This window comes from Populus nigra, chromosome 8, assembly GCF_951802175.1.
Source record: "Populus nigra chromosome 8, ddPopNigr1.1, whole genome shotgun sequence".
NCBI classification, from domain to species: Eukaryota; Viridiplantae; Streptophyta; class Magnoliopsida; order Malpighiales; family Salicaceae; genus Populus; species Populus nigra.
Genome location: NC_084859.1, coordinates 1235347 through 1300850, shown reverse-complemented (window position 1 = coordinate 1300850; position 65504 = coordinate 1235347). Strand labels below are relative to the sequence as shown.

The following is a 65504-nucleotide window of genomic DNA, read 5'->3' as shown; positions in this document are numbered from 1 at the left end:
AAGACTTCTCTTCTCACCCAAAAACTGAGCTTTCATATTCTTTTTATTCATCATGCCACTTTTTATTTTAAATTGCTCAAGTAATGTCTATGTTAGATTAATATCCCTTTACATTTTACAATTTGATTCTTATATGAAATTTGAGATAGTTTAAGTAAGTTTTTTGCATGTTACTTATTTGTTGCTTGAAAACAAAATTATATATCTTTTAATACTACTAGCTATTGATTGCATGTTTAGAAAACATCCTTTTTTTCCCTTTCAATTATCTCATAATTAAAAACAGTGCGTGTTTCCATAACCTATCTAATATATGTCTACACAAGGTCATATACGACTAAAATACAACATGATATGCAATCACAGAAGTGTTGGATATGTGGATTGAAGTTGGATCTTAACATGCAAACTAACCATGTTATAATTAAAGAATATAACAATACAAAATGAAGAGTAGATTGACTCTATCAATATAAAAAATAATATAAGATCAAATACGGGCAAAACACTTTACAAATATAAAAAATAATCTATGAAAATGTTGAAATTTTGCTTTAATTGATAATAATAATAATAATAATTAATATAGGGTAAAAGGTGCTCAACTCCTAAAAACCAATAATTCATGAGCAAATTATTTGATGAAGTAAGCTCTTAAGCAATCAGGATTTAATGAGATTCTTATGTTTTCTGGATTTATTATTATTATTATGTTTTAATTGAAAAACAGATCAATTGGTCTCAAAATGTTATTACTAAATGAATTCCTTTTTTCGTCCATTAAAGATAACATAATCTTCAATAGGTGGGACAACTTTCTTCTTATTTCTCGTGTTTTTTTATTGAAATAGATTATACATATACTACATTCATCACCATTGTTAATGTGTTAGCATTTTTGAAACTCAAAAAACAAACATGTTTTAATAAAAAAATTCAACGCAACCTCAAATAAAAAAAATTATCATCACCCAACTTTTATACAACATAAAAAAAAATTTCATCAATTTATTTCATCTTTACCGTATAAAAAAATTAAAGTCTTGGGTCCTGCTGGGGGCAAGATCCAATGTTGATAGGTTCTACTTAGGGCAAGACTCAAAGCCACCATTTGATGGGTCTTATCATTAGGTCCTGGTGGAAGCAAGACCCAATGCTATTGGATAGCGTTGGATCCTATTGCAACGACCCAACAACCCTTTTTAACTTACAAATAAAAAAGATAATGTACGCCCCTTACAAATGCTATAATGTCATTCACTGTACAAACACTTTATATCTACTTTGATTTCTATAGTGCAATGAATTTGCATCCACAGTAAATTTACATTGTTTTTATAATAAGTAACAACAGTGGCAGAAAAAACAGAGTAGCTCTCAAAGCTTGAAAAAAAGCAGAGCAATAACTAAAAGCTGTGAAAATCAACTATGCAAGTCTATAATTAACTATATTTTAATACAATACATGTACAGTAGAAATCCCACATGTTTTAGAGTTTTTTTTTTATGTCTGCTCCAATTTTAACTTGAAATCATGGTCATTGTTTTCACCCAATGATTGTAGGCGTCTCATTCTCTTTTTTTTGTTTCAATTTTATTTTTTTAATTGAAAAGCTTATTTAACAAGATATTAAAGATTAAATGATTATATGTTAAAATCTTAATATAAATTATATATTCATACATCATTTAAGAGTTATATAAGAAAAATTATGTTCATGGATTAAAAATTTTGTATCTATCAATGAACAAGAGGTTTTATAAGTTAATATTTAATTATTTGAGATCTTTATAATTCTTAAAAAGAAATGAGATTTGTTTTTAGTAAAATTGTGGTAGGGGTTGTTTTTTAAAGTGTTTTTACTTGAAAATACATTATATATATATATATATATATATTATTTTTTAAAATTAATTTTTGATAATAGCATCTCAAAACAATTCAAAAAATATATATAAAAAATTATAATAATAATAAATTTTTTTAAAAATATAGTTGGCAGAGGACATATCTCGGTCCCTCATGAGTAGGTCTTAACTCGGTCCCTCACTACTATTTGCTTCAACATTATAGTCTATCTATCAAAATTATTTCCATTTACTTTTTCAATAAATTAAAATTTTCTTATACTAGCCTTATAGAATTAATCCACAGCATTAACTTTCTAACACGAAAACTAGGTTTTTCTTGTATTTTGTAAATTAAAAACATGGATAAAGGGAGATCATATAATGAGTTAATAATAATTCTTATAAATAGACAGAAAATAACTAGCTCTGAAGTTAAATATAATTGCAACAATGCCCCCAATTTCTATTCGTAATACTTCAAGTCAGCAAATTGTTCATGCTTATCATCCGGGGAAATCTTATAATATAATATTAACATGGGGCAAATGTCTCCATCTGTTTCTTCTTTAATTTAATGTCCTTGACAATCGCTTTAGATCCTCTAGGAAAAAAGTATATATAGGTTCCTTGACCAAGTACTCACCAAAACTCTAGATTTGATGAAAAAGACATCAATATTTATACTTTAGGTTTTGACTTCCGATTTAAGTCAATCACATGAAAACTAAAATGGCTGCCTCCAAGAAACAGACAAAGAGAGGAGAGAGAGATGTTAATACGCCAAATTCATCGACTGTAAGCAATTTTTGCTCAAATCTTTGTAATTTTTTTTATTTTTTTTTCATGCCCGCGTATATATATAGCATAAGCATCTCTCTCTCTCTCTCTCTCATCCTCTGAGTTTTTTTCTTAGTGTATATATAGTTCATCTCTGCTCCCACCCTAGCCTTCTCTCTTCACAGAAACTCTTGTATCTCCTGAAAAGGAATGGAACAAGTACATCTCTTCACGAAGAAACTAAAACCAACCCATATAAGCCATGCTCTTTCAATTCCAATCCATGTCCTTGAGGCTTTTCCAATTCCTGAAGGAGCCAATATGATGAATTTTGAAGCAGTCGATGCTACTGGTAATACATGGAGGTTTTGCTTGTCAACCCGTCTGACTGGAGCATACCCAAAACCCGTTCTTCTACGCTCTTCTTGGCGTCGTTTTGTAGAGCAGAAAGGCCTTGCTCCCGAAGACAGGGTTGTCTTCTTCATGGGGAGAGATGAAGCTAATGACATGATCAGGAGGTACACGGTTAGAGCTCAACGAAAAGTGATGGTCTTGATGGGGCAAGATGTTTGGGTCGATGTCGAGCATCTTCCCCTATATGGTCTTTGAAGAGTTTGACCTATATGCACGAGGGGCACGAAAAGAGTCCTTTCCACTCCATCAATATCATGTATATTACTGTGTAATTAGTATCTTGTTTGGTTTTCAAGTTTTATCTTTCCTTTCTTCTTAATGTATGTGTGCCCCTCTTGCCCTACGAGCTTTGAATGGAAAGAATGTAATATTCATAAAAATAACTAAAAGTCTTTTCCGACAAGCCATGCAAGCGAGCATCAATGGGGAAACTATATTTTTCTATATCATTAAATATTATCTTTTTAATTTTATTTAAATTATTCATTGATTATAATGCTATTATTATTTTTATCGTATCTTATTTTCTTGGTTGGAATTACTAATATATAATTAGTTAAAAAATATATATAATTAATTTACATTATATTTTTCATGTTGTGTTGAAACAACATTTTTAACAATCTTAAAGTCAATCATACTATTATTTTTGTCATTCTTATAAATTAGTCTATCTTCATGTTTATATGTATATGGGATGCATCAACTTGTTAACATAATTTAATAGAAATAATTAATTTTGAGGATTTTTAAAAATTATATAATTTTATTTTTGTTTTTACCCGGGTATCCTCATCTTTTTAAAGGATGAGACTAGTCCTGTTCGGGGTTCGTGATTATCCCTTCCAATAAGTACACTTTCTAAGAATCGAACTTGTATTCTTATCTTTGCAATAATATATGAGTGTTTTAACCGCTATACCAACATTTTATTAATTAAAAAAAAATCATATAATTAAATAACAAGAAACAATTAAGTTTCTATTGTACCACCACACTCGTTGGATTGGCCGGCCTTTAAATCAATGGTTGAAAAGATAAAAGAAAGTTCCTTTAATACGATTGAGAGCCGATAGTGAGATCATGGCCATTGTGGCTGTGAACCCTTTCATTAGAATCATAATTGTTTAATCCAGCCTTCCTTGAAAAACATGGGATTTGAAACCTAAGTTTCTAATTAAGTTTCTATTGTACCACCACACTCGTTGGATTGGCCGGCCTTTAAATCAATGGTTGAAAAGAGGGTTGGAATGTGCCTTTTTATATACACAAAGGAATTGAATTAATTTCTGATGTGACGGTCAATTGGCTTCTAATATTTTGGATTCTGGATGAATATATTAAGCTAAACAAAACTGCAACAGAGACCTCATCTTTAATTCTTTAAGCAATCCCATGCTAGAAATGCCTCTGTGGAGTCGCCATTTTTTTGACCATTTATCCCTCATCACGGTGGTCCCTCCGGATGCCACAGGAGATCTTGATACAACCTTGACAGTTCCGTGGCTTTTGTAGCGGCTTATATATATGGACCGTTTGTTTCCGAGCCGTGTTCTTAAAAAAAGTTAAGAGTTTTTTTATATAAAATTAAATTTTTAAATTTTTTTAGATAATTTTGATATAAAAAAATAATTTTTTAAAAAATAAAAAAATATTATTTTATTATATTTTTAAATAAAAACACTTTAAAAAATAACTACTATCATAATAATATATCATAATAATAAACACTCCGTTGATAAAAATAATAATTTAAAGTGATGTTTCACGATTTTATGTATACAAGTATACAATTTATTTTATATTTATTTTTTAAAATTCTACAATAATTATAATACATATTTCTTTCACCGCCTTCTTGTCCAAACAAATATCATCTTACATATATGTTCATGCCATAGAGGCAAATTATATATAGTTACCATTACTAAGTCCACATATGAATAAAAGCTGGCAAAAATACAAAGATTTTATCATTCAATCTCCATGAATGAACAAACTTGTCTTTACCAATCAATCGAACCTAAAATGTCAATGTATTACGGACACATTTCATGTGCCGTAGTACTTCAATACTATATATATGCTTCATTGAATGTTCAATGTGAGTTAGCTTATGTTAAGGCAGTGTATAACAAAAATGGAAAAGAAAATCATGGCCTCACAAACTTTTAAATTACAATTATATTGTAGAGAGAATTCTGATTTAATGGTAATGAAATGTTAATAATTGTTTTTCAATAGATGAGTACTTAAATTAACCTAACTAAGAACTTATAATAAGAAAAAGGATCTGGAAAAATAAATATTCTCTCGGTATTTCTATTTGTATTTATTAATTTTTTGATAGTGTAAGTACTTAAATTAACCTAATTAATAGAACCTGAATTAAATAGATATTTAAAAACTAATAAGAAAAAGGACATGGAAAGAATAACTTCTAGACCTAATTTGAATATGAAAAAAAACCTTAATTCATTACAGCAAGCTGACCTTTTGTTAAATTAAATTTGTAGAACGTCATGCTTATGAAATCTTATCTCGATTCGCAATTGAATTAAAAAATTATGCTAATTTCAACCAACAAATTTGTTTTACTCATCCAAGCTTCTTATAAAATAATTTAGACATGTCGGTGTGATTCTATCTGCTTCTACGGGTCCATTTATTATGGCCACAAATTTCTTCCATGGGTTCCACATATAGGCATAGTCATGGAAATGAAAAGGGGGAAGCACCGAGGAAACTTCCTAGTCGGAAGGTTCTTGGGAATTGCCTGGAGAAAAAACCAAAGCATCCAAGTTTTTCCACAGCTATTACGTATATTGACATGGATAGCTTTTAACTAGTCTTCGTTTTCTACCAATCAACAAAGCCAATTAAAACTTTGTTTCTTTTTTTCTTTATTTAAGCAATGAGGCATGATTGTGCCGGCTTTAATTTTCAAAGAGGATGAAAGTGAAAGGAGCTATCAATCAACGTGTAACTCAGGGATGCATCTTGATACATGAGGAAGATAGAAAAGCAATAAAAAAATATAAAGAAACATGTTTTTTTTTCCTTAATATATAAAAATAGTTGTGATGTAAACTTTAAATTTGTAATTTTATTTTATTAATAAACCTAATAATATTTGTTTCTTAAAATATTTTCAAGACCTTTAAATAGACTAAAAAATCCTATCTCAACTGGAAAACAAATAAAAATCCAAAAACATTGTCATAACCTAAGTTTTGACCCTTTTAATAATGATGAAAAAAAATAATAATGATGGAAAAAACAAGTAAAATGAAATAAATGAAGAATGAATTAAAATTTGGGTTAAGGGCAAAATGATTGAAAGTTTTGGGGTTTAATTAAACTTTAAAATTATTCTAATTAAGCTTGAAATTAATTTAATTAATCCAATTAAGGGTTTAATTGGAGGATTGATAAATTTTTAGACTTAATTAAGCTTGAATTTAATTTAATTCATCCAATCAAGGGTTTAATTGGAGAATTGATAAGTTTTGAGACTTAATTAAGCTTGGAATTAATTTAATTAATCCAATCAGGGGCTTAATTGAAGAATTGATAAGTTTTAGACTTAATTAGACTTTGGATTTAATTAAATTAATTAAATGAGGGACTTAATTGAAGAAATATTAAACTTTGGGGTCAAAATTACAAAATTAAAATCCAAGGATCACATTGAAAATGACGCGCAAATGCAGGGGGCCAATTACAGTTTGAACTAGGGCTTAATTACAAAACGTTTAAAACTTCAAGGGCCAAAACGCAAATAATCGTTAAACTTCAAAACGGTGCCGTCTGTGGATACTCTGTTCATCTTCTGCAACGGACGCCCGCCGCTGCCATCGCTGCCATTACACCTGCAATCAATGGTTGGAAGAAACGGATTGTTCTCTGGCTATAAAAGCCAGAGAACGAAAGGTCACAAGGGAAGGGGGGTGAAAAAGGAAGAACCCGAAGACGAAAAAAAAGACAGTAGAGAGAGGGACAGAACCAAGGAGGGGGAGAGACAGGAAGAGCAGATGAGGAACAAAAAGAAGAAAAAGAAGAGAGACAAAAAAAAAAGAACAGGAGGAGGGGAGTACAAAAAAAAACAGGGGAAACACAGGGCATAAAAACAGAACAAAAGGGATTATTCAAAAAGAAAAGAAAGGGACAGAACCTGAGGGAAACTATACAGAAGGGAGCAAATTTTTTGCCCCTGTTTCATCTCAAAGAACACAGAGGCGTTCGTGCCTCACGGTCGTGAGGCACGAACGCGTGAAGAAAGGCCATTCTCTGGCTTTACAAGCCAGAGAGGGCCACGGAGAAAGGGAAAAAGGAAGAACAAGGGGACTGGTCTGAGAAAACAAAAGGAAGGAATAAACGGGGGGAAGACAGAGACGAACAACAACAAGAAAAACGCAGGAGAAGAACCCCCCATCTCCTGGGTTCAAGCCTCCGTCACCATCGACATCGTCTTCACCTTCACCCCGCAGCTGCACCAGCCCCAGCAGCCCTTCCATACGGTGAACATATAGCAGTCCACCATAACAGAAGGGACACGAAGGAGAAAACCGGAGCAACGAGAACCAGTGAAAATAAGAAGAAACAGGGGAGACTGTCCGGCCAACAAGTAACCCTCTTTCCCCCCATCGTGCCCCTGAGGCCAGCGTTCACCAGCGCCTCCTCAGACGTGAGAGGTTTCTTCTCCGCCCGAGCTGAATCGCCAATCGTGGGCATCGTCTCCCTCAGCCTTGCCAGGTAAGTTCTTCAGCTTTCTTTCCTTTGTAAATTAATTACCATGTTACTGTTCCATGCATACGTGAGTGATTCACGCATGCATGCAACAGTGGCCAGCCGGGTCACTGGTCCAAACTAGTGACCCAACCTTTTTTTTTGAGACCATGCTACATAAATAACAAATAAAAAATATGTGTGTGCATAAATAAAAATAATATAAATTTATTGGTTTATTCATTGACGCCAGAGTCAGGAATAAAAATACTGGTTTAAATTTATGTTATTTTTATTCATTGTATTTTATTTTATTTAGCTAGAAAAATAAAAAAAATATGTTCATGCGTAAAAATAAATTTATTTTTATTTATTTATTCACTGACGCCAGAGCCAGGAATAAAAACACTAATTTAATTTTTTTTATTTTATTTATTTAACTACATAAGAAAATAAAAAAAAATATGTGAATGCATAATAAAATGAATTTAGTTTATTTGTTTATTCACTAGCGTTAGAGTCATGAATAAAAAATATTGATCTAAATTTATTTTATAGCTACGTAATAGTTACCAACGCTAGAGTTGGAATTATCCGTAGTTGAATATTCACTGGCGCCAGAGTCAGGAATATTGCGAATAAACCATCAGAGTATACACCGATAAAAAATTAGCAATTTAAGACAAAAACAACAATGCAGTTTGCCTTAGGCAGAACGTTTAAGGGGTGATAATACCTTCCCTTTTATGTAACCAGTCCCGAACCATAGAATCTCTGTTGACCAGTTAGGGTTCCTAGTGACCATAATACTAGGTGGCGACTCCTCAAACAAGACACTTTCCCCTAAAAGAACAAGATACCAGAAATCTGTTCTTTTTCCACAATCAAGATTTATTTGTGGGCCGCCGCGATGTCGGGTGCGACAGGATGGCGACTCCACTAGGGATCTTAGGATTAAGCTTTGTCTTTTGTCTTATTATTGCTATTTTTTTTGTGTTTATTTGTTTATTTTTCCTGCATTTACTGCTTTAGCATGCATTTTTGTTTATGTTGTCATGCATCACTTTGGGAGCACACACTTTACAAACTAGGATAAGTGGGGGAGTAACGGTACCCCAATGGCTTTAGCCTGGGTAAGACTCGTGAAACCATCCAGCTCTCGCTTGATTGTTTACTTGGAAGTGGTTGATATGCCAAACTGATATTACTCAGGGCCTCTATTTTCACACTACTTGTAAGCCTCATATCGACCTTTCATGGACGATCACTGAGCATGCGAGAGACCCTTTGAAACTAGATAATGACCAACCCTTTGATGCACTCAACAATTAGGATCTTCCTATTAGGTTGTCATCCCGTGAAGGGCGAGTCCGCATTTCATACGCATTTTTTTAATTAATTATTTCAGCATTTTTGCATGAATTGCATGATTTACATTTAGCAGGTTGAAATATAGGTTTCCCATTGAAACCCGGCTATAACACTCGTTCGAGAAAAAGACATGGAAAACGAAGAAAGAGCCCAGTTGGAAGCCCAACATCAAAAAGAGGTGGATAATCTTAAAGAAGAAGTCGCAAGGCTTACTAGTCTACTCGAGCAGGCCTTGAGAGATAAATCCGGAAAAGCAACACTTATAGCTCAGCCTGAAGATATGCATGTAACTCATTTCGATCCACAGAATCTGGGGGCAAATAGGGTGTCATCTGAATTTCAACAAGCTATACATTTCCAGCCAGCATACCCCATGTCGCACGTCGGAAAACACCCCGCGCGCGGCGTCGGCCCGTCCTGGCGATGGCGGTTTTTTGCTCTCTCTGTTATTGGAATTGACTTTGTTGGGAGTCGCCACCTAGTATTTAATTGAGGGTTACTAGGAAACCCGGGTTGACTGGTCTTGTCAGAGATTCGTGGATAAGGGACTGATTGTGGTTAGGGAAGGTATTAGCACCCCTAACGCACCCTACCTGAGGTAAGGTGCTTCGTGGCTTTGATGTGTTAAAGAAGTTTTAAAAATTTTGTTTTTTCATCGGATTTTAGAAATACAACTTCCGTACAAGTTTGTACCTCTACACCGTGATCCAATCAAAATATTAAATCCTTCTTTATTCTTTTGCCGTCTTGTTATAAAAAGATCCCTGAAATAAATACAAACATGCATTTTTTATTTTTTTTCTTTTTCTTGTTTTTTTTATTTTTATTTTTTATTTTTCTTCTTTTTTTGTTTTACATCCATAATACAAATTATAAAATTCAAAAATTAATAAAAATTACATCAAATAATTCCAAATTTACAAAATAGTACTAAAAGCTCCAGAAATTGCAAGGGAATCCACGCAGGAACAGCTGGCGGCGCGTGTTCCAACGCGCCCCCGCCACTGGGGGCGAGTGGGTTCACGTGCCGCCGGGAAAACAGAAACGGGCAGATCTGGTTCAGCTTCTTCTCTGCCCTTCTCTACTGGCTGTCATAACCACCGCTACCTGCAAACAAGTAAAAAAAACAAGAACGCAACAAACAATGATCTGCTCTCGGTCCACTTCCTTCTTTCAGATCTGTTTCACTGCAGATTTTTTATTTCTGCCTTCTTCTCCTCTGCTTCAGGTCGCTAGCTGCAAGGAGGGGATGCTGGCCTTTGGGTTTCTGTCCGGTCTGCAGGCGGTGTTGCAGTGTCTCCGCTGCAGTGGAAGGCTGGCCGGCGGCTGAGGAAGGAAAGACCCGCTGGTTGAAGTGGAAGCCGTGGGTCTGAGGAGATGGGGCTGTTCTGCTGTGTGGTTTGGTGGAGGCCGGCGTTGATGGAGAGGCCGGTCTGTGTGCAGCTGAGAGAGGGAAGTGGCTGGCTGAAAGAGAAGAGAAGCTGTCGTTCGGTGTGGGTTTCTCCAGGTGTGGCCGGCGGCTGTTGATGGAGACGAACTGCCGCTGAGAGGAGGAGAAGGAAGTGTTTCCTGGGCGCAGGAGAGGCAGAGAGGGAAGAAGAAACCGAAGGGAAAACTTGGGGAAATGGGAGAAACGGCTGGAGGCCGGTTTGGACAGCAGGAGGAGAAGCTGGGAAATGATGGCTGTGGGTGCTGGTTCGGTGGGGAAGAGAAGGAAGATGGAGTAGGAGCAGCCGAGAGAGGAAGGAAAATGGTGAAATGGCGTGGAGGAAAGGAAATGGAGAGGTGGCCGGTTGGTGGAAAAATGGAGGCTGAGCTGCTTGGTGAGGGAGCAGCTGTGTGGAGAGGGGAAAATGACAGACTGGGGGGCGCCGGTCAGTTTTTTTCACCGAAGGAGAGAAGGAAATTTCCACCGGGTGGGGGGCGGCGGCTGCTGCCAAAAATAGAGAAGAGAGTGATGGTTTTAGGGTTTTTTTTTGTTTAGGGTTTTTTTGTATTTTTTCTGATGTTGTCAAAATTGCCCCCCCATGTTCTGAGTTGTAGGCTGCTATTTATAGGCAGAGTATTTTTTCGGGCTTCAAAATTGGTCCCTCAAGTTTTGTGTTTGGCCCCTAATTTCAATCAATTCACTTGGTAAAAATTAAATTGGATCTCTTAAAATTCTGATTTTTCAATTAAGTCCAAATTAAGCTCCCAAACTTAATTTTCACCAATTAAGTCCAATTAATTTGACCCGCTTAAAGTATAATTAAGTCCTTGCACTTAATTAACTCCTTCAATTGGACCTAAATTAATTCTAAAACATAATTAAAATTCAATTTGGCCCATGATTAAATCAAATTGGCCCATTAAAAATTTAATTATGTCATTGGACTTAATTTTTATGCAAATTCGTCCAATACTCATTTAATTTGACCTTTGAATTTGCACTTTTCTATTTTTGGGCATAACAGTGTACAATTAGGCCTTGAAATTCTTCCGAAAATTGCAACTTGATTTTCGTCTATTTTTGCAACCTTTATTTTATTTTTTTTATTTTGATTTATTTATTTATTTTTATTTTTTTGGAAAAAAAAACGAATTTTGGGGAATCACCCAAAATTGGGTGATGACACCCCAGGAGAATGTCGTTTACCATCGATTCTACCGAGAAAGAATCTCAAAAGGGCAAGATGGTGAAAGAAGAGGACTTGGAAAAATGGACTGCCTTAGAAGAAAGGATAAGGGCAGTTGAGGGAGACCATTTGTGTGACCTGGTGAAAGCTGTCAATATGTGTTTGGTACCTAACATAGTCATTCCTAAGAAGTTTAGGGTGCCAGAATTCATTAAATATACGGGAACTCAATGCCCTATAACTCATCTCAAAGCATACTGCAACAAAATGGCTGAGGTGGTTGATGATGAGAAATTGCTGATTCATTTCTTCCAAGACAGCTTGAGTGATGCTGCCCTCACTTGGTATATGCGGTTGGACAATACCAAGGTTAAAAAATGGAAGGACTTAGTTGATGCCTTTATGAGGCAATATGAGTTCAATATAGACGTGGGCCCTGATCGTTTAAGCTTGCAAGCTATGGAGAAGAACAACAAGGAGTCCATAAGAGAATACGCTCGGAGATGGAGTGAAGTAGTTGCACAAGTTAATCCTTCCATGTTGGAAAAGGAGATGATCAATTTATTTTCCAACACCTTTAATGCTCCATACTTTGAATTCTTTGTTAGAAGCTCTGCACAACATTTTACTGACCTGGTTATTATAGCTGAGAGGATTGAACAAGCCATTGGGTTAGGTAAAAAAAAAATCCTTTATGTATCTACTTTTCTTTATAAATTTACTACACAAAGCTAAAAGAAAATGAAATTTTCCAATATCTTTGCATAGTAAATATTATAAAGAGGGGGCAACTCTCATAACCCAATTTTTGACCATTTTATTTTAATTATTATTATTATTATTATTATTTTATTTACTAAAAAGAAAAAAAATGATGAAAAAAATAATAATAACGTTGGAAAAAACAAGTAAATGAAGAATGAATTAAAATTTGGGTTAAGGCCAAAATGATTGGAAGTTTTGGGGTTTAATTAAACTTTGGAATTAATCCAATTAAGCTTGAAATTAATTTAATTAATCCAATTAAGGGTTTAATTGGAGGATTGATAAATTTTTAGACTTAATTAAGCTTGAATTTAATTTAATTCATCCAATCAAGGGTTTAATTGGAGAATTGATAAGTTTTGAGACTTAATTAAGCTTGGAATTAATTTAATTAATCCAATCAGGGGCTTAATTGAAGAATTGATAAGTTTTAGACTTAATTAGACTTTGGATTTAATTAAATTAATTAAATGAGGGACTTAATTGAAGAAATATTAAACTTTGGGGTCAAAATTACAAAATTAAAATCCAAGGATCACATTGAAAATGGCGCGCAAATGCAGGGGGCCAATTACAGTTTGAACTAGGGCTTAATTACAAAACGTTTAAAACTTCAAGGGCCAAAACACAAATAATCATTAAACTTCAAAACGGCGCCGTCTGTGGATACTCTGTTCATCTTCTGCAACGGACGCCCGCCGCTGCCATCGCTGCCATTACACCTGCAATCAATGGTTGGAAGAAACGGATTGTTCTCTGGCTATAAAAGCCAGAGAACGAAAGGTCACAAGGGAGGGGGGTGAAAAAGGAAGAACCCGAAGACGAAAAAAAAGACAGTAGAGAGAAGGACAGAACCAAGGAGGGGGAGAGACAGGAAGAGCAGATGAGGAACAAAAAGAAGAAAAAGAAGAGAGACAAAAAAAAAAGAACAGGAGGAGGGGAGTACAAAAAAAAAACAGGGGAAACACAGGGCATAAAAACAGAACAAAAGGGATTATTCAGAAAGAAAAGAAAGGGACAGAACCTGAGGGAAACTATACAGAAGGGAGCAAATTGTTTGCCCCTGTTTCATCTCAAAGAACACAGAGGAGTTCGTGCCTCACGGTCGTGAGGCAAGAACGCGTGGAGAAAGGCCATTCTCTGGCTTTACAAGCCAGAGAGGGCCACGGAGAAAGGGAAAAGGAAGAACAAGGGGACTGGTCTGAGAAAACAAAAGGAAGGAATAAACGGGGGGAAGACAGAGACGAACAACAACAAGAAAAACGCAGGAGAAGAACCCCCCATCTCCTGGGTTCAAGCCTCCGTCACCATCGACATCGTCTTCACCTTCACCCCGCAGCTGCACCAGCCCCAACAGCCCTTCTATACGGTGAACATATAGCAGTCCACCATAACAGAAGGGACACGAAGGAGAAAACCGGAGCAACGAGAACCAGTGAAAATAAGAAGAAACAGGGGAGACTGTCCGGCCAACAAGTAACCCTCTTTCCCCCCATCGTGCCCCTGAGGCCAGCGTTCACCAGCGCCTCCTCAGACGTGAGAGGTTTCTTCTCCGCCCGAGCTGAATCGCCAATCGTTGGCATCGTCTCCCTCAGCCTTGCCAGGTAAGTGTTGGTGGGAGGAACCACTGGTGGTGGCTTTGAAACACTCAGAGGGGATAAAACACAAAGTTTTATTTCAAGAACACAAGCTTACAGGAGCAAAAATAAATACAACAAGCTTAACAATACACACCCTCTCTTTCTCTCTAGTGTTTCTCTCTATTCTCTCTACTCTCCCACATATAATAGCATAAGCTCAGCTTGCTATTTATACACGAATTCAAAATAATTCAACCTTCAAGTGTGAAGGCGGCTGGCGGCATGCAGCTGGTGGCTGGCGGCTGGCGGCTGGCGGCATGCAGCTGGTGGCTGGCGGCTGGCGGCTGGTCGGTGGCGGCTGGTCGGTGGCAGCTAGTGGTTGCCTTCCTTGACCTTCTAGATGGATTGAGTTTAATACAACAAATCTCCCCTTTAAACTCAATCGAGGGATGTCATGCCAAGCATGAACTTCATTCTGATAAATGTTTCCCTCTTTAATGGCTTTGTATTTTTGCACCTTTTCTTTTTGCATTCTTCTTTATCTTATAGACCCCTTTGACACCTATTGCTTTCTTGCTTTCTGGTGGATAAGTCATCTTCCAGGTATCATTCTTTTCAATGACATGCATTTCTTCATCCCTTGCTTCTATCTTCTCTTCTGTGATAGCTTTGTTGAAGCTAAGTGGGTCATTATCTGCAAAGAAACAAAATAGAGTTGTATCTTCAATGACTTGCGTGGCATCGTACAACTCGTCAAGATTTCTCATCCTTCTTGGTCCTTCTGACGATGAGGATGTTGTTGTTGGTGTTGATGATGATGCTCCTGGTGTGTTCCTCCTGTTGAATACAGGGAATCTGTGTACCGGACTTTGTGGTTCAGCTGCTGGCATAATCACTAGACTTTGTGGTTCAGCTGCTGGCACAATTGGTTCTTCGACAAGTACTGTTGGTACTTCTTCACCTTCAAGGATCAAATCAATGTTGATCCATTTGACTGCTTCTTTATTATCATTCCATTCCCAAGATTTATCTTCTTCAAAGATAACATCTCTACTCATAATCACCTTCTTCGTGATGGGATTATACAACTTGTATCCCATCCTTCTTTCACTATATCCCACAAAGATGCATCTCTCGCTTTTATCATCGAGCTTTCTCCTTCTTGCATCTGGGATCTTTGCATATGCCACACAACCAAAGACTCGTAGATGAGTAACACTTGGTTTGTGACCACTCCATGCTTCTTCTAGAATGACTCCTTGCAAACTTCTGGTTGGGCAGTGATTCAGTAGATACACTGCACATGATACAGCTTCAGCCCAGTATTGCTTGGGCAACTTCTTTGCTTTGAGCAGACTTCTTGCCATGTCAAGAATCGTGCGATTCTTCCTTTCAGCTACACCATTCAGCTGTGGTGTATACGCAGGTGTTGTCTGATGTCTGATGCCTTGTTGTGTACAATAGGCTTCAAAGTCATTTGCTGTATATTCTCCACCTTGATCAGATCTCACGGTTCTGATCATGTAGCCACTTTGCTTCTCCACAATTGCTTTAAAATCTTTAAAACAATTGAATACTTCTGACTTCCTCTTCAGAAAGTATATCCATGTCTTTCTACTAAAATCATCAATAAAAGTGAGGAAGTACCTATTCTGTCCAGTCGACATAGGCGTAATTGGGCCACACACATCTGTGTGTACTAACTCCAGTGGCCTCTTTGCTCTCCAGTTGACTTCTTTGGCAAAACTGGATCTGTGATGTTTGCTGAGGACACAACTTTCACAGATTTCATCTGGATGATCAATGTGAGGCAAACCTTTGACCATCTTCTTGCTTGCTAGCATCTTCAGACTTGTGAAATTCAGATGTCCAATCCTCAGGTGCCAAAGCCATTCTTCACTGTTGGTGATGGCACTCAGACACCTTGCTGCATCATACTGGATGTTCAAAGGAAACATCCTATTCTTGGACATTTTCACATAGGCCATTAATCTCCAATTGTTGTCTCTAATTGTCAGATGACAATTCTTCGAGTAAAAAGTATATCCTCTCTCCAAAAGTTGACCTAAGCTGATCAGGTTCTGCTTTATGGCTGGGACATAATAGACATTGGCGATGTGGCTGGAATCGCCGTTCTTCAACTTGATTGGGATGCTGCCTTTACCTTTGAATGGAACCTTTGTGGTATCTCCAAAAGTAACCAGACCTTGCTTGGTCTCATCTAGATCACTAAATAACTCTCGGTAGCCGCACATATGATTGCTGGCTCCAGTATCTAGATACCATATATTTTCCTGTTTCTCGCCAAGTTCTTGTTGGACAAGAAATGCAGCTTCTTCTTTGTCATCCTTCTCTGCATAATTGGCTTGCTCACGTATCTCCAACGGAGCTTTCCTTTGACATTCAGTGCTATAGTGCCCAAATTGATTACACCTATAACACTGGATATTTCTCTTATCACGGTTATTGTAACCATCTCCTCTTCCTCTAGGAGTGAATGCTTGTTGTCTTTGGCCTCCTCTGGTGGTATTTCTGCCACCTCTTCCTCTGAAGCTTGTATTACAAGAACCTCTTCCTTGGAATCTCTGGAATCCTCCTCTAGATTGTTGACTTCCTGCTTGAGTGGTATATCCACTTGTTGAAGTCTCCCCTTGCTCATATTTGTCCCTGAGAGACAGCTTTGCTTGTAAGGCATGCTCGATGGCCTTATCTCCATTTCGCTTTACAATCTTCTGCTCATGAGCTTGCAAAGAACTCATAAGTTCATCCACTGTCAACTTGTCCACTTCCTTGGACTCTTCAATAGCGACAACAACAAAATCAAATTTTGGATCTAGGGATCTCAAAATTTTCTCAGTAATTCGAGAATCGACGATGGCTTCTCCATTTCTCCTCATCTGATTGACTATCACCATAATTCTTGTGTGATAATCAGAAATAGACTCCGAGGACTTCATTTGCAACAACTCAAATTCACCTCGCAAAGATTGAAGACGAATCTTCTTGATTCTGTCAGCACCTTTGTATTTTTGTTGGAGAGCCTCCCATATATCATGTGATGTTTCAGCGGAAGCTATGATCTCAAATGTATCTTCATCAAGACCTTGGTAGATGATGGTCTTTGCTTTGTTGTCCTTCTTTCTGTTGACTTTCAGGGCTTGCTTCTGTGCCTCTTGTAAAGCTTCTTCTTCTTCTTTGGACTCTGGTTCATCATAACCATAGTGTACAATCTCCAAACACTCTTGTGAACCAAGGAATGCCTTTAATCTGATGCACCAACTATCATAGTTGTCTTTGGTCAGCTTCGGGATGAGTGTTTGTGTACTTTCTGTAATCATTTTGCTCTTTAAATGACTATATCACCTTCTGGGAGTTGAATTTGGCAAAACGGACACTGTAGATCGATCCGGAATGGTCGAAATAGTCGGGAATCGGTCTGACTTTGTAGAAATCGGGTCAGAAAATGCGTGAACCGGTCCAAAAACCAATTCTGGGCGTCGGGCGGTTTGCTGGGTTGAACCGGGAATATTCTGTGGAATATTCTATCGGCTTGGCTCCGGCTAATAGCGGCTCGGCTTGAAAAGGGAATATTCTCGGGAATATTCTTCGGCTCGGCTGGAGGCTCGGCTCGGCTCGGCTTAAACGGCTCAAATATGGCGCGCGTGTGGCTCAGTTGTCGTATACCTCGGGGCGCGTGGGCTGCGCGTGGGCAAACAGTGCAAAATCTTCAGGAGGCGCGTGTGGCTCACCCCGGTGTCCGATTGAGCTGATTTTTGCGGCAGTGAGTTCATATGGATAAGCTCTACACGGTGGAATGATCAAAACTTGTTTTTGACAACTTTGAAAATTCGGCTATCCCAGAAAATACTTCTGTTTTCTGACGAACGGGGCTCTGATACCAATTGTTGGTGGGAGGAACCACTGGTGGTGGCTTTGAAACACTCAGAGGGGATAAAACACAAAGTTTTATTTCAAGAACACAAGCTTACAGGAGCAAAAATAAATACAACAAGCTTAACAATACACACACTCTCTTTCTCTCTAGTGTTTCTCTCTATTCTCTCTACTCTCCCACACATAATAGCATAAGCTCAGCTTGCTATTTATACACGAATTCAAAACAAGATAATTCAACCTTCAAGTGTGAAGGCGGTTGTGGACGGTGGTGTGTAGGCGGCTGGCGGCATGCAGCTGGTGGCTGGCGGCTGGTCAGTGGCAACTGGTGGTTGCCTTCCTTGACCTTCTAGATGGATTGAGTTTAATACAACAGTAAGTTCTTCAGCTTTCTTTCCTTTGTAAATTAATTACCATGTTACTGTTGCATGCATGCGTGAGTGATTCACGCATGCATGCAACAGTGGCCAGCGGGGTCACTGGTCCAAACCAGTGACCCAACCTTTTTTTTTTTAGACCATGCTACATAAATAACAAATAAAAAATATGTGTGTGCATAAATAAAAATAATATAAATTTATTGGTTTATTCATTGACGCCAGAGTCAGGAATAAAAATATTGGTTTAAATTTATGTTATTTTTATTCATTGTATTTTATTTTATTTAGCTAGAAAAATAAAAAAATATGTTCATGCGTAAAAATAAATTTATTTTTATTTATTTATTCACTGACGCCAGAGCCAGGAATAAAAACACTAATTTAATTTTTTTTATTTTATTTATTTAACTACATAAGAAAATAAAAAAAAAATATGTGAATGCATAATAAAATGAATTTAGTTTATTTGTTTATTCACTAGCGTTAGAGTCATGAATAAAAAATATTGATCTAAATTTATTTTATAGCTACGTAATAGTTACCAACGCTAGAGTTGGAATTATCCGTAGTTGAATATTCACTGGCGCCAGAGTCAGGAATATTGCGAATAAACCATCAGAGTATACACCGATAAAAATTTAGCAATTTAAGACAAAAACAACAATGCAGTTTGCCTTAGGCAGAACGTTTAAGGGGTGACAATACCTTCCCTTTTATGTAACCAGTCCCGAACCATAGAATCTCTGTTGACCAGTTAGGGTTCCTAGTGACCATAATACTAGGTGGCGACTCCTCAAACAAGACACTTTCCCCTAAAAGAACAAGATACCAGAAATCTGTTCTTTTTCCACAATCGAGATTTATTTGTGGGCCGCCGCGATGTCGGGTGCGACAAACATAAAGAAAGTTAACATAAAATCTATAAAAAAAACTAGAAAAAATAATAAAATTGACCAAAATAGTATTTTTTTTAAACTTAATTTTTTAAGATTCAATGATGCAATATGTTATTACCCATTTTTGGGTTCCCAAAAAAAAAAAGAGAATACAAATATATATATATATATATCAAAAAAATATTCAGAAGAAATCCAAAAAATAATAGGGGTGAGAAAAGGATACTGGAATGCCAAAAAAAAGGCCAAAATTGGTTGAGGAGGTTCAAAAATGCAAAAGGGTGAAATTTGATAGTATATTTTTTACTGATGAGAGCCCTGTGGACAAGGAAAATTCAATTTGAGGAAAACAATTCAAAAATTAGATGTTTATTAACTCAATTAAATTTTAGTTAAGGTTTAATTGAATTTATAGAGGGTTTGATTGCAAGAAAAATAGATTTTTAAGTTAATTTAAGCTTTTATTGGATGAACACTACCAGAAATTTGCTTAATACGAACGGAATTACCGACGAAATCGGTAATTTGAGGTCGCCATTACTGACCAAATTTAATCCATCGGTAATTTCATCGGTAGCTATCGGCCAAATTCTGGCGGTAGCTACCGATAGAGTTACGGACGGAATGTTGAGAATATATAAAAAAAAGGGTGGTTCGCTGACGTGGAGGTTATTGCGGGTATTTTTTACCGACGGAATCACCGAGGGATTCAAAATGTTAGCTCCGTACGGTGACGTGACCGATTTACCAATGAAAATGCCGATGGAATCACCAAGGGATTCAAAACGGCAACTCCGTACGGTGACGTGACCTATTCATCGTCAGATGAGCCGACGGAATCATAGATGGAATGGGTCCGTCGATGAAGCCGCCGACAAAAGTTATATATCCCCTCTTTATTGACCCTCTCCTCCCCTATTTCTCCTTCTTCCCCATCTCAACTCTCCTCAACTGCAAACAACCAGCCCCCCCAAAAAAAAATCTCCCTCTTCTCAGCACAACAAGTCATATTTCCCAGCCCCCCCCAAAAAAAATCTCCCTCTTCTCAGCACAACAAGTCATATTTCTTGAAGTCTTTTTGTCACAGCATCCGTGTTCTGATTTACCGATGGATTTTTATCAGTTTTTGTATGTAATTCTATTTTTTAAAATTTTAACATTTAAATGTGAATTTTATTGTTTTTTTATTATATGTATTTTGTTAGTAGATGTACATGTTTTATTGTTATTTCTCAAACAAACTTGTAGTATATGAATGTATAATTTTATACTTGTTATGGTTTGTTTTAGATTTTGTAAGATTATATTTGTTTGTAAATTATTGAAACTTTATTGAATTATTGAATTACATATGTTGTTTTGAAATAATTAATAGCTTATTTAATGGGTCCTTTTTAATTTTTATCATCAATGGTATTGCGGAGTTGTAATTTCTGTAAATTGATTTATATGTATTAATTTGTATGGATGTTGATAATTGATAATGAATATTTAATATTTATGAGAAGTTGTAATTGGTTTGTTGGATAATCACGAGGTAAACCAATATTTTTGCAAATTTATTTACCTAACATAGTTAATTAATACATGTTGTCATCTTAATTTTATAGAGGTTCTATAGAAGTTATGGATGATCGTTCATAGATGTATCGAGATTCACCCCAAGGATTGCGGAGGATGGATTATTGTAACGGAGTTTAGGGTTTTATTAATTTCGCAACATCTATTTCCAGAAATTTTATTGGAGGCGGTATTAAGTGTCCATGCAGGAAGTGTCAAAATAAAAAGTATCAGTATCCAGATGTTGTAACAATACATCTTCTACATAAAGGGTTTATGGAGAATTACCAATATTGGTATGCACACGGAGAAGTATTTGTTAGTAAGAGGAGAATGGGAGAAAGGGTGGTTGGGTCAACTTCTAGTGCTAGCAACGTGAATGAAGTGGCAAATGACAACACTAATCCTTACAAGAATATGGTTATGGATGCAATGAGAATGAATCAAGGTAATGTCAATCAATGTCCAATTGTAGAAGAAGAACCTAATGCAGATGCAGCTAGGTTTTTTGATTTGTTGAAAGATTCTAACGAACCATTATGGGATGGCTGCACGAACCACAATAAATTATCAGCCGTAGCACAAGTGTTCACTATCAAGTCAGATCGCAGGTTAAGTGAGGCCGGGTATGACAAGATTATTGAATGGGCGAGAAGCATTTTACCTGAAGGGAATAGGCTGAAAGAGAACTTCTATGTTGCGAAGTCAATGATGAAACCTCTCGGTTTAGGATACCAGAAAATTAACATGTGCCCTAACTTCTGCATGTTATACTACCTTGAAAATATTGAGATGACCAAGTGCATGACATGCGGGCATTCCCATTACGAACCCAAAATTGGTAGGGGAAAGACTCTAGTGGCATATAAAAATCTTAGATACTTCCCAATCACATTTAGACTGTAGAGGTTATTCATGTCACCAAGGACTGTTGAGCACATGATATGGCACCAATCACATGATGCGGTTGATGAAGTGATGGTGCATCCTTCTGACGGTGAAGCGTGGAAACACTTTAAAAGTGTGCATTCTCACTTTTCAGCTGAATCAAGGAACATGCGTCTTGGGTTGTGTACAGACAGATTCAACCCATTCGGGTTATTTGCTGCTTCTTATTCTTGTTGGCCGGTCATACTGACGATTTATAACTTGCCACCGGGGATGTGTATGAGGCTGGAGTTCATGTTTTTATCTATGGTCATACCAGGTCCGAGCAGCTCGGTCCGGAATATAGATGTTTGTCTAAAACTGTTGATTGATTAGGTGGCGCAATTGTGGTCCTCCGGAGCTTTGACTTATGATATATTGAGGAAACAAAATTTCCTTATGAGGGCGGCTTTGATGTGGACTATCAATGATTTCCCAGCTTATGGAATGCTTTCTGGTTGGAGCACGCATGGGAAACTAGCATGTCCATACTGCATAGAAAACAACAAGGCATTTACGCTAAGAAATGGAGGTAACGCTTCTTTTTTTTACTGTCACCGTCGTTTCTTGCCACATAATCACAGGTACAGAAAGAACATAAAAGATTTCTTTGTTGGCAGAGTTGAAAAGGATGTTGCACCCCTGCGTCTTTCTAGTGAAGAATTGCATGATGTTGTATCAGAGTACGGTGACATTGTGTTTGGTCTCCAATCAGGTAAGCAGAAGTTCCCTGGTTTTGGTTTGACCCATAATTGGGTAAAGCGAAGTATCTTTTGGGAGCTTCCTTATTGGAAGACCAATCTTCTCTGCCATAACCTTGACGTCATGCATATTGAAAAGAACGTGTTTGAGAACATTTTCAACACCGTCATGGATGTGAAGGGGAAGACAAAGGACAACATCAAGGCTAGTAAGTTTATGTATTGTTTAAGCATTATTGTTATTGTTTTGTGCGATGGACAGTTTAGCAATCAAAATAAATACTTGAAATGCCACTATCACCAACGTCCATACCGATGGACAAACTTCCATCGGCATTTCACAGAGAGTTGAAAAATAATTACTTGAAATGTCACCATCACCTACGTCCATACCAACAGATTCCAGGTCGTCGGTATGTTTGATAAGAGAATTTTTAGCATGTATATTTTCCACTATTCATGCTTGATTTTTAAATATTTTGGATATGTTGCACAAGAAAATTAGAATGTTGAATCTCTTTTTGAACTATTGACCTTGTGGGAAATTAATGTGTTTTCAAATATTAGGTTACTGAACAGGCAGAGCCCGACAATGAAACTGAATAGTGATTCATTATGTGCTGCAAAAGAAGCTATACAATTTAGTTCCAGATGTTTGTCATCATTTTCAAATAGCTGAGATGAAGGTCTACAAAACATATGAAGGGCATATAACTCAGTTTTGTTGTTTCGAAGCCCAAAAAGCGAGTTGAAAAACAAGGATTGAACCAGCCCGAAATTCCTGCACTGCAAAGACTGTTTCGGTTTATGGCCCTTATCTCAATGCTCAGAAGTCCAAAAATTGCAAGATCAGTGTCGTTGGAAAGAAAATTTCATTCTCTACAATTTCTCCAGAAATAGAGATCTTTGAATTCGCACTTTTCCTACCTCAAAGCTGGCCTGCAATGTCTGGGTAGGAAGGAATTCAATGCAGAAAAGGAAACTTTCCTCATTACTGCAGGGGTAGAACAACCACAATATAAAAGAAGAAAAAAAGAGGGGAGACACGGAGAAACCCTATAACATAGCAACGAAACACAGAGGAGGCGGCACCAAACAGGAACAAAAAAGAACAGAGGCAAAAATATTGAAGATCGGGAGGACACCTATCTCTTCCACTGAAATTCTCTGCTTTTAAGTGATGTTCATTGTATCAAATTTGTTTCTCTTTAATTTAACTATGGAGTAGACTTTTATTCTGGGATTTTTGATGTAGCCTTACTATGAATATGTGAATAATTTCTTCGATTGAATTATTACATTAAGATGTTGAGTATTTCATTCTATGTGTAATGCTTGCGTGTGTTTGGCCAACATCTGCATGATTTAGAATTCAATTTGAAACTGAGAAGTGATAATTATTTTAGCTATTGTTTGAAATACCTTAAGAAATCTATAGGATAGAGATATCCTAGGAACTTGTGTAATCGTTACAGGTTTTACAGTATTTAATTAATTTCGACAAGTTCAGAACTTTCATAAAGTATATGAAATTTGTTTGTTGAAATAATTTATTGATGCTCGAGAGAGATTAATATTTACATTAGGAAAACCTGATTTTCAACATTATGAGTAATTAATTTAAACGAGAAAGTTCACATAGGCATAGTTACGGTAAGTCATAAATCCTAGAACCAGTACAATTGAATTCATTAATATTTAATCATTTGGTTGTTTGTTTTTTTTTTTAATCATTAATTTTTGTTTCATAAACTATCTCATTCGATTCCTCAAATAGATCATAATTTAAAAGACTTTGGTAATTAGTAGTAATTTTTACAAATCCTCGTGGGACGATACTCTACTCATCACTTTATTACTTGTTACGATTCGTGCACTTGTGAAATTAACCAACAAGTGTCGGGGATTTTAGATAAAATTACTAATAATATCAATATAAATTAAATTTGATCTAATTTGATTGCCTTTTGTCTTCAGCTCTTTAGGTGTGTTGTCTAGTGCATGAGAAGCAAAAAAAACCAGCCGTTGCTACCTTATAATCCTGAGATTGAGAGAACTGCAAGGGGATTAAGAAAGAAAACGCGAGAGACTCAAAACAGTTCAGGCATCATGGCAGACAATGAAAATCCTGAGCAAGACACACGGGCATTGAGAGATTTTGCTCTCCCACAGGTAACAGGAATCTGTTATGTTATCAGGAAACCAAAGATTGAGGCCAATAATTTTGAGATCAAACCAGCAATACTGCAGATGATTCAGACCTCAATTCAGTTTTATGGGTTGCCAAGTGATGATCCTAACGCCCATATTGCAAGTTTCTTGGAAATTTGCGACACATTTAAGCATAATGGAGTTACTGATGATGCCATTCGTCTCAGACTGTTTCCATTTTCTCTGTGAGATAGAGCAAAGAACTGGTTAAACTCCATGCCTGCAGATTCAGTTATCAGCTGGGAAGATTTAGCTCAGAAATTCCTTGCTAAATTTTTTCCACCAGCCAAGACAACAAAAATGCACATTGAGATAGCTAACTTCGCCCAACTTGAGAGTGAACCATTGTATGAGGCATGAGAGAGATACAAGGATTTGCTTAGGCGATGCCCCCACCATGGACTACCGAAGTGGATGCAGGTGCAGAATTTTTACAATGGATTGAATGCCTCCACAAGAACACTAATTGATGCAGCTTCAGGAGGAGCTTTTATGAGTAAGGCACAGGATGATGCTTACAACTTATTGGAAGAAATGGCTATGAACAATTACCAATGGCCAAATGAAAGAAGCATACAGAAGAAGACTATTGGGGTGCACGAAATTGATGCAATCACGACATTAACAGCTCAAGTCCATTCACTAACTCAACAACTGAAAATCACTCAACTGTCAGTAAATGCCATCCATACAACGTGTGATTTTTGCCATGGAAATCACATAAGTGAAGAGTGTCAGGTTGGGAACCCATTCTCTCAAGCAGAGCATGCTCATTTTGTGTCAAACTACAGCCGGCAGAACAACCCCTATAGTGCAACATATAATCCCGGTTGGAGAAATCAACCTAATTTCTCGTGGAACAATCAAACTGTCATGAAGAATCCAACCATGCCATCTTCAAGTGAGCACATGAAAGAGAAATCAAAACTTGAAGAAGTTATGACACAATTAGCAAACAACACCAGCAGATTCATGACTGAAACAAATACCAATATGCAGAACCAAGCAGCTTCAATTCGAAATTTGGAGGTTCAAGTTGGTCAGTTAGCCAACATGCTCACGGGTAGACAACAAGGAAATCTACCAAGCACAACTGAAATTAATCCTAAGGAGCAATGCAAGGCCATAACTTTAAGAAGTGGAAAAGAAGTGGAGCAGATCGCTGGAAACAAGAGTGCAGGAAGAGAAGAGGAGGAGCAAGTGGCCAAACCACTTCAGAATATGAAAAAATTTGATCCTCTGCCAGAACCAATGCAAGAAATAATGCAGAGAATTCCATTTCCACAACGTCTCAAGAAGAGTAAACTTGATAAGCAATTTTCTAAATTTCTTGATGTGTTTAAAAAATTGCAGATTAACATTCCTTTTGCAGATGCTCTTGAATAAATGTCAAGCTATGTGAAATTTTTGAAGGACATCCTCTCAAACAAAAGAAAGCTAGAGGAGTATAAGACTGTTGCTCTTACTGAGGAATGCAATGCCATTTTGCAGAAGAAACTGCCTCCTAAACTTAAGGATCCAGGGAGTTTTACTATACCATGTTCCATTGAAAATTCTATATTTGAAAAAGCTTTATGTGATTTAGGTGCAAGTATTAATCTCATGCCTTTATCTATCTTTAAGAAGCTTGGTTTAGGTGAAGCAAAGCCAACTACAGTAATACTGCAGCTGGCTGACAGGTCATTGAAGCATCCAAGGGGAATAATTGAAGACGTACTGGTGAAAGTGGGCAAGTTCATCTTTCCAGCAGACTTCATCATTCTAGATATGGAGGAGGATAATGAGTGTTGTTACCCATTTTTGGGTTCCCCACAAAAAATGCAAAAAACAAATACAAAAAAGTACATATAAAAGAAATATATTCTGAAGGAATAAAAAAAATAGAAGTGAAAAGGATGCTGGAACTCCCATAAAATGACTAGGAATTGATTGAAGAGGTTCAGAAATACAAGAATTGAAATTTGGCATTATAAGAGCCTTGTTGAGAAAGAAAAGTCTAAAATCAGATGTTTATGGACTCAATTAAATTTTATCTAAGATTTAATTGAATTTAAGGAGGGTTTGATTACAAGAAAAAATTGATTTTTAAGTCAATTTAGGCTTTTATTGGAAGAAATTAAAGTTCTGGGGTCTAATTATAATTTTAAAGAGTTGATTTGGTCAAATCAGGGGCTTAATTGCATAATTATTGAAGTTTGGTGGTCAATTAGGGACTTGATTGAAACAATCTGAAATGAAGGACCAAACCAGAAAAGGCACTAAAATCAAGGGATCCAATTACATTTTATCCGGAGGGCTTGATTACAAAATTGTAAGAACATCCAAGGACCAAATCAGAAATATCCATTTTGATAGGAAGACGGCGCCGTTTCAGAGCACTATTTCATCACCTTTCTTCACAGCCGTTTCAGCAGACAGTGGAGCCATTTCAGCAACAAAAACAGCAGATTGCTTCAATTATGGGGAATGTTTCACGGCTACTATTCCTCTACATGCCGTTACCAAGCCGAACGTTACACCACAGGGCATTCATTGGCTTATAAAAGCCAGAGAAAGACGATGAATGAGAGGGGGGCAGAAACACTGGAGAGGGAACGAGACAGGAGAAAGAAAACAGAGAAGGTGAAACGTAAAGAGGAGAAAACAGGGGGGAGAGAGCAGACAGAGAGGAGAAGTGGCATTGAGGAGAAAAAAAGAAGGAGACAGTGAGGAGAACGAGAGAGCAGAAAGAAGAAGAGTAAGGGAGAGCAGAAAGGCAGAAAGAAAACGGGGAGAACAGAGGAGGAGAGAAGAAGTCAGTAGACGAGGACGGCATCACCATCAACTTCCCCTTCTCCAGAATCAGGAACCAGACCGAGCAAGACAGGGAGCGGCATCATAGCTTCTTCCCAGAATCCCAGCTACAAGATTAGGAGGGATTTCTCCCAGCAGCGGCTGTGAACCAGGTAAGCTTTTCATTCCTTTTCCTTCCGTTTATAATTGCACAAATACTGTGCAGGTGCAATTTAATTACTTTGTGGCTGTAGCTGGCGTGCGTGAATTGTTCACGCACGCTTGCGTTTAAAAGCCAGTCGGGTCACTGGCTTGGGCCAGTGACCCGACCAGGCTTGCTGGGTCCAGCCCAGCCACATGGGCCGGGCTGGGCCCAGCCCAAAAAAAAATTCTTCAAAAAGTATTTTTTAAAAAAATATATGTGATTTTTTTTGTAAAGTTTTTACTGCATTTTGATCAATATCGGTTTGTATTTTTATACTGTAAAGATAAAAATCCGGTATTAAAAATACCCGGTTTTCATCAAGACATTAAAAAAATAATAATAAAAAATATTTTGTTTTCATGCATACGGTTAAGTCTCTTTAAAAAAAAAATTCATATTGCATCTTGAAAAAAAAAAGAGTTTTAGCATGCATTTTGGCTTTAATAACCGGTTTATTAAAATCACGAGAACTGACCAATATTTCAAAAATTCCAAAAAAATCATTTTGTTTTATTTTAATATCTGGGGTTACGACCTTATACGTAAGACATATTCCGGATATTAAATTCTTTTGTTAGTGTTAGAACGGTCAGGTTTTACCCGATAAGACAAGGACTTCCTTACCGAGGAGGACTTTTGTTAAACCATAGACAGACCAACAACTAGAAAACACGACAGGACCTTAGATTTTATCAGATAATAAAACAATGCAGCTTACCTTAGGTAGGGCGTATTTGGGGTGCTAAAACCTTCCCTTTAAGCAATCAGTCCCCGTACCCGATCTCTGACCAGTTAGGGTTCCTAGTGACCAAAATACTAGGTGGCGACTCTCATTCTATTTTTTCACTAATAAAAGACAAGAATTCCTTGTCTCCCCACATTTGCCACGTAAGATAAGATTTTGAGGGTGGATGTTTTCGCCGCGACGCTGCACACCTGCGACAGAATGGCGACTCCACTGGGGACCTTGTGGACTAAGCTTTGTTTTTGTCTGATAGTTGTGTTTTGTTTGGTTTGCGTGTTTTTTGTTACTAAGCTTATTTTATTTATTTATTTATTTTACATGCTTTAATTTTTGTACATATATGTTTATGCATTGTATAGAACTGCCTCATGCATCATATACTTTAATTTTTGGAAAGCACACACAAGCTTCTAAGTTAGGTGGGGAATTAGCGATCTGCCCTATGACTATTGGTTAGGGTTCAGATGCGTGAAACACCCAACTCACATCTGAGTGTCTGCTTGGTAATTGTGGGCATACGTGCCTTAACTGTTCCTTGCAATGCCCCCACATTGTCTTTACGAAGATCGTCAATGGGCAGATATGAGACCCTTTTGAGACTAGATAGTCAACCAACCTTTTGTCTCACTTAATGAATATAACCTATTCTTAGGTTGTGTGTTTTAGTTTTTGTTTTGCATCAAAGTAAATCCTTCCCAAAGCATCTTGAACTCAAGACTTATGGTTGACACAATAGCTGTTACTTAGAAAATTTTCGTTGTGGCGAAAAAATCAAAATTCTTAGGGTTACAACCATGTGTCAACTCTGGAAGGGCGAACTCATCATATAGGAACATACTCATACATTTATCATACATGAAACCAGGTTGAAACGTAGGTCCCCCATCCAAGATTTGCTACACCTGAAAGATGGATAATGAAGAAAGAGCTCAATTGGAGGCCCATTATCAAAATGAAATTGAGAGCATCAAAGGTGAAGTAGCTAGACTTACAGATTTGCTTGAACAAGTGCCGAGCTCCAAAAATGAAAAGGGGATTTTTGCACAACCTCCTGTGAAAACACCATCAATCCACGTCCCAGGGACATCTCAAAACTTGGGGGCAGATTCAATAGCAGAAAAACATTTTATGTCTATCGCCCTTATCCCGTCAAGTCAAGCTCCCATCACCATGGATTTAACAGCAGATGGACCCCCTGGCAATAGATCCACTGATTTTGTGAACTATGACAAGTTGTCTGCTTTGGAAGAAAGATTAAGAGCAGTTGAGGGTAATGATTGGTTTCATCACATGCGAGCAGCTGAAGTGTGTTTGGTACCAAACATCATAGTACCAAAGAATTTTAGGATACCAGAGTTCATCAAATACACTGGATTGGAATGTCCAAACACTCACCTTCGATCTTACTGAGGTGATTTATGATGATAAGCTATTGATCTATTTTTTCCAAGATAGTCTGACGGGATCTGCCCTAAGCTGGTATATGAGGTTGGACAATGCTAAAGTTAAGAAATGGAAGGATTTGGTGGAGGCTTTTCTTAAGCAGTACAAGTTCAATCTTGAAATTGCTCCTGACAGAACCATCCTAATGTCTATGGAGAAGGAAAAGCAAGAGTCTGTGAGGGCATATGCGCAAAGATGGCAAGATAAGGCAACATATGTTCAACCTTCACTGATAGATACAGAAATGGTGATGTTGTTTGCCAACACCTTTCAATCCCCTTATTATGCGCATTTAATAGGAAGCTCAGCTCAACATTTCCATGAAGTTGTAAGGATTGCTGAAAGAATTGAACAAGCTATAAAGAGGGGAAAGAATGAAGGTTCTGTCATGGATTCCAGAACAATGATGAGAGATGACTCTGGAGGTGGATGAGCAAGAGGCAAGTTGAGTTTGTGAAAGGTGATGTCATTGGCCATATTATCCCACGAACATCTTCAGAATGACAAGTGATTGAAAATGCTTGCTAAGAAAGCTGGTCCAAGAATGGCGATGAATTGTCAATTATATTGTTATGGAATTTTGTCATTTTGGATTTTGTTTTGGGATCACATCTCATTCTTTAACGAAACATGTCTTTTATTTGTCTCTTTGTTGTTCTGAAGTCAGGAGATGTTTAGCATTTTATTTTTGATGAAATATTTTGATCGAACTCCAACATGCAATTAAGGCTAATCAACCTAGAAAGATTAAAAGTATTTTGATTTCAGAAATGACTCGATGCTTGTTAAAATGATATGGGGTGACCAAACAAATTTTGAGCTCACACATGAAACTGAATCACCCACCATGTAGCTAAGTTTTAGCAGTATGCATAATGATATGTAATGGATTCAGTAGTTATGGACTCGCGAATCAAGGTTCTTGCAAGTCCAAATCATTACACTAGACGAGGTCAAAATTTATCGGTTCACACCGTCCTTGCTTGAAATGAGAAAAGGCCATCTTTGTTTTATCCTTTCACAATACTAGAAATATATCATTTGCAATCCCATTTTATGCCTGATAGAATATTCTTTTCAAAAGAAACCCTGACGAGGATCACACCCTACACTAGGGGCAAATAAGAGAAGACAAAAGTGAAAGGGAAGGCTTAGAACAAAAGGCCAACATTTGAGAGAGAGCTAGACTGAGGGCATGTAAAAACAAAAAAAAAACTATGAGAAAGGCTATGTGAAAGCCATTAAAAAAAAGAAAAAAATTGCCTACACTTAAAGGCAGGTCAAAGATAAAGGAAGGAGAATTCCTATTAAGTCTAGGAAAGACAAAAGAAGTTTCACAACAAATGTCCAAAGTCGATACAAAAAAAAATTTAGGCTACAAACATGACTTTTGGCATCCATGATAAAGCTCCTGATGTTATCAGATGATTGAGATTGGTTATTCATCAAAAAAAAAGTTGGATTTGCATTATGACATATGTTAAGAGAATTATGATATTTGAGGTTAATAAGGTTATATGTTGTTTTCTCTACAAAGACAACAAGAGAAAGAGAAATGATGAATAATTGATGCTGATCCTAGGTTTTTGAAGCCCTCAAACACCTTTTGAGCAAGTAAAAATTCCTTTCTTTCATAGCCATAAACTATAGCCTACATTACGTGCTTTTAAAAGCCCTTTTCAATCAAGTAAGCAATTTTAATCGATAAATGGCACTCTCAAAGCTTGAAGAGTTTTTTCCATAAGGGTCGTGGCTTCATGGATTAAGCTACTTGTTATTATGCATGCTGATAAAATAAGTGCTAAAAAAAAACACCTTTCTTGATAAAAGCCCGAGTTCTAACTTGAGCATCTTGTTTCTTGAAATTAAAGGTCACCTCATCACAAACCATCAAAAGATATACCTAAGATTAGAGATTAAAATTGATACAAAGAACCATAGAAAAAGCCATTCTAATCTTTTGACGAGTCAATTTCTGTTTTTAAAATACGAGATAATCAAAGGACTACATGTATTGAATGACGCGTGTTGGGTTTTTGACCAAAGAAGCTTGAATTTCAAAAAAAAAAAAAAAATACTGACATCTCTCTGATTTTATTTCAACAATTAGACTTTGAAATAGGCATGATCTTTGAAATATGAGAGTTGATTCCCGAACAAGAAAGATTGTCAAACAAAAAGAGCATCGATTGAGTTTGCAAAATCTTGACAGAAGTGACATCAATACTTCTCGAAACTTCTTGAAAAGTTGAACAGCCGGGGGGCAATACAATGGACCCTGAAAAAAAAAAACAAGCAGTATTCAGATCAGTTAGGGGGCAATAAAAAAAATGATTAAATGATGAATTGGTGAACTAAGGACAATAGAGTTCAAAGAAAGATAATCAGATGAACGAGCACTGAAGACAAGTCAATGGCTGATTAGCAATCTAAGATGAGGGTGACATTAGAAAACCTCTTGATGAGTGCTGGTAGGATTCACACAGCTGATCAAAGAACGATTCTCGAAAGAATCTAGGAGATGAAGGATTTGTTGAGCTCCTTCATTATGAACTAAGCAACACCACACTTGGGGGGCATTGTCAAGCTTGATAAACAGTGAAACCAGTAATCATCAAAGACAACCTAGGATAGGCGCTGCATTTACAGTGGAGTCGATGACTAGCACATGAACGGGCCAGTACATGGAAAGAGCAAAGAAGGCTTTGGTTAGCAAACAAAGGCACCTTATGACAATGGAACATCAAAGAAGGGGGACCTATATTTCAAATCAGGTAAGGATGCATGCATGTCATCTAACCTCAAAGCATTGCACACATGTTTTTATTTGTTACAGGAAAATCCTCAAAAAAAAACAAAAAAAGAAAAAAAAAGGAGGAAAAAAAAAGAGAAAAAAAAATTAAAAATCATTGAGCTGATAATAAAAGAGAATCATTGTTGTGACCTTGGAACGGAAAGAAAAATGAGAAGAACCCTACCATTAGGAAATTTTCAAAAAAAAAAAAAAAAGAGACCAGTGTGAGTGTGTGGGACGGTCACTCTTGAAAATAGACCAGGAAGAACATTTGTGGGTAGGTCATCGATGAAAATAGACCAATGTGAGTGTGAGGGCAGGTCGCCCATGAAAATAGACCGTGTGAATGTGTGGGCCGGTCGCCCCTGAAAATAGACTAGTGTGAGTGTGTGGGCTGGTCGCCCCTGAACATAGACCACAATGAACATGTGTAGGCAGGTCGCCCCTGAAAATAGACCAGGATGAAGTGTGGGCAGGTCGCCCATGAAAATAGACCAGTGGGAGGGTGTGGGCCGGTCGCCCTTGAAAATAGACTTGGATAAGCATGTGTGGGCAGGTCGCCCCTGAAAATAGACCAGTGTGTGGGTCGGTCGCCCTGAAAATAGACCATGATGAACATGTGTGGGCAGGTCGCCCCTGAAAATAGACCAGTATGAGTGTATGGGTCGGTCGCCCTTGAAAATAGACCAGGATGAACATGTGTGGGCAAGTCGCCCCTGAAAATAGACTAGTGTGAGTGTGTGGGCCGGTTGCCCCTGAAAATAGACCAGGATGAACATGTGTGGGCAGGTCACCCCTGAAAATAGACCAGTGTGAGTGTGTGGGCCGGTCGCCCTTGAAAATAGACCAGGATGATCATCTGTGGGCAGGTCGCCCGTGAAAATAGACCACTGTGAGTTTGAGGGCAGGTCGCCCATGAAAATAGACCGTGTGAGTGTGTGGGCCGGTCGCCCCTGAAAATAGACTAATGTGAATGTGTGGGCAGGTCGCCCGTGAAAATAGACCAATGAGTGTGTGTGGGTAGGTTACCCATGAAAGTAGACCGATTTTCTTCAAAAATGGGTAGGTCGCCCAAGATAATGAGATCATTTTCATTTTTATTTTCATTTTCTTTTTCTTTTTTCTTTACAAGCTTATTATGCAAGACATTGATGATGTTTTTCTTCGTAAGCATTGTAAAGAGGGAGCATCTGTTGTTACCCATTTTTGGGTTTCCCACAAAAAATAAAAAAAACAAATACAAAAAAGTACATATAAAAGAAATATATTCTGAAGGAATAAAAAAAATAGAAGTGAAAAGGATGCTGGAACTCCAATAAAATGGCTAGGAATTGGTTGAAGAGGTTCAGAAATACAAGAATTGAAATTTGGCATTATAAAAGCCCTGTTGAGAAAGAAAAGTCTAAAATCAGATGTTTATGGACTCAATTAAATTTTATCTAAGATTTAATTGAATTTAAGGAGGGTTTGATTACAAGAAAAAATTGATTTTTAAGTCAATTTAGGCTTTTATTGGAAGAAATTAAAGTTCTGGGGTCTAATTATAATTTTAAAGAGTTGATTTGGTCAAATCAGGGGCTTAATTGCATAATTATTGAAGTTTGGTGGTCAATTAGGGACTTGATTGAAACAATCTGAAATGAAGGACCAAACCGGAAAAGGCACTAAAATCAAGGGATCCAATTACATTTTATCCGGAGGGCTTGATTACAAAATTGTAAGAACATCCAAGGACCAAATCAGAAATATCCATTTTGATAGGAAGACGGCGCCGTTTCAGAGCACTATTTCATCACCTTTCTTCACAGCCGTTTCAGCAGACAGTGGAGCCATTTCAGCAACAAAAACAGCAGATTGCTTCAATTATGGGGAATGTTTCACGGCTACTATTCCTCTACATGCCGTTACCAAGCCGAACGTTACACCACAGGGCATTCATTGGCTTATAAAAGCCAGAGAAAGACGATGAATGAGAGGGGGGCAGAAACACTGGAGAGGGAACGAGACAGAGGAGAAAGAAAACAGAGAAGGTGAAACGTAAAGAGGAGAAAACAGGGGGGAGAGAGCAGACAGAGAGGAGAAGTGGCATTGAGGAGAAAAAAAGAAGGAGACAGTGAGGAGAACGAGAGAGCAGAAAGAAGAAGAGTAAGGGAGAGCAGAAAGGCAGAAAGAAAACGGGGAGAACAGAGGAGGAGAGAAGAAGTCAGTAGACGAGGACGGCATCACCATCAACTTCCCCTTCTCCAGAACCAGGAACCAGACCGAGCAAGACAGGGAGCGGCATCATAGCTTCTTCCCAGAATCCCAGCTACAAGATTAGGAGGGATTTCTCCCAGCAGCGGCTGTGAACCAGGTAAGCTTTTCATTCCTTTTCCTTCCGTTTATAATTGCACAAATACTGTTCAGGTGCAATTTAATTACTTTGTGGCTGTAGCTGGCGTGCGTGAATTGTTCACGCACGCTTGCGTTTAAAAGCCAGTCGGGTCACTGGCTTGGGCCACTGACCCGACCAGGCTTGTTGGGTCCAGCCCAGCCACATGGGCCGGGCTGGGCCCAACCCAAAAAAAAATTCTTCAAATTGTATTTTTTTAAAAAATATATGTGATTTTTTTTTGTAAAGTTTTTACTGCATTTTGATCAATATCGGTTTGTATTTTTATACTGTAAAGATAAAAATCCGATATTAAAAATACACGATTTTCATCAAGACATTAAAAAAATAATAATAATAAATATTTTTTTTTCATGCATACGGCCAAGTCTCTCTAAAAAAAAATCATATTGCATCTTGAAAAAAAAAAAGAGTTTTAGCATGCATTTTGGCTTTAATAACCGGTTTATTAAAGTCACGAGAACTGGCCAATATTTCAAAAATTCCAAAAAAATCATTTTGTTTTATTTTAATATCTGGGGTTACGACCTTATACGTAAGGCATATTCTGGATATTAAATTCTTTTGTTAGTGTTAGAACGGTCGGGTTTTACCCGATAAGACAAGGACCTCCTTACCGATGAGGACTTTTCTTAAACCATAGACGGACCAACAACTAGAAAACACAACAGGACCTTAGATTTTATCAGATAATAAAACAATGCAGCTTACCTTAGGTAGGGCGTATTTGGGGTGCTAAAACCTTCCCTTTACGCAACCAGTCCCCGTACCCGATCTCTGAGACCAGTTAGAGTTCCTAGTGACCAAAATACTAGGTGGCGACTCCCATTCTATTTTTTCACTAATAAAAGACAAGAATTCCTTGTCTCCCCATATTTGCCACGTAAGATAAGATTTTGAGGGTGGATGTTTTCGCCGCGACGCCGCACACGTGTGACACTGAGATTCCTATCTTGCTTGGCCGGCCATTCTTGGCCACTAGAGGTGCGTTAATTGATGTGAAGAAAGGGGAGTTGCGGTTAAGGGTGAATGAAGAGGAGGTGATTTTCAATGTGTTCAAAGCCATCAAACAACCAGATATGGAGGATGTTGAGATAGCAGAATATACATGTTGGATGGACTCTTTTGAACCTAACCGCAGAAGATACTTTGAAGATTTGGGACAACCAGCACCAAAAATAAAATCAACCAGTGAACAAGCACCGGTTCTGGAATTGCAACCTCTGCCAGAACACCTTCGGTATGCATATCTTGGAGAAGCTTCCACCTATCCTGTGATAGTCTCTGCAAAGCTATTTAAAACAGAGGAAGAAAAATTGTTGAGGGTGTTGAGAAAACATAAGGCAGCTCTCGGGTGGGTATTGGCAGATATCAAAGCCATCAATCCCTCTATTTGTATGCATAAAATTTTGTTAGAGGATGAAGTCAAGCCAACAATAGAACATCAGAGAAGGCTTAACCCGACCATGAAAGAGGTAGTCCGAAAAGAAGTTCTGAAGTGGTTAGATGCTGGTGTTATTTATCCAATCTCTGACAGCTCATGGGTGAACCCGGTCCAAGTTGTGCCAAAAAAAGGAGGAATGACAGTGGTAAGGGATGTAGATAACAAATTGATACCTACTAGACCAGTAACTGGATGGAGGATTTGCATGGATTATCGAAAGCTCAACAAGGCAACACGCAAAGATCACTTCCCCCTACCATTCATTGATCAGATGTTGGACAGGTTAGTTGGGCATGAATACTACTGTTTCTTAGATGGTTATTCGGGATACAACCAAATAGCCATTGCACCTGAAGACCAAGAGAAGACCACTTTCACCTGCCCTTATGGTACTTTTGCTTTCAGAAGAATGCCTTTTGGGTTATGTAATGCACCAGCTACCTTTCAGAGGTGCATGATGGCTATCTTTTCAGATATGGTGGAGCAGATCATTGAGGTCTTCATGGATGACTTTTCTGTATTTGGAACTTCTTTCGATGATTGCCTTGCAAAGTTGGCGTTGGTTTTGGAGCGTTGTGAAAAGACAAACTTGATTTTGAACTGGGAAAAATGTCACTTCATGGTAAAGGAAGGTATAGTGTTGGGGCATCGGATTTCAGAAAAAAGGAATAGAGGTAGACAGAGCTAAAATTGAGGCAATAGACAAGCTTCTGCCGCCAACTACAGTCAAAGGGGTTAGGAGTTTCCTTGGTCATGCGGGATTTTATAGGAGGTTCATCAAAGACTTCTCTAAAATATCCAAACCGCTATGCAGTTTGCTGCTAAAAGACACAAAGTTCCAGTTTGATGAGGAATGCAAAACAGCCTTTATGCTATTGAAAGAAAGGCTAGTGACAGCTCCTATTGTAATTGCACCGGATTAGGATAAATCATTTGAGCTGATGTGTGTGTGATGCAAGTGATTATGCAATTGGAGCAGTACTGGGGCAGCGGAAAAATAATGTGTTTCACACCATATATTATGCCAGTAGAACACTCAACGATGCCCAGCTAAATTACGCCACAACCGAGAAAGAGTTGCTTGCTGTGGTCTATGCATTTGATAAGTTTCGGCCTTACCTGATGGGAAACAAAGTGCTGATGTATACTGATCATGCTGCAAATTAGACACCTAGTGTCTAAGAAAGATGCCAAGCCTAGACTCATCCGTTGGATCCTGTTACTGCAAGAATTTGATGTAGAAATTAAAGATAAAAAGGGGACTGAGAACGTGGTGGCAGATCATCTTTCAAGGCTGGAATTGGCACAACAGCTGGAGCCTAAATTCACGATTATAAATGAATGTTTTCCTAATGAAAGACTCTTAGCAATTTCCACTAACAAATTCTTTCCTTGGTATGCAGATTATGTCAACTTTCTTGCATTTTTCTTACCAGCAAAAGAAGAAATTTTTTTCTGAAGTCAAACACTACTTCTGGGAGGAGCCGATACTCTATCGACATTGTGCAGATCAAGTCATTAGGAGGTGCGTTCCAGAAGAGGAAATGACAAACATATTGAAGCATTGCCACACACTTGAATATGGGGGGCACTTTGGAACACAGCGCACTGCAGCCAAAGTTCTGCAGTCAGGTTTTTATTGGCCCACTATGTTTAAAGATGCTCATGCTTTTGTTACTGCTTGTGATAGATGTCAGTATACTGGGAATATATCTCAATGAAATGAAATGCCACTGCAGAATATCCTAGAAGTTGAATTATTTGATGTTTGGGGCATTGATTTCATGGGACCTTTTCCTTTATCATATAACAACAAATACATTCTCTTAGCAGTGGATTATGTATCAAAGTGGATCGAGGCAATTGCAACACCTACAAATGATGGCAAGGTGGTACTTAATTTTCTATGAAAGAACATCTTTACCAGATTTGGTACTCCTCGAGCCATCATCAGTGATGAAGGAACTCATTTTTGCAACAAGCAGTTTGAAGCACTGCTATCTAAGTATGGAGTTAGACACAAACGAGCATTGGCTTATCATCCTTAGACAAATGGCCAAACAGAGGTATCAAATAGAGAGGTGAAGCAAATCTTAGAGAAAATAGTAAGTAATTCTCGGAAAGATTGGGCACGAAAGCTAGATGATGCATTGTGGGCATATCGAACAGCATTTAAAACACCATTGGGAATGTCTCCGTATCGATTAGTTTTTGGAAAAGCATGCCATCTTCCTGTTGAATTAGAGCATAAGGCATACTGGGCAATGAAACAACTGAACATGGATCAGCAAGTTGCAGGTGAGAAAAGAATCCTGCAACTTAATGAGATGGATGAATTTCGCAATGAGTCCTATAAGAATGCCAAGATATACAAGGAAAGAACCAAGGCATGGCATGACAAACACATTGTACGCAAGGAGTTTGTCCCTGGTCAGCAAGTATTACTTTTCAATTCACGGCTCCGCTTGTTTCCTGGTAAGCTCAAATCACGGTGGTCAGGACCATTTACGGTTGTGAAGGTATTTCCTTATGGAGCAGTAGAGGTCACTCATGATGAAAAGGGAACATTCACAGTGAATGGGCAACGTCTGAAGCATTATAGGAATGAAGAGTCTATTGGAAAAAGGGATGATATCCCTCTCACTTCATCTTAGCTAAATGGAAAAGTCAAGCTAATGACTATAACTAAGCGCTTATTGGGAGGCAACCCCAAAAAAAAAAAAAAACCCTCTTATTTGTTTCATTGAGTTGTGCAGGGATTGATCATACAAGCAACTAACCAGGAGCAACAACAAACTCACACCCACATAATCGAAAGGAAGTATTTGTAAGCCTTTCTATTCTTTGTTTTTCCATTGAGGACAATGTGATATTTAAGTTTGGGGGAGACATTGCATGCTTTGACTATGAAAGACACTGCACACTAGAACCATGAAAACAGAGGGTGAAAAGTGATATGCATTTAAGACCAACTTTGACATTTTTAGGTGCTTTATGATGTATCCATGATATTCCTAGGCTTAGAGCGGATAATATCTTATAAAGTTGGATTAAGCATGACTATTTTCTGTTGAATTATTGAAGTACACTTTTCCAGCACAGTCATGTCAATTGTGTAGTTATGCATAAGAGATAAGTGTGTTGTTCTTTCTTGTTATTACCCTCTAAGAAAAATATCAAAACAAGGAGTGATAATGAGTATGAAAGTGAATGAATAAGTATATGATGTGTATCTACTCCAATGTTTTGAGTTGCTTAATAACTAGGAGTATTCATCACAAATGTTTACTTTTACATCAAACGGCAGCTTAAAATATGAGTATGCAAAGCATTTTAAGTTTATGATCTGTTAAGTAATCGGGTGCATTCATCACAAATGTTTGTATTCGCGTCAAAAGACAAGTGATAAATTTAAAAAAATCACCCTTGTCGAAAGACAAGCAAAAGTGTGTTATTACTCCTAAAGTTGGCTACCTTGTTCAAAAAAAAATATTAATAATGGCAGAATGACTGTGCACAGTTCAAGGATGCTAAACACATGAAACATATGGATGAGTTGGAAGTTTGTACAACGGTCTGCACAGAGAGTAGGAATGCTTAGTTTTCCATTATCTAATATTGTCTATGAGCTAAGTCAAGAAATGAATGCTGCATGATCGAGCCTTTTAAATGTCAAAGTTGAACTTATCATGAGCTTTTAGCACTATGCTTTCATGGTTTCCTTTTTGCTTGAGGACAAGCAAACATTCAAGTTTGGGGGTATTTGATAAGAAAATTTTTAGCATGTATATTTTCCACTATTCATGCTTGATTTTTAAATATTTTGGATATGTTACACAAGAAAATTAGAATGTTGAATCTCTTTTTGAACTATTGACCTCGTGGGAAATTAATGTGTTTTCAGATATTAGGTTACTGAACAGGCAGAGCCCGGCAGTGAAACTGAACAGTGATTCATTATGTGCTGCAAAAGAAGCTATACAATTTAGTTCCAGATGTTTGTCACCATTTTCAAATATCTGAGATGAAGGTCTACAAAACATATGAAGGGCATATAACTCAGTTTTGTTGTTTCGAAGCCCAAAAAGCGAGTTGAAAAACAAGGATTGAACCAGCCCGAAATTCCTGCACTGCAAAGACTGTTTCGGTTTATGGACCTTATCTCAACGCTCAGAAGTCCAAAAATTGCAAGATCAGTGTCGTTGGAAAGAAAATTTGATTCTCTACAATTTCTCTAGAAATAGAGATCTTTGAATTCGCACTTTTCCTACCTCAAATCTGGCCCGCAATGTCTGGGTAGGAAGGAATTCAATGCAGAAAAGGAAACTTTCCTCATTACTGCAGGGGCAGAACAACCACAATATAAAAGAAGAAAAAAAGAAGGGAGACACGGAGAAACCATATAACATAGCAAAGAAAAACAGAGGAGGCGACACCAAACAGGAACAAAAAAGAACAGAGGCAAAAATATTGAAGATCGGGAGGACACCTATCTCTTCCACTGAAATTCTCTGCTTTTGAGTGATGTTCATCGTATCAAGTTTGTTTCTCTTTAATTTAACTATGGAGTAGACTTTTATTCTTGGATTTTTTATGTAGCCTTACTATGAATATGTGAATAATTTCTTCGCTTGAATTATTACATTAAGATGTTGAGTATTTCATTCTATGTGTAATGCTTGCGTGTGTTTGGCCAACATCTGCATGATTTAGAATTCAATTTGAAACTGAGAAGTGATAATTGTTTTAGCTATTATTTGAAATGCCTTAAGAAATCTATAGGATAGAGATATCCTAGGAACTTGTGTAATCGTTACAGGTTTTACAGTATTTAATTAATTTCGACAAGTTCAGAACTTTCATAGAGTATATGAAATTTGTTTGTTGAAATAATTTATTGATGCTCGAGAGAGATTAATATTTACATTAGGAAAACCTGATTTTCAACATTAGGAGTAATTAATTTAAACGAGAAAGTTCACATAGGCATAGTTACGGTAAGTCATAAATCCTAGAACCAGTACAATTGAATTCATTAATATTTAATCATTTGGTTGTTTGTTTTTTTAATCATTAATTTTTGTTTCATAAACTATCTCATTCGATTCCTCAAATAGATCATAATTTAAAAGACTTTGGTAATTAGTAGTAATTTTTACAAATCCTCGTGGGACGATACTCTACTCATCACTTTATTACTTGTTACGATTCGTGCACTTGCGAAATTAACCAACAATGTTGTCAGCGGGTCACTATTACTGACAACATCACCGATAGACTGTGCAAATTCCAAAGAGCGGTGCATTAAATGCATCTCTGACCGTGTCATTTTGCCGACGGAATTACCGACGGACCGCGAAAAATATGGAGGGTAATACAAAACGTTGGTGCGAAATTCAAAAATTACCGACAAAATAAACTAAAATAATATTATTTTTAAAGTCCGTCAGTAAAAATGAGTTATAAATCCCTACGATCGCCCCTTCAGTTCATTTTTTCATCTTCTCCATTCTTCACCTTTCAGTTTCGATTTTTTTCCTCTCATTTCTTTGAGACTTTTACTTGTAATCTCTAACTAGTTTTCTTCTGAATCTTCATCAAATTAAAAGGTATGTGTTTCCTCTATTTCATTTTACATTAAAGTTTTTTTTAGCTATTTTTTTTTGTTATGTTTTTTGTTTTGGTGTATTTTTATAATGTAGATAAAGTCTTGAAATAAACACATTATTAAGGTAAGCATATTTCATTCCTAAAGTCTATAGTTTTTTTATAAAAAATTTTATTCAATATATTTTATTGTTGTATTGGCATAATAATTGAATAATTTTTTGAATTATAATTGTAATGTTGAATTTACCTTAGAATAAGTAATTGAATATATTGGAATAATTAGTAATTTTACTATATTATTACATGATTTATGTTTAATTATTTGCATTAATTTTAATTGTTAGTCTAGAGTTTTTTTTGAATTTATTGAATATTTTTTATTTTTTGTATTTATATAATGATTGAATATGTTGTTAATGTTGAATTTACCCTGTAATTAGTATGAATGTTATATGTATAGATTTTATGTTATATACAATATTAGTATAGATGGAGTCAATTGGTTGTGGCTTTTGTCAATATTTCCAGGTTTGTGGATTTGGATAGTATCCAGTATAGGGGAGGTGCTGTCGAATGTTTTTTAACATTCGAATTTAATTATATAATTATTCGTATAAAATTATGTAGTTGCGCAGAATGAAAACCAGAGCGGGTCGCTCACGTATGGTCGCAGCTAGTTCTTTTAGCAGCGAGGATGACGTATCCTTAGGTGCCTCTCAAGAAGAGGCATCTACGCCACCTGCGCCGTTAACCGATGCTGCCTCTTCTAGCGCGGGTTCATAACGCAAGTACGAGGTACAGTGGAAGGATGACCTTTCAATGTAAGTTTGTTAAGGTTTTAGTTTTTTCTTTTAAATTATAACATAATTTATTAACAACTAATTAATATTTCATTAATTTAATTTATTTTCAGGTTCACAAACATTGAGGCCGCCCGAGTAATATCATCAGCGTTTAAATCATCGATGGAGATTCCATTATTTCAATGGAGTCAGGTATCCAGACATCCTGAATGGATACCTCAAATCGATGCATGGTTTAACAGATTTGAGGTTGGTGTTAATTTCTAATTTCCAGCTTATTTCTAATAATTTTTTAATATAATTGTAAATAAATTATTATTTTTATTTATCTAATTTTTTATACACAGCACAAATTTGCCTGGGACAGGCAACATGACAAAGTTGTGAGGAGGGTGTGGGAAAATCACGCGGCAACTAGGTAACATCGAAAACAATACAAGATTGTTTTAGAAAAAAATTATTTTTCAACATCTAATTTCTCGCTATGGAAAAAGGTTGCATGATTTTTGGTATGAATCACAAAAAAAGGCAAAAACACCCGTGAGAGATAAGGGTCTCCAAGGCTGGAATGACGTAGCGGTTTGGAGGGATTTCAACCGATATACATCCTGGAAGATATATGCCCTCGCTATCTTGATCACGTGATGTCTGAGCGGTTCACATGACGCTCACAGTCCGGTGCTGGCAACCAGAATCGACCAATTCATGGCTCGGTGACAACGCACACCGGCGGCTCCATTTTGTTTGCTGCATATGCAAAACGGATGGTAAGATTAATTTAAATGAAATATATCATTAAATTAATTTGTTGTTAATTAATATTTTTTCATTATAGGCTACGTCTCTTGAACGTGAGCCGAGCCCGATGGAGTTGTTTGTGGAGACGCACCTGTGGAGTCAAGACTGCCAAAAAGAGGTGCAACAATTCGTTGACAACCATTCTCAACACTTCGTGGTATGTTTGTTCAACCATTTTATTTTGTAAGTTATTATTTTTATTGAATTGAATATGATGATTACTTTTTATTTTATTTTCAGGAGACCTATAATAGCCGGTTGAGGGAGAGATATGGGGACGATCCTTTGACCCATCCAGAATTCGATCCGGATTTGTGGATGGAGGTTGGATCAGCTGGTGGACCCAATAAAAATCAAGTTTACGGGCTCTCCAACATTACAGTCGAGAACTTGCGGTTGGCTTATAGTGTTTCAACCGTTGGGAGCTTCCAATTAGTATCGAGCACCCAATCTAAAGAGTTCGTGGTCTTGCAGCAACACACGGCTCAGCTCACCAAAAAATACTACCACCTATCAGCGGAGTATGCACAACTCAAAACGGAGTATGCACAACTCAAAACGGAGTATGCAAAACACAAAGGGGATCATGAACAACTTCGTGAAATGGTCATGAACATGGCATCACAAAGTAGTGATAGATGTGCGCCTCATCCTTTTTGGTCGTATAACCACCAGCCTCCTCCTCCTCCTCCTCCTCCTCCAACTTTACCTTTATATTAATTTGTAATAAATATTATTTACCTTTAATAGTTCATTTAATATTTTTTTTGAAACACATTCAGTTTGTAACGAATATTATTTAACTTTATTTTTTTTGTTTTTGATGTTTAATAAAAATTTTATTTGCAGAATTGGTTTTTATTACCATTAATTTATATAATTTTATATTATGTATTCTAAATAATTTTTTAAAAAAATATTTAAAAATAATCACAGAGGGTTTTACCAATGGAATATATTCGTCGACATTTGACAGTATCTACCACAGTCACCGATGAATTTACAGACAGATATATTCGGTCGGTATTTCACACACACCGACAACTTTACCGACAAACTTAATCCATCGATATTTGACAGTACCTGCCACAATGACTAATGAATGTACAAACAGATATCTTCGGTCAGTATTTCAAACACTCACTGACAACTTTACCAACGGCGTGTATTCGTCGGTATGTCACACTATCACCGATGGGATAAATCCGTCAGTATATTTCAAGTGGGAAAAAAAAAATTTGGCGTGCAATTTCTGTCTGTAAAACCATCGGCAAATATTTTTTTATGTTGCCGACCGATATAGCGATGGACGGTGATATTACCAACGAACAAAAAATTGACGGACATATTCCTTCGGTGAGGATGTCGGTAAATAAATTACCGACGAACTCTTAATCACATATCGATGGAGTACTTCCGTCGGTAAAACTATGAAATCTTGTAGTGAAAATTAAAGTTCTGGGGTCCAATTATAATTTTAAAGAGTTGATTTGGTAAAATCAGGGACTTAATTGCATAATCATTGAAGTTTGATGGCCAATTAGGGACTTGATTGAAACAATATGAAACCAAGAACCAAACCAAAAAAGGCGCTAAAATCAAGGTATCCAATTACAATTTATCCAGGGGCTTGATTACAAAATTGCAAAAACATCTAAGGACCAAATAAAAAATATGCATTTTGAATTATAAAACGACGTTGTTTACTTGACAACTGTTTATCACCTTCTTCACCTACAACGGTTTCAATAGTGAATGAGCGCTATCAATGGAGCCGTTTCAGTCTGGGGGGTATGTTTCACGCCACCGTGATGCACACCTGTCATTACCAAGAAATGCCTGCGTCCTCTGGCTATAAAGCCAAAGGAGGAACCGTACCAGAAGAGGGAGGAAGTGACAGAGAGGGAGGAGCAGGAGCAAGGGGAGAAAGAAAACGGGGAAGAAGGGGGAAAACAAAGAGAGAAAGAAAAGAAAAAAAAGGGGAAATCGTGAACATAAGAAGAGAGGAGAACAGGGAAAAGAAAGAAAATCTGATAGAGAAAGAGAGGGAGGGGAGTGACCGAAGCACAAGAGAATGCAGGAGGAAGAAGAAGAAAATACAGAAAAAAAAAACTGAAGCAGCATCCTCCGTGTACCACACCCGTCCTCCTCTTCGCCGCCACCAGAGGCACCGCTAGCACCAACAGCACCTCCACGAAGCCACTGCAAAGAGGCAGGAACACCGTTGACAGGAGGGAACAAAAAAAAAATAGAGTAAGCAGACATCATAACCAAAACAGAGGAGAGAAGAAGAAGAAGCAGCGTTTACCACCAAAGCCACCGTGAGCCACCAGCACCGTGAACTACAGCGCCTCCATTTTAGGTAATCATATTCCCTTTGTTTTAATTTCTGCGCTTGAAACGGGGGCTCGTTTTTGCTATCTGCAAAAATGAGTATGAACAGTGTGAAGGTAATATAATTACCTTCGCATTGTTCCATACACACGTAAAATTTTACGCGTGCATGGTTTGTTTAGGTCACTGGCTTGGGCCAGTTACCATGCACGGGTGGCTGGGTCCAGCCCAGCCACATGGGTCGGGTTGGGCTCAGCCTTAAAATATAAAAAAAATCTTTTAAAAAATGTGATTTTCCGCAAATATTTTACTGTATTTTGATCAATATTGATTTGTATTTTTATATTTTAAAGATACAAATTCAGTATTAAATATCTAGTTTTTGTCAAAAAAGAAAAAAATTAATAAAAAATGAATAAAATAAAATAAAATAAAATAAAATGTTTTGTTTTCATGCATACCGCCGAGTTTCTCTAAAAACAATTTTTAAAAAATCATATTGTATCTTCATAAAAAACATAAAGGGTTTTTAGCATGCATTTTGGCTTTAATAGACAGTTTATTAAAGTCACGAGAACTGACCAGTATTTCAAAAATTTCAAAAAATTTATTTTGTTTTCTTTTAATATCTGAGGTTACGACCTTATACGTAAGACATATTCCGGATATTAAATTCTTTTATTGATGTTAGAACGGTTAAGTTTTACTCGATAATACAAAAACCTCCTTACTAAGGAGAACGTTTCTTAAACCATAGACGGACCAACAACTAGAAAACACGACAAAACCTTAGATTTTATTTGACAATAAACAATGCAGCCTACCTTAGATAGGGTGTATTTGGGATGTTAATACCTTATCTTTAAGCAACTAGTCCTTGTACCCGATCTTTAAGACCAGTTAGGGTTCCTAGTGATCAAAATAATAGGTGCGCGACTTCCATTCTATTTTTCCACTAATAAAAGACAAGAATTCCTTGTCTCCCCATATTTTTCACATTAGATATATTTTGAGGATGGATATATTTGCCGCGACACCGCACACGTGCGACACAATAAATAACAAAGTGGCTTTCATAGGACACCTAGTTATAGAATCACATGAAAATTTTTTAGCTAAATTGGATTTCTTGTTATCATTTTTTTAAGTTATTATCCTAGTTTAACATGATTAAATCATCTATTTAATTTAGATTTGTACTATTAATGCATTTATTAGATTATACATATAATCTAATAAATCCTTATCTAAATTCAAGACTTTTAGTTTCTACAAGTTTATCATCTTCGTACCTCTAGGAGGGTGATTGCATCATAGTTACTTTTCTTGGATTTGAAATGCTGATGGTCTAGAGGTTATAGGTGCTACCTTTCAACAGGAATCAAGTCTTTTCATTGGGGGAAAGAAAACATGTAGTCCATGAGGAAATATAACACTTTTGTTACATGTAGATTTTCGAAACTCATATATTGATAATGGATTAAGAATGTTACAGATAAAAAGGGAAAAAAAAATCCATATAGCAGTTCATTCTATATATCTACTGTATATGAATTTGTGATCAAATATCGATGCTTTCAGTTGTGAACAATTGTGTACTGATTTTAGGTAGATTCAGATAAGATCTTATTCTTTCATGAACACAACTCTTTTAAACCTTTTTTTTTTCATCTTCTCGAGGAGGATGTGTTTCTTCCTTCTGTATTTTTTACTTGATTTTCCTGGTAATCATATAGCTTTCTTTCTCAGAGTTGAATATATGAATATGTCATGGCTTATTCTATTTTAAAATTTTTGATCTGTTAATAACATCGATGCTTTCAGTTGTGAACAATTGTGTACTGATTTTAGGTAGATTCAGATAAGATCTTATTCTTTCATGAACACAACTCTTTTAAACCTTTTTTTTTTTTCATCTTCTCGAGGAGGATGTGTTTCTTCCTTTGTTATTTTTATACGACCGGGTGCAGCAACTGCAGTGCCATCTCCTTCGCCTGTTTCAACGCCAGGTAAGTCCATGCACTTTTTGCTTTGCATTTTAATTATATGTTACTGTGCAATCTTTTGTGGTTACTGTTCAAGTGAATTATAATTCGCTTAGACAGTTTGTCTAACTTTTGTGTCCTGCCGGGTCCCCTGCTGAGGCAAGTGACCCGGCCGGACCTAATTCTTTTTTTGTTTTGAATAAAATAAAAGAAAGAGAAAGAGATTTATTTTCTGGAATATTTATTTTAAAGTCTGAATTTTTTTATGTTGTAAAAAAATATATATCAATCTCGTATTTAGAATATCCGGTTTTCGACGCAACTACGACAAATATACATATATATCAAAATTTGTTTTCTTGTGTGTTGCTTACGGCCAATACCCTAACATCTTTTTTTGAATTTCCTCTAAAAAAACAAATATTTGAAGTTTTGAAAATGTGTTTCCGCATGGATTTCTTAAACATAAAAATTATTTTCTTGCATTTCTGGATTTTACAACATGTTTGTAAAACTCCAAAGGGTATTGACCAATATTCCAAAAAATATAAAAATCTTATTTTGGGGGGGGGAGTTCATCTATTATTCACCGCTAATGTTTGGATAAAGAAATCCTTAAAGGACGAATATCCAAAATATTATTGGGAATAATTTGTTATTATTTTCTGTTAATATTTGGATAAAGAAACCCGGAGTGGTAAATATCCAAAATAATTTTCTAGGAATAATAAATCCGCACACATCCTTGAAAGAAGCCTTGATTATAATCGAGGACATTTCAATTTTTTACTCCACGGTTTACGAGCCGTGAGAGTATAAAACACTAAGACAAAAAAATAAGTTTTTTTAAAGCACTCTAGATTTCTAAATTTTTGTCCTTCCTCCTTGCGATTTACGAGTCGCAAACTCTTGAAATACCAAGGGGAAAATGAGCTTTTAAAGCACATGGAACTTCCTTGGATTTCTATCTTAATAAATTTAGTTTGAATCAAACCTAGAAAAGCTGATGGGATTAGAAAACACCAACACTATAGCAATTATAAAGCAAACCAAACACCAAGCAGCTTACCTTAGGTAAGGCGTACTAGGGGTGCTAATACCTTCCCTTTACGCAACCAGTCCCTTACCTTAGAATCTCTGAAAGACCAGTTAGGGTTCCTAGTGACCAAATACTAACATGGAAGTTTTGAGAGAAATGAATGGAAAGAAGAGTAATATTATAAAATAAATAAATAAAACCACTTTTCTCTGTTTGAAAGCTAAAACTAGAAATAGAAAATAAAGGAGAGAAAAATAAATCCTTAACTTTCTTTTTATATATATATATATTTTCTGATTGGTGTATGATTCCACTCATGTTGCACATCATTTCATCATCTTTGTTTTTCTTCTTTTTGACTTTTAGGCAGCCTGCGATGAAGGGAACACACCTTGTCTGCGATGAAGGGAACGCACCTTGTCTGCGATGAAGCGAACACTATTGTATATATTTTCTGAACCTACGAATTCTTGCACATGAAATTACACTCTGGAATTCTTGCACTGAGTGCTTGTTTTCATCTGAGGAAAATTATAGTAAACAAAAATTTAGATTCGATGAAAAAGACATCGGCCACTACTCAACTCCCTCATATAATTATTTTGGCCAATTCAACGACTGTAATGATAACTATAAATCTTCATCTTTTTGTTTAACCTTTTAACCATAATAATAATAGCATACCATATGTTTATTATTAATTAATGACTGAGATAAAGATAATATAAAATGATTTAAATCCCAAATTTATTAGCTAGGAATAATTACACTCTAATGATTGGTTAAACTCTTCTTCTTCTTTTTTTTTCTCAAATCCCATCTTCACCATCTCTATATATCCCATCTTCACCTATACTGTGATGGCGGGAAAAAACACCATCTGCTACAAAAATCCCATTTTTGTAGCTATTTTTCTAAATTTTTATAGTTGATTAACTTAGAGAGTGTTTGAAATTGTATTTTAAATTTTTTTTTTCCAACCTAGTCTTTGGAGGGGGGTGTAAAATAAAATCAAAGTTATTTTTTAAAATGTTTTTTAATTTTAAAAACATCAAAAACATATTAATTTTTTAAAAAATTAATTTTTATTTAAACTAATATGTTTTTGATCCAAAGACTAGGTTGGAAACCTAAAGCGGCGAATGAGAACATATATATTAATTCCTACACCAAATATATAAAATGATATTGGAGATTATTAAGTAGTGAAGTGAAGAAAACTATATATAGTTAGGTCGTGTTTATTTTTGTGTTTTAAAAGTGTTTTTGAAAAAAATTAAATTTATTTTTAAATTAATATTTTTAGTGTTTTTAAATCATTTTGATGCGCTGATATCAAAAATAATTTTTTAAAAATAAAAAAAATCATTTTAATACATTTTTAAGTGAAAAATACTTTGAAAAGCAACCATAACCACACTTTCAAACAGCACTTAGAGATTATATGTTTTGTCATTACTCTTACATAGTAATTTAATGGATGTTTCTTAATTTTTCATATACCTTTTAAAGTTACCAAAAGTTACCAGCTCTTACTTACATGTTAACAAAACATCTTTTTTTTCTTCTTTTCAATTGTCTCCTAATTAAAAACAATTAGATACACGTAAGCATGATAAAAAAAAAAAAACTAAAACCCTAATCCGATTGTTTGTGTTTTTGTTGATTGATTAAGACAGAAAATGGCTCATGTAATGCTTGTGTCATAGAGCAGGCAGGCCCGAGACTAGACTAGACTTGATACCTTTATTCTTTTTTTTTTTTTAATCAAATATTAATTAGAAAACAACAAGAAAGACATGGGCTAATGCTCTTCGCCTTTAACTTCTAAAATCTAAAGGGACCAAGTTTTTCAAAATATTCCATCAGCATTAAATTAAAAAGAAAAAAGAAAATTGAATCTCTAATCCGTGAACCCCCACTAATACTGTTTGGTGATTGGATGATAAAAATATTAAACAGACATATATATAAGCCAGTGGAAAGAGACTTGATAAGATATTTTTGTATTTTCTTTACGTAAGCAATAAAAGAAAAGACAGAGATAGTCGAGCAATATCTTATATTTTAAAAGAATAAAAATTTCTTTTTGTGGATCACGTTGTTTATGATTCAAGGATCATGAACTCACTCCTGATGAAGCACAAGAAATAATTTTACGTGTGCATGAATTTCTTATATAATTTAATTAACGGGCTTATAGTTTTGAAACTTTATGTAATAAAAGCCAAATCAAAAATGATTTTGCAGTTTCTAGCACACCTCAAGGCCATGTCCATCCCACCATTTTCCAAAGGAGGATCGATCATCTCTATAAAAACAAAAAAGAAAAGTGAGAAACATAAGGAATCCATTACATGGGAGCAGTACTGTACAACCAGCAGACCTACCTCATCTTATCCAACGGGAAAGTGTCAAAATTAATAAGTTTTTAGATGGACAAAAGGCAGTCATTTTGAACACACTGCGTAGTGCATGATATGATCTAGCTAGTGCCGTGATCTCAATCAGAAAATTTCAAGTATTCAAATAACACAGCAGAAAATATCAGCAAAAATTAATTGCTCACTGTGTTTATATATATATATTTGCAAGGCTTAGGGAAACCCACCTTCATCCAGTGCCGGTGGGAAGCAATTTATATAAGACTGCGTGAGAGTGGATTAATCCACCCCTTGACTCCATCAAAGATACCAAAATATTTCCTCAGAACTTAGGGACGAGAAAACAAGCCCTAATTTATTTTGAACTGTATAAGATGGGATGGAGCTGCCTATTTTATTTAAGAATTGTTTGATATTATGGTTAAAACTACTTGGGTGTGTGTTTTAAAAGTATATTTAACTTAAAAAAAAAATTAAATTAATTTTTTTTTCCGGAAGATATTATCGTCACTCACGAAAAGGAACAGCTTTTACACAGTGAAATAGTACATTTATGTGCCACTAAATTGGACTGTGTTTGCTTTCCAGTCATTTGACACTAGCATAGTACAACTAGAATCTACTATTCTCCACTGTTCAGATTTAGATGTACTCCTTTTTTTCTTGTCTGATTTGTTTCCAGGGACGCTTGCACTGCGATACGATGGATAAAAACTCAATCGGTACTGGAAGAACAAAAGCTAAAGCAACAATTTACTTGAGAATGGAAAGTATCTATGATCAAGTGGATTCAATTAAAACAAGAGCAATGAGCACATACTAATAAGTTGACAAAACCCCACATAAGTACTGTACAGCAGATGTACACTTTGAGCATCTTTGGCATTCATCAATTCCATATGGCAAGTAGTACATTCATGCATTGTTCACTTTCGGCATCCATCATTAACAATACTATAAAAGGCGTGGAAAAAATACTGTAGTAGTTTTCCATGTCTTTTAATTATACTTATATATAATAATTATTATTATTATAATTATAATAATAATTATATTATTATATTATATTATAATATATATTTTTCTTGTTTTCATTTCTTTTTCTGTTTTTTTTTTTTTTTTTTTTTTTTATGCCTTTATGGTTTTTTTTTGCTTTTTTCTTTGTGTTTTTTTCTTTTAATGAATTTTTTTGTTTAATTTAGTTTGTTAATGATATTTTTTTTATTTAGTTATCATACTTTCATGACACGGATCCTGAGTTTGACGGGTTAACTTGATTTAACGAGTTAACCCAGAATTTTATTTTTTTTGCTTTTTTTTCTTTTTAATTAATTTTTTTCATTTAGTTTAGTTTGTTAATGTTAAATTTCTTCTATTTAATTATCAGACTTTAATGACACATATCTCAAGCTTGACAGGTTAACCCAGTTAATTATGGGTTAACCCGTCAATTTTTTTTTTCTATTTAGTTATCAAACTTTCATGACGCGAATCTAAGGTTTGACGAGTTAACCTGGTTTGAAGGGTTAACCCAGTTAATTCATATTTTTTTTCTTTTTCTTCATTAGTTTTTTTTTCTTCTTGTTGGTTTTTTTCTTTATTTTTTTCTTTTTAATTAATCTATATAATTATCTCACTTTTATGACACGACCTTGCAGCCAAACCCACATCCAAAGCTCTTGGGTCCAGTGTTACAACTAGACTCACTTAAACTTGAGCCATGTAAGTTTAATATTATTATAAATTTATAAATATTACTCTTGGGTCAAGCGTTGCATCTAGATCAAAGGCTCTTGGGTATATCTTTGTAGAAAGACATAACACTCTTAGATCTTAGCATTTTTTGATATTTTTATGCAAGAAAAAAAAATAACCCGTGGCGTATGCCTTTGTTTTTTTCTTCCTTTTCTTTTTAAGCCTTTTACTATGGACTGCACAGTGCAGTCCATAGTGAAAAACTTGATGCCTTTAGTTTTTTGTTGTTTTGTAATTATTCTTTTTTTTAGTTTCTTAATATTAAATCTTTTTTGTTTAATTATTAGACTTTCATGACACGGATCCCAGGTTTGATGGGTTAACCTGGTTTGACGGGTTAACCCAGTTGATTCAGATTTTTTTTTCTTTTTCGTCATTAGTTTTGTTCTTTCGATTTCATCTTTTAATATTGTATGCAGTCCACGGTAAAAAGGCTGATGCCTTTAGTTTTTTTTTTTGCTTTTTTTTTCTTTTTATGCCTTTCACTGTGGACTGCACAGTATAGTCCACGGTGAAAAGGTTGATGCCTTCTTTTTTTCTTTTTAATTAACTTTTTTTTATTTAGTTTGTTGATATTAAATTTTTTTCTATTTAGTTATCAGACTTTCATGACGCGAATCTCAGGTTTGACGGGTTAATCAAGTTAATTCAGATTTTTTTTCTTTTTCTTCATTAGTTTTTTTCTTCATGTTGGTTTTTTTTTCTTTGTTTTTCTCTTTTTAATTAATCTATTTAAGCATCACACTTTTATGACACAACCTTGCAGGTAGACCCATATCCAAGACTATTGGGTTTTATATTGCAGCCAGGCCCACTTAAACTTGGGTCTTTCAAGTTTAATGTTATTATAAATATTACTCTTGGGTCAGGCGTTGCAGTCAAACCTAAGACTCTTGGATATAGCTTTGCAAAAAAACCTAATACTTTTAGATCTTAGCTTTTTTTAATATTTTTTATGTAAAAAAATTGAGTCGCAGCATCGCGCGAGTCATGAACTAGTAGCTAGGAAAGACTGTGAGGCTCGCATGTCTTGTTGATGAAGGTCTGGCTTTGCTTAATTTGACACATAAAATGACAAAAAAATTGCCGCGGGTGCGCGACATTACGACGAATATTCCACTTTAAAAAACTAGGAAAGTGTATGGTATCTATTTGGCAAATGTGGAGAGACAAGAAAATATTGTCTTTTGTTGGTAGAAAATGGAATGGGAGTCGCCACCTAGTATTTTGGTCACTAGGAACCCTAACTGGTCTTAGAGATTGGGTACGGGGACTGGTTGCGTAAAGGGAAGGTATTAGCACCCCAAATACGCCCTACCTAAGGTAAGCTGCATAGTTATTTGTCTGATAAAATTCAAGGTCTCGTTGTGTTTCCTAGTTGTTGGTCCGTCTATGGTTCAAGAAAAGTCCTCTTCAATAAGGAGATCCTTATCTTATCGGGTAAAACCTAACCGTTCTAACGTCTATGTAAAAAAACATATTTAATATCAGGAATACGTTTTACGTATAAATTCGTAATCCCATATACTAGAAGAAGACAAAAAGATTCTTTTAGAATTTTTGAAATATTGGCCTAGTTCTCATGGCTTGAATAAACTGGTTATTAAAGCCAAAATGCATGCTAATACATATTAAGGGCAACACGTTAAGGGCCGAGCCATTATCAATGAGTACTTTTCCTATGAGGCAGTCCTTGCACCTAACCGTAATGTATAAGGGCTTATTATGTCTGGTACCTTCAGCATCAAGTTCATCAGCCGTGAAGTACAGGTAATTAGTTGCATGGATCCTCCCCACTAGATGCTCCATGGTTTTATGTTCAATGTCTTGGGGTACATATGCCTCATTCAGTACCTTCTGCAAGGCGTTTCGATGCGGCTCAGAGCTGAGTATCAAGGACATCAGGGAGATCCTAGCTGGAGTCTTCTTTAGTTGATCTACTATGCAATATTCGCTATGCTTGATCAACTTCAGGAACTCATTCGACTCCTCTTCCGTTACTGGCTTATTAACTTCTAGTGCTTTGTCCAGATCTACCACTTCTTTGCCCTTTGCCTTCCTCAACTCCTCGGGCATAAAGCAACGACCACTCCTGGTCAAACCACTTATCTTAGTCTGGAATAAAGGAAAAGGAGCTCGAACGTTGGAGGTATAACCATAATTATAAGGCATGGCATTGTGATTCCTTTTTGTGTAGGATGGTTTAACCAAGATTAGCCTTGGGGGCACATTAGCCGTTTGTTGGATTCTGCATACTCCTGTCATCTCATCTTGACCTTCCATCATGCTTACCTCACCCCTGCTCTCCATGGGTTCAATTCTCAATTGCCTCATTTTTATCATTTTTGCAATCATTTCATAAAACTCGATGCAATCTTCAATATGGTGTCCATCTCTTCCATGGAACTCACAATAACCGCCTCCCGCCGGATGGCTTTCCACATTTGCCTCTAGAAATCCTGATCGTACTAACATGTCGTACATCTTTTCCATAGACACCTTCAACACCTTGCATTGATTTCCAACTTCTATCATGCCTATTCCACTACTACTTAAGGCATGTTTAGGCAACGAGGTTGAATTAATATTGGGCTTGTCTTCAAAGGATACCCATCCTATCTTAATAAGCTCCAACAATCTTTTCTTGAAAGAATAACAGGTTTCAATCCCATGCCCGGGATTACCCGCATGGTACTCACAAGTCAACTCGGGCTTGTACCAAATTGGGAATGGTGGCTGTAATGGTAGTGTAGGGATAGGAGCGATGTGCCCAATGCTCAATAGTTTGGCGTACATGTCCTTCAAAGGCATGGGTAGTGGCGGTAGTTGTTCTGAAGTGTATCTTATATAGGGTCTTTGGTAGTGATTTTGGTTGTTTGACTGGTTATTTGTTCGATTAAGGGAAAAAGGTTGGTTAAAGTTCATGCGTGAGAGTTGAGAGGTAGGTACTTGTGGATTGTGGGAATCTACTTTCTTGCCCTTATACCCGCCTTCCAAGTTGTTAATATCGCCTTCTCTCTTTCTTCCAATAAAACCCTTCTTTTCCACCGGCACCGCTATACGTCCGGCTTTAATCCCTTGCTCTATCCTTTCAGCTATGCGTACCGCATCATAGAAATGTTGAGAGGAGCTACCCATTAGGTGCTCATAATAAGGTGCTTTGAAGGTATTGGCAAACAAGCTCACCATCTCCGTTTCTATCAAAGGGGGTTGGACATGCATTGCCTCATCCCTCCATCTTTGCACATAAGCCCTTACTGACTCCTGGCTCCTTTTCTCCATTGCCATTAGACTTGTTCGATCAGGAGCGATTTCCATGTTAAACTTGTACTGTTTGAGGAAAGCCTCCACCAAGTCTCTCCAGCTCTTGATCCTGATGCTATCTAACCTCATATACCAGCTTAAAGCGGATCCTGCTAGGCTATCTTGAAAGAAATAGATTAGCAATTTATCATCACGGATTACTTCCGCCATTTTGTTGCAGTAGGATCGAAGGTGAGTGTTTGGGCATTCCAAACTGGTATACTTAATGAATTCTGGTATCCGAAAATCTTTTGGCACCACGATGTTTGGCACCAAACATACTTCGGCTGCTCGCATAGGGTCAAACCAGTCATTACCCTCAACTGCCCTTAATCTTTCTTCCAGAGCAAATAGCTTGTCTTGGTCTATCAAACTAGGAGACCTATCATCCGGGACTCCCTCCATGGTTAAGTCTACAGTGATTGGAGCGTGAGTTGGCTGGATAGGGGTGATAGGCACAAAATGTTGTTCATTGGCCGAGTTTGCCCCCTGATTTTGAGATGCTTGAGGGATGTGAGCTGCTGGCGCTCCTTCAAGCTGTTGTGCTGATGTTCCCTCCCCATTCTTAGCTGTTAAAAGCTGCTCAAGTAAGTCGGTTAGCCGAGAAACTTCATTCTTTACGGACTCCAACTCGGTTTGATAATGTGACTCTAAGTGAGCTCTTTCTTCGTTCTCCATTCTCGATCTGGACCGGGTGTTGTGGATTTTGGATGTGGGACCTATGTTTCACGATCTGGCATGCATATGATGTATTAAAAATGAATGCTTGATGAAAATATGATGCTCATGCAATGTATATTTTAGAGCCGACTCATGACTTTCGTAATCCTTTAGGCAAGATTTCTGAGTTGACCTGATTACTGTAAAGGAGGGTTTGCCAAGTTCTTATCATAGTAGCTTACCAAAACACATTAGAAAGAAAGATAGGTCATGGCCTTCTTATAAATAGAAGTCGTTAATACAATGATTACCAAACAGGGTGTTATACATTGTTACCTTTTAAAAGGTGTTTCCCCTATTAGCTAAATCCCCAATAAAACAGGTGATGGCCGCCATATATTCTCGATACTTTGAAGCATTATTTCCAACTTGGGTAGCTTGTTGTTGCAATCTTTCTGCATAGCAGACTGCTCGCTCGACCTGCTTCATTATGTGCCTTATCTTATCATGGAACACGGTGTTATCTGCAATTATCACTTCGTTGTTGGCTCCTAGGGCTTCATTACTTCTTTCCAACACTCGGACCATATCCTCTGACCGGGCCAACTTATCCCTCACCCTCTGCAGTTCTTCCTTTTCGATATCCAGCTCGGCTATTTTGGAGTTAATTTGAACTGTAAGTTTGTCCATGTAGTCTTGACATTCTTAATGCTCTTGTTTAGCCTTACTCAGCTCCTCTTCTCGTATCTCGAAGTAATGGCTTCTCAACTGCCTCAACTCTTCTTCTTGTATCCCAATCTCGAAGTAATGGCTATTGTTGTTACCCAATTTTTGACCCACCTTTTTGATAAAAATTTCAGAAAATCCAAAAATAGCGAAAAACAATGAAAATCCAAAAAAATACGTTTTTAATATATTTGCATCGTTTTTAGCATTTTCAACGTCGTCTAAACAAGAATTTAAGTTTTCAAAGGTTTTTGAACGCGTTCGACTTTCACGCGTTATTTTTAAAATCATTGATTTTCCTCATTTAAGTTGACGTTGATATTGCTCGTTTTCAAAAAATATAAAAAAATAAGAAAAATCAAAATTTACAAAAAAAAAGTAAGTTGAGGGACCAATTTTGAGGCCCAAACAATATTTTGCCTATATATAGCAGCCTTCAACACACATAAAAAGGGAGGGGGGGCATTTTTGACAACAAAAAAAAAAGAAAAAAAACCTAACCCTAAAAAACTTAATCTTCTTCTTCTTGCAGTCGCCCCCCCCCCCCCCCGCTGTTGAATTTTTCGGCCAAGGCTGCACACAGCCCCCGTGGTTTCCATTTGCCTTCCAGATCTCTGCCTCTCTTCTCCATCTTTGGCAGCAGCCCCCCACCCGGTTAAAAAAAAAATTTTCCCTTCACTTCCAGCTGCACACTTTCCCCTCGGTGGTCTCTGTTTTTCCCTCAAACTGGCGCTCACCGCCTCCATCAGCCATCATCTCCTTCCTTCTTCAGCCGGTTTCCCCATTTTCTTCTTCTTTTCCAGCAGCTGCACCCGCTCCTCTTCCTCCACGCCGTTTCACCATTTCCTTCCACCATCTTCTTCAGCCGCTTCCCTCATTTTTCCTTCCCCGGCGCCTTCTCCTCTGGTCTCACCCACAGACGCCAGCCACTCACAGCAGACGCCCAGCCGCTGCTCCTCCCCATCCAAAACAGAGACTGGCTGCTACCCCCTCTGCCTTTGATTTCCTTTTCTCCTTAAACCGAACAAACCAGCAGTAGCTCCTCCACACAGACCCGATCTGCCAGCCGAAACAGAGGAGGAGAAGGCGATCCCATAACCAATCGGCCGCAGACCGGCCTCCTGCAGCAACCCCCGCCGTCTTCTTCATCTCCTTCACCGCCGGTCGCCAATCTCGCCGAAGCAGAAGAGAAGAAGATGAACCCATAACAGCTGACCCGGAGCAGATCTAAAGGACCCGAGAAGAACAAATCTAAAATAAAAGAAACTAAAATCAACTACCTGTGATTGTTGCGTTTCTTTGTTGTTTTGCAGGTCACCGGCGTTGCAGAAGGGAAGAGAAGGAGAAGGCGGGGCGGATCCGCCTGTTTTCGAAGTTGCAGCGGTGGCGCGTGGGTCCACGCGCCGCCAGTGTTCCGCCACTGTTCCTGCGGTGGCAGAAGGGCTTCCCTGCAATTTCTGGAGTTTAGGGACTATTTTGTAATTTTTAAATTTTGTAATGTAATTTTTGTTCAGTGTTTAATTTTTTTATAATTTTGTAATGTGATGTACAAAAAGAACAAAAAAGGAAAAGAAAAGAAAAGAAAAAGAAAATAATAATAGAAAAAGAGACGTGTGTGTGTTTTGTGTATTTTTCTTTTGTATGTTATTGAATAGAAAAAAATGAATTTAATATTTTAATTTATATGCACAAATATCTAAAGGACAGATAAAAAATCATGTTGTATTTCCCATGAAAATGTAGAACATGTATCTATATATATTTTGGGAACCAATAACTGATTTATCAAAGCCTTAGAATTGAGCTAAAATTTTATTTTTAAAAAACATATCAAGTCCACGAAGCAGCTTACCTTAGGTAGGGTGTGTTAGGGGTGCTAATACCTTCCCTAACCACAACCAGTCCCTTACCCACGAATCTCTGACAAGACCAGTACATCCGGTTTCCTAGTAGCCCGCAATTAATTACTAGGTGGCGACTCCAACGAACCAACCAAAGCAAAACGAGAAACGAAAAGGATCGCCAGCCGATGCCGCGCGGATTTTGCCGACGTGCGACAGAATGGCGACTCCACTGGGGAAGGTGTTGTTTTCAACATTATTGGACTAAGCTTCGTGTATTTGATGTGTTTATGTTTTTGCATTTTTGTCTTATTTTTATTTTTGTTTTATTCATGCATTGTATAGAATTGCTTCATGCATCACATATTTTGATTTTGTAAAGCACACAAGCTTTAGGTTAGGAGGGGGACTAGCAGCTTACCTTACGACTTTTAGTCAAGGTTTAAGTTTGTGTAAACCCCAACTCTTCGTTGAGTGCTTAGACTGGTAATAGTTGGACACGTGCCATCTCATTGCCTACAAGCCCCCATATTGCCTTCAAGAGGGTGATCACTGGGACAACAAGAAACCCTTTTTAGAGACCAAATAGTAAACCTACCTTTTGTCTCACTTAAAAAGATGAGAACCTGCCTTTAGGATGTGTGCTCCGTATACATTGTTTTGCATAAGGGCAAACCCTTCTTGAGGCATCTTGAACTCAAGACTTTTGGGTGACCCAATGGCCGTCACTCAGAAAATTTTCATTGTAGAGTTTGGGCAAGAATCAAGATTCTTGTTTCATCATACAAGAGTTACGACCATATGTCACCCCTCGAAGGGCGAGTTCATCATATAGTTTACATGTTCATACATTTATCATGCATGTACCGAGAAGAAAAATAGGTTCCCCCATTCGAGCTTTGCTACACTTGATTGAACAAAGATGATGGGAAAGGGGTTAGAGAGAGGCACAGTGTCAAAATGAAGTTGAGAGCAGCAAATGTGAAGTAGCTAGACTCAGATCTGCTTGAACAAGTGTTGAGCATCAAATGAAAAGAGAATGTCTGCACAGTCTTCTGTGGGAACACCGCTCGTCCACGTCCCAGTGAAGCTGCACCTCTCCTTTTCAGTCATGAACAACGACAACAATGCCTTCAGTCAGCAACTAATGACAACTTTTGTTCTTGGTCAGTTGCCCTGTTAATTGTTCATCACATCACATCTTCCAATGGCACTAAACAATTGTTAGCCTTATGTGCATGGTGCATTAGCCTTATTTGAAGTTACCCCCACTGTGAGCTAAATTCCAGTTCAACATGATTAGACACTGAACTTCTACGTGGCAGAGCTCTCTCTGTAGAGATTTGTTTGGGGATCTGCAAGTGGGGAATGCAAGAGGGGATGCAGTACTTTCATACGCTACAAAAATTTGTCTCATCAGTTTCAGCACTGAAACACTGGAGTAGGCCGAAGAGTCAGACCTAGTCTGAAAACATGAGCAATCATCAAACTTTAACGTGGCAGAGCTCTCCACAAAAACCCGTTTGTGGCTCTGCAAGTGGGGAATTCAAGAGGGGATGCAGTACTTTCAAATGCTACAAAACTTTGACTCATCAGTTTCATCACTGAAACACTGGAGTAAGTCGAAGAGTCAGACCTAGTCTGAAAACATGAGCAGTCGTCGAACTTTGACGTGTCAGAGCTATCTCTACAAAAACCCGTTTATGGCTCTGCAAGTGGGGAATGCAAGAGGGGATGTAGTAGTTTCAAACGATATGAAAAGTTACCCCACCCGTTTCAGCATCGAAACACTATAGTAGGCAGTAAAGCCAGACTTGAGCTAGAAAACAGGAGCAAATATAGAACTTCACCGTGGCAGAGCTCTCTCCACATAAATCTGTTTGTGGCTCTGCAAGTGGAGAATCGAAGAAGGAATGAAGTAGTTTCATATCACCCACAAGTTTCTCCTACCAGTGTCAGCATTAAAACGCGGAAGTAGGGAAAAGAGACAGACCTCGGTTGAAAAATAGGAAGAAGATTGAAACTTCAACAGAGCAGAGCTCCCTCTACAGGTGTTTGTTTGCTGCACTATCAGTGAGGGATCGAAGAGGAGACAAAGGAGTTTCAGATTCATCAGTTTCTCCTCCAATAAAAACAAGCATCATTTCACACATTGACAGTGATAGCGCTGCATGATTCTATGCGCTGCCAAGATTACCTAGCTGTTGGAAGGTTTCCAACAATCCACAAACGACCACAACAACATGGGAAGATTGACATGATGTTGTGAAGATTGTCGAAGGAATTGAACGAGCCATGAAGAAGTGAAAGATTGAAGGTTCTGCCATGAATTCCAGAACAATAAAGAGAGATGAATAAGAAGATAACTCTGAAGGTGGAAAACCTTATTCATGTGGTTTAACCAGGTCTCGCTGTAACATCAACTGCTCAATTGTCTTTACCAAGATTGACATCCTTCTGCCGCTCAAGTTGGCCTACCAGCACCTGTCAGGCTCCAGACTTTTTGCCTGACTCCGACAAATCCCATGCAACCACCATTTTCTAGGTGGTATAATCCAGACAAGAGATGTGATGTCATGGTGGGGTCCTCAGCCATTTCAATTGAACAATTGCAAGAATCGAGTCCGGAAGTTGGTGAGCAAAAGACGAGAGGAATATGTGAAGGAGCTTATCATCAATCATTTTGTCGCCAGAACATCCTCAGAATGACGAGTGATCGGAATTGCTTGGCAAAACAGAGATATTGCCAAAGAGGCTGATCTAAGAAGGGGTTAAACTGTCAATCATTTTTGTTATGGATTTTGCCATCTTGCATTTTGTTTTGGGATCACATCTCATCCTTCAACAAAACATGTCTTGTTTTGGTTGTTTTGAAATCAACAGATGTTTAGCATTTTATTCAGACAAAATATTTTGATCAAACTCCAACATGCGATAAAGGTTAATCAATCCTGAAGATTAAAAGTATTTTGATTACAGAAATAACTCGATACTTGAAAATGACATGAGGTGACCAAACAATGTTGAACTCATACCTCCTGAAACTGAACCACACATCATATAACTAAGTTTTAGTAGTATGCATAATGACATGTAGTGGATTCAGTAGTTATAGACTCGTGAATCATGACTCTTACAAGTCCAAATCATTACACTGGATGAGGTCAAAATTTATCGGTTCTAACCGACCTTGCTTGAAACGAGAAAAGGCCATCTTTGTTATCCTTTCACATTTCTTGAAATATTATCCCTTGCAGTCCCATTTTGAGCCTGATAAAATATTTTCTTTCAAAAAGAAACCCTGACTAGGATCACACCCTACACTGGGGGCAAATGAGAGATATTTTGAAGACATTAATGGATAAAGGGAAGGCTTAGAACAAAAGTCCAATGATTGAGAGAAGGCTACAAAAAAAAACACATAGACTTGGGGGCATATAAGAAACTTTTGAGGAAGGCTATAAAAAAAAGAGAGAGATTAAAAAAAAAACAGAGAAGTTGAAATTGCCTTAACTTAAAGATAAGTCAAAGATAAAGGAAGGAGAACGCCTATCAAGTATATGAAGAGCAAAAGAAATTTCAATCAAGGACACAACAAAAGTCAATAGCAGAAAAAAAGACTAAGCTATAAACGTGACTTTTGGTATCTATTATAAAGCCTCTGATGTTATCAGATGATTGAGGTTGGTTATTCATCAAGGAAAGATGGATTTACATTATGACTTATGTTAAGAGAATTTTGATCTTTGAGAATAACAAGGTTATATGTCACTTTCTCTACAATGACAACAAGAGAAAAAGAGTTGATGAATAGTTGATGTTGATCTTAGGTCTTTGAAACCCTTAAACACCTTTTGAGCCTGTGAATTTCCTTTCTTTCATAGCCATGAACCATAGCCTGCATTACGTGCTTTCAAAAGCCCTTTTTGATCAAGTAAGCAATTTGAACCGATAAGTGGCGCTCTCAAAACTTGAAGAGCTTTTCCATAAGGGTTGTGGCTTCATGGATTAAGCTACTTGTTATTATGCATGCTGATAAAATTGGTGCAAAAAAAAAAAGAAAACAATCTTTCTTGATGAATCCTCAAGTTTTGACTTGAGTCTTTTGTTTCTTGAAATTCACAGAAGGTCACCTCATCGTAGACCGTCAAAAGATATACCCAAGATCAAAGGTTAAAACTGATACAAAGAACCATGAAAGAAAAAAAAATCATTTTAGTCTTACAACGGGTCAAGTTCTATTTTCAAAATACAGGACAATCAAAGGACTGTATATTTCGAATAACGTGTGTTGGGTCTTTGATCAAAAAGCTTGATTTTCAAAAGGTCTTTTCAAAAATTGACATCTCTTTGATTTCATTTCAATAAGACTTGAATAGACATGATCTTTGAAAGATGAGATTTGATTCCAGAACAAGGAAGATTTGTCAAACAAGAAAAACATCGATTGAATTTGCAAAATCCCTGACAAAGAATGACATCAACACTTCTCGACACTCCTTGAAAAGTTGACCACCTGGGGGCAATACAATGGACCCTGAGAAGGAAAGCAAAAGGTATTCAGATCAGCTGGGGCAAAGAAAGAATCGAATGATGAGTTGGCGAAGTCCATCAAAGTCATTCCTGGCGATCACAAAAAACCATTTGGTTATAGACAGAAGAATGAGCATGTTCAGATCATACTGGGGGCAATGTGGTTCAAAGACAGTCCATGATTTAGTGAACTTCAGCAGCAATTGATGGGCAACGCTGCACTTGAAAGATATTTTCATATCTTCATCTTGGTTTATCATCCCCAACATAACTATGACTTTTGAACGATGTTATCACATAGTCACATTTGAATGAATGTTGGAAGGATGCATCTACTAAGACTGACTGTGAGGCCATTTGTTTTGAAACCCAAAGATGCACTTCACCGTATGAATATGGGTGATAACATGAACATTGTCGATACACGACGTCGGGCGGCGGCTCCCTCTTTTTTGTTTATTTGAACAAAAAAAGGTTTTTTTCTCGATTGGGGGAAACAAAGATTTTATTGGAGTCGCCATCTAGTAATTTGAAGGAACTAGAAATCCCAAATTAGACACTGGTCCCAGAGATTCGGGTACGGGATTAGTTATGATTAAGGGAAGGTAGACACCACCCTTAAAACATCCTTTCAATAGAAAGGTTACCCTTACTTGTGTGTTTTCTATTTGATTCAAATGCGATTATATTTTGGGCTTATTTGTAATTATTTTTAAATGATTAACGTCGGTCCCTAAAAATAGGAGACACGTTAAAAATGACATCAGTCCCTAAAAATTAGGAGACTCGTCTAAAATATTGACGTTTGTCCATAAAAAGGAGAGTTACGTCTGGGTTACCAAAAAAAAAAAGGACATAATCCATATTTGGTATTTACATTTTTGACATCGGTCCTTTTAAAAAAAGAGACGTGTCGCCTTTAATTTTTGTATTTTTTACAACATGTAAGAAAATTTACAAGCATTTATATATAAAAAATATCAAAAATACCAGTTGAAACACAAAAAATTACCTATGTGTCACTGTGTAGGTAAAATACTGAAATACCCTTGAAGTTCTCCGAAAATTACGAAAATACCACTGGCGGCGCGTGTGGCACACGCGCGGCTACTGTTGGCGGAGGGGAGATTTTCCGGCGAGATTTCTGGCCAACCGATGGTCGATCCTGGTAGATCTGATGTCGAGGGTTCTGATGGCGGTGGTCTCGACGGCCGTTGATGGCTGACGAGGGAGAATCGTCGGTTTGAAGCTTCGGTGGCCGCCGACAA

At 37.0% G+C, this 65504-nt stretch overlaps 2 protein-coding genes and 1 non-coding gene across 3 annotated transcripts; 2 read left to right on the top strand and 1 right to left on the bottom strand.

Moving 5' to 3' along the window:
- Window positions 1–24568: 24568 nt before the first annotated feature.
- LOC133701500 (uncharacterized) lies at window positions 24569–26056 on the top strand. Its single transcript, XM_062125433.1, has 2 exons — window positions 24569–24855; window positions 25036–26056. The coding sequence occupies exons 1-2, from the start codon at window positions 24569–24571 to the stop codon at window positions 26054–26056; spliced, it is 1308 nt and encodes a 435-aa protein (XP_061981417.1).
- Window positions 24971–25074, bottom strand: LOC133702432 (small nucleolar RNA R71). Its single transcript, XR_009843725.1, has one exon. It is a non-coding gene; the product is annotated as a small nucleolar RNA R71 (small nucleolar RNA).
- LOC133701499 (uncharacterized) lies at window positions 26057–27379 on the top strand. The gene is made up of 2 exons (XM_062125432.1): window positions 26057–26454; window positions 27073–27379. The coding sequence occupies exons 1-2, from the start codon at window positions 26057–26059 to the stop codon at window positions 27377–27379; spliced, it is 705 nt and encodes a 234-aa protein (XP_061981416.1).
- Window positions 27380–65504: the final 38125 nt, after the last annotated feature.

Bases quoted from the DNA above. Each gene is read 5' to 3' on its own strand.
- LOC133701500 (XM_062125433.1), top strand. From the start codon at position 24,569: ATGGCAGACAATGAAAATCCTGAGCAAGACACACGGGCATTGAGAGAT. The intron at 24,856-25,035 runs GTGAGATAGAGC...GGCATGAGAGAG, and splicing joins AGACTGTTTCCATTTTCTCT to ATACAAGGATTTGCTTAGGC.
- LOC133701499 (XM_062125432.1), top strand. From the start codon at position 26,057: ATGTCAAGCTATGTGAAATTTTTGAAGGACATCCTCTCAAACAAAAGA. The intron at 26,455-27,072 runs GTGTTGTTACCC...CTTTCTTCACAG, and splicing joins GATATGGAGGAGGATAATGA to CCGTTTCAGCAGACAGTGGA.